The sequence below is a fragment of the Hylobates moloch genome, unplaced genomic scaffold (genome assembly GCF_009828535.3).
Source record: "Hylobates moloch isolate HMO894 unplaced genomic scaffold, HMol_V3 SCAFFOLD_14, whole genome shotgun sequence".
NCBI classification, from domain to species: Eukaryota; Metazoa; Chordata; class Mammalia; order Primates; family Hylobatidae; genus Hylobates; species Hylobates moloch.
The window spans coordinates 35,774,860-35,846,948 of record NW_026652289.1 but is presented as its reverse complement, the minus strand read 5'-3'; the positions used below and the strand labels follow the sequence as shown (position 1 = coordinate 35,846,948).

At 39.4% G+C, this 72,089-nt stretch overlaps 1 long non-coding RNA gene across 1 annotated transcript; it reads right to left on the bottom strand.

Annotated features, from left to right (window-relative positions):
- Positions 1 to 27,032: 27,032 nt before the first annotated feature.
- On the bottom strand, positions 27,033 to 69,432 carry LOC131381266 (uncharacterized). The gene is made up of 3 exons (XR_009209892.1): positions 69,361 to 69,432; positions 34,733 to 34,901; positions 27,033 to 27,169 (listed from the first exon to the last, which is right to left on the bottom strand). It is a non-coding gene; the product is annotated as an uncharacterized LOC131381266 (long non-coding RNA).
- Positions 69,433 to 72,089: the final 2,657 nt, after the last annotated feature.

Genomic DNA, 72,089 nt, shown 5'->3' with positions numbered 1-72,089 from the left:
TTGGCCTCCCCAAACCTTCAATTCTCCTAAGGAAAACAGGAATATTAATGCCTACTTCATAGGGTTACATTGAAGATTAATAAATACTTTATTTTAAAAATACTTAATGAAAATGCCAGATTCAACAATCCTTTGCTTATTTTCTGTAATTATTTTAAGTATATTAAGTAGTGATTGACCTTAGCTTTAAGCTGGACTGGGCCATTTGTGGATTTCTGGTTGTCTCTTAGCTGTAACAGACTGTATCTGCTTTTGAAGATCCAGGGTCTTCCACAACCAACAGAGAGAATAAATATTCTAGGGAAGAGGCAGACATTTCCTGGCCTTAAACTCCTTGACTTTAACACTGATCTCTCCCTCTGGTATAAGGCCACAGAACCTCTTCTCATCTTGCTTGCCTCCTGGATCCAGACCTCTGATTTATTTTGGACCCCAAGCCCACTGGAACTCTAATCTCAGCCAGCTGGCCCCATTCCCAGATGCAGCCTGGGAATACTTTGCCCGTCTGCTGCTCAGGCATAACCTACATTCTGAGCAGAAATTGATTCATATTACTTCAATTTTGACTTTCGTCTTAGCAAGAGTCTTCTTCATGAGTCTTATAGTCTTATGTTCCATGAGAAGGTAACTAGGTGGGTAGATCACCAGATTTTTGTTTCCAAGTTTTAAGAAAGAATATACATGATTTGCTCAATGGTTAAGTTGCATTGGAACTACTGATTTTAACAGTAGGCTTTTAAAGTAAAGACATTATGGCTAAATAAACTCTAAAGCTGTGAGACAAAAGACCTAGGTTTAATATCTACATTCACAGCAAATTTAACACAGAGCAGTAAGAGTTAACAGATATCTATTATATCTAAGTTCTCCTATCACCAAAACAGAAATTTTACCCAGTAAGGTGCCTGGCACATAGCAAATACTTACTAAATATTGGTGGAATTAATACATAAATGACAGCAAGAGATTAAAAGATGGTACAATTCAGTATTACTATTATTCCAAGTTCTTCTCTTGGTCATCATCTTTATCTTTTCTTTAGTGAGTTGTTTTATGGCTTCTTCTGTTAAACTTCAATACTATACAACCCCTCTCCCTCAGAAAAACCCCTATCAGAGAAAATGTAAAGTTTCTAAAGGAAAGCATGCTACTTAATTTTATTTTCTTTCTCTTGCTATCTTTACAAATGTATTTTCTTTTGGAATTGAAAATAAAAGATTTTATTTTGAATTTCAAAAGTTTTATACATATATAGTATACACACAAATATATGTGTATATATCTATGGTTTTAAGTTAATAGAATTCTTTCATTTTTCCTCTTGAGTTGTCTAAGAGGACAATCCTATGTGTTTTTACTCAAAGCCATGTAACTTGGGGGACAGTAGGAGACAGGGACCCAGCAACTCAAGGTTCTGATCATGCGACAGTAAGCACGACATGCTCCCTATGGCCATGCTGGGTATGTTTAGGTAAGTTTGCTTCTTTGTGAATAAAGGGTCAGATAAAATAGGGTTCATGCCTGAGGAACACAATAGATGGTCAGGCTGACAGTTGAGAAGGGCTGGGTCTTTGCAGACAATTTGAGAGCATCTCAGAGTTGCTCAGGGCTTCACTTTCAATGGCTTGGCTCTTGAGCACAGCCCCTCATCCGACTGGCAGGTCAGTCCTCATACACTCAAGATGCTTTTCAGCTCACAGAATTGTGTCCTGTCAATTCAGTGCTGTGATTCTTTTCCAGGTGGGCTTCTCCATGGGGGGCTTGGGATTCCTCACAACATGGCAGCTGTGGCCTAAAAGAGCAAGCCCTAAAAAAGCAAGTCAGAGTGCCTGGCCTTTATGACCCAAACCCAGAAGTCACATAGTGTCACTCAACTAGTGAATGCAGTAAGAGGTTTAAGAGGAGGGGACATCAGCCAGTATGGTGGCTCAGGCCTATAATCCCAGAAGTTTGGGAGGCCAAAGGTAGCATGAGCCTGTGGTCACAGCTACTTGAGAGACTGAGATGGAAGGATCACTTAAGCTTGGAAAACGAAGGCTACAGTGAGCCATGATAACATCATTGTACTCCAGCCTGGGAGACAGAGCAAAACCCTGTCTCAAACAAACAACGACAAAAACAACAAGAAAAGAGGCCACAGATTCTACTTCTCAACTGGGGAGAGACAAACTTCTAGAAGTACTTGTGGGATAGGAGATATTGCTGTGACCATCTAGGGAACATAGTATGTGTCACAGTAACTATCGTGATTTACATCTAGAAGGGCTTATGGAAAAAACATTCTTGGCTTTTATACTACTGGAATCAGCAACTGAAGCTGGCCCCCTCATGCTAAAACATAGAGACATGGATTAGGGTGGTCCAAACCCTTCCCTCTCAGGTATTCCTGGTCTCAAAAAAAAAAAAAGATAGGAAGAATGTTTTCTCCAAGTGTTAGATAGTAGTGGCTTTGAAAACATAAACATTACCTTTCAGCTGGCCCTTAGGGTATGTTTACAAGACTGGGCAAGCCTACCTAAAGCCACATGAAAAGTTATCCTTAAGCAATTTCTCCAGTTTAAAAAAAAGAGAGTTTTGAACGTTTGTGACATATGGCCATTCGGTGTTCTCTTGAGATGATTTTTAATTTTCTCTTGTCAAACAATTACATTTGAGTAGTTCAGCTTGGAATGAAATATGCAGAATTTAAAGAGGGTTTTGCATCATTCATACTGTCTCAGTGTTATTAATGTCAGGAAATGAGGCCTGCATTAGTCTGTGTCAGTCAGAGCTCTTAATTGCCAGCAATAGATACCATCAGTGGCTGTTTTAAATATTGGAGGGATTCCTTGACAGAATGTTGAGTAATTCACAGAATTTCTGAGAAGGCTGTAGAATGCAGCTTAGGAAACTGAGAAAAAGAGAGGCTGGACAACAGTGAGGAGCACAGCTTCTGTCAAGCCTTGACATTAGGGTGGTAAGGACGCTGATGCTGTCTCCGCTGAGTGGGGGAGGACATGGCAACCCCGCACTGCAGCCTCATTACAAATGTTGGTCCCACCCAGAAAACAGGATTTTGCCATCACCATAATCACTACCACCACAGTAGGTTCTCCCCAGTCCCTTGATTACTAGCTCTGGATCCAGAGTATTGGGCACATCCATTTCACTGGTCAAGTCTAGGCTCTGAGAGAAAAGTTAGTAAAGTAAGCATTTAGCCTTTTCAGGTTCTTTTAGAGAGAGGTATGCTCTCTTTTATGCAGATCTTGCAATGGGGATTTCCTAAATAAAGAAATGATAGAAATACTCTTGGCAGAAAAAAAAAGATAGCTGTATTAGTCAAGATTCTCTAGAGGAACAGAATTAACAGGATATATGTATATATGAAAGGGAGTTTATTAAGGAGGATTGACTCACATGATCACAAGATAAAGTCCCCATGATAGGCTGTCTGCAAGTTGAGGTGCAACGAAGCCAGTGGTAGATCAGTCCAGTCCCCAAACCTCAAAAGTAGGGAAGCTGACAGTGCAGTCTTCAGTCTGTGGCCAAAGGCCCCAAGTCTCCTGGCAAACCACTGGTGTAAGTCCAAGAGTCAAAAAGCTGAAGAATTTGAAGTCTGATATTTGAGGGCATGAAGCATCCAGCACAGGAGAAAGACGAAGCCCAGAAGACTCAGCAAGTCAAGGCCTTCCACTTTCTTCTCCCTGCTTTATTCTAGCTGTGCTGGCAGCTGATTAGATGGTGCCCACCCAGATTGAGGGTGGATCTGCCTCTCCCAGTCCACTGACTCAAATGTTAATGTCCTTTGGCAACATCCTCACAGACACACCCAGATACAATACTTCGCATTCTTCAGTCCAATCAAGTTGACACTCAATATGAACCATCACAATAGCTATCTATTAGAATATTTTTTGTAAACTGAGGTACCATGTGTAATTCAAGAAAATGACATCAGTCAGAATGGGCTAGTTGGTGCCGTAGTAACAAGCACTCCCAAATCTTAGCATTTTAAACAAGAAATGTTTATTTATCACTCATTATACAAATCCACTGAGGGTTGGCCATGTGCATATGTCATAACATTCTCACTCCTAAATGGAGGCTTGGTGTAGCCTGTAGCATTTGGAACAGTGTAGGTTGAAATAGCAAAACAAAAGAAAGTATGGCGTGTTGGATGCTGCCCTTTAAATGCTTCCACAAGTGTCACTTTTCCTCCCATTTTATGTCAGGAAGTGAAACAGTGCCAATGGTTGTTACCAATTTCAAAAAGACAGACAAATGCAACCCTATTGTAGAAAGGATGGGGCTCTAGGGACTACCCTGTCTGTCTTTCTGGTCACCAAAATTTAGCTACATGGTAGGCAATCTATTCCTTCCACTCTTAAGGAAGACAATCCAAAACCCTATCCATGGTCCAGGATCTCTTGTTGGCTTGTCACAGCCTTTTCATGGGGGAGGAGGGGGACCCGTGGTAGTCTTGTAAGCTGAAATGTGTTTTTTCTCCATCCACACATGAACTAAAAAGACATATCTTTCCCTGGCACCAATATCCAATGTCATAAAAGTACAGTACAACCACAGTAAATCACTAGGTTAGAAAAGGGGAAGGATGGTGACACAACCAAGATTGAGATTCTTCTGGGAGGGTATCTTTGAGTGCCTTCGCTGGGTGCTAATATCACTCCTTGATGCTATTTCTCTTTTCTGTGGTGCCCTGTGGACCTTGGCCTCCCCCTCTGGGATTCCTTTTTTTTCTTTATTCTTGTTGACCACATTTGAAATAGATGTTGAGGTTCTTGCTCTCCCTGGAGGCTGGGCAGCCTTCTTAGCCCACTTCTGACCCATAAATGCCCAAGGTTCAAGCTTCTTTTTAGGTATCAAATATTTACAATCTGATCTCTTTTTAAAAATTAAACATTTTATTTTGAAATAGTTGTAGATTCACACACAATGGCAAGAAACAATATGGAGAGATCCCGTGTACACTTCTCCACCCAGTTTTCTCTGATGGTAACAGATTGCAGTTCTAATAGAATACTATGCTCTAATACAATAATGAAGAATTGGACATTTGTATAATCATTAATCTAATTCAGATTTCACCACTTTTACATGTACTCCTGTGTAGGTGCCTGTGTGTTTGTGTGTGTGTTTTATATTCAGTTCTGTGTGATTTTATCATGGGAGTATTTCTGTATAACACCACTACAGTCAAGATTAGGACAGGTTCCAACATTTCCCGGATCCTTCATGCTGCCGTTTTGTAACTGCAACCCCAGTCCCTAACCTCTGAGAATGACTAATCTGTGTTCCATTTGTATAATTTTATCATTTTGAGAATATTATGTAAAGTAAGTTATACAGTATGCAACCCTTCAGGATTGACATTTTTCACTTATCATAATTGTCTTGGGATTCATCCAAGTTGCTTCATGCATCAGTTATGTGTTCTTTTTTATTGCTAAGTTGTATTCCATAGTCTGGATGAGCTATAGTTTTTAACCATTTTCCTATGTTTTCAGTTAGGGGTTATTATACAGCAGTTGTGAACACTCATATTTTTTATATGAAGCTACATATTCATTACCTAGGATAAATAGCCAAGAGTGCAATTGCTGGGCCATATGCTAATTAAATATTTAGTTTTGAAAGAAACTACCAGCTGGGTGCTGTGGCTCATGACTGTAATCCCAGCACTTTGGGAGGCCAAGGAGGGCAGATCATGAGGTCAGGAGTTCGAGACCAGTCTGGCCAACATAATAAAACCCCGTCTCTACTAAAAATACAAAAAATTAGCCAGCCATGATGGTGGGTGCCTGTAATCCCAGCTACTCAGGAGGCTGAGGGAGGAGAATCACTTGAACTTGGGAGGCAGAAGTTGCAGTGAGTTGAGATCATGCCACTGCACTGCAGCCCAGGCAGCAGTGTGAGACTCCATCTCGAAAAACAAAATATTAAAGAAAAAGAAACTAACAGTCTTTGGTTATAGTACTTTGCATTGCCACCAGCAGTGTATGAATAATCCAGTTTCTCTGCATCCTCACCGGCATTTGGTCTTTCACTATTTTTTTTTATTTTAGCCACTCTGTAAGGTGTGTGGTGATATCTTATTGTGGTTTTAATTTGCATTTTCCTACTGAGTAGTGATATTAAATACCTTTTTATGCGCTTATTTGCCATCTGCATATCCTCTTCAGCGAAATATCTTTGTCTTTTGCCCATTTTCTAATTTGATTGTTTAGTTTCAGATTATTCACTTCTGAGATTCCTTTATGTATTCTAAGTACTAATCTTTTGTTGAATATGTGATTTATAAATATTTTCTCCCAGTCTCTAGCTTGTCTTTTTATCCTTTTACTATAGAGACTTTCATGGAGTTAAAGTTTTAAATTTTGATGGGGTCCATTTTATCAATTTTTCCTGCTTATGGTTCATGTTTTAGCACCAAATCTAAGAACTTAACCTGAAGACTTATTTTTCTTCTATGTATTATCTTAAAAACATTATGGTTTTATATTTTATTAAAGTATCTTTTAATTCAAAGTGGTAGATCGTTTGTTCTTAGTGTAACTCCCTCAAAACTTTAGTAGTTTTCTTAACTTTTTGATTCATTTAGTACCATACACCAGTAGCTATATGGATAGTGTTTGACATATAATTCCCACATTTGCAGGCTTCTTGGAATCTCATTTCTGTCCCTCTCTCTGTCTCTTACTCTGTCTCTCTCTTTCTCTTTTTCCAACACTTATTTAATAAAAACCCTCTGCTAATCACTGTAGTGAATGCATGCCGTGTTAATATCTACAACCAGCCTGTGGAAAATAAGCTATTTTAATTACTTCCAATTTTTTTAAGGAAGAGAAATGGAGACAGAGTTTTAAGAACTTGCTTTGAACATGAAACTAGCAAGTAGGAAGGCAGGATACAGACTCAGTCTGATTTCACAGCTCCCCTCTCCTGTCCTGAACTGGAGTATATAATAACATATTATAGGTATCTTATTATAGATAGGTATATTATAATAATCCTATTATTGTTATAGATATTAATATCTATTGTTAATAATACCTATCTATATTATAATCTACCTTATCATATGTTATTATAATATACCTTATTATAGATAGGTATTGTTGGGTATTACTAATAACATTAATAATTAATACTTATTAATGTGTATTAATATATATTAATAACACCTATCTATATTATAATATACCTTATTAGATATATTATTATAATACACATTATATTATAGATAGGTATTATTATAATACTTATTATTATAATAGGTATTTGCAATTTTTATTTACAAATATCACTGGTATTTGTAATGTTTTATTTACAAATATCACTGAATTGTATAATAGATAGGCATTACTATAATACCTATCTATAATAAGATAAGTTATACAATTCAGTGATATTTGTAAACAAAACATTACAAAACCAAAGGTAAACAGAAAAGGCAGATCATAACGTTGTCACTCTAGTGGTTTTTCAGATAACTTTTTCTTGTTTACTAAGGTTAATTATAGCCCTTTATTGAGGGGGTGCTACAGGAAAATTTCTAAGGCAGGCATGTCTAAAATACTCCACCTTTCCTACGTGAACACAGTGTTAATATAGTATCTTCTCAGAACTCTGCAACATAAATTGAAACTGAAGTGCCAGGAAGCATGAAAAATAGCAAAGAGTGAAAATATACTGTGTCAGTGCTTACAGTTGTGGGCTTTTAATATCTGGATCATTGAACTGCTACATGGATGATGTATCAAGCCTGTGAGTGGTGTGGCTCTGAGGGCTGGAAGGAATTACTGCTTCCCCAGATACCTCAGTCCATGATGCTGACGGGAATAGTCCCAGGGAGACAGCCCACAGCAATTGGAGCCCACCGATCTTACAGGACAGAGTGCTGATCATCATGAGGCAGGACTTCTGTGCCACTCTGTTGAGTTATTCCAAGTATTACATTATAGTAACATTATAAAACCAATTTTTAGGAAATTCTACATTTACTTTAAAAACAGAGCCATCTGGAGTGACTCTGTTTAGAGAGGTGCCCAGATGTTATAAAACTAGATGTTTCCAATTATATATATATATATAATGCAATTATATAATATATATGCATATTATATATTATATAATTGCATTATATATAATATACATATTATACATAATATAATTAATATATATTATATAGTTGTATTATATATATTATATAATATGTATATTATGAGTAATATATTATATACCTTTTTTTGAGACAGAGTTTCACTCTTGTTGCCCAGGCTGGAGTGCAATGGCGTGATCTCAGCTAATCGCAACCTCCACCTCCTGGGTTCAAGTGATTCTCCTGCGTCAGCCTACCGAGTAGCTGGGATTACAGGCATGCACCACCACACCTGGCTAATTTTGTATTTTTAATAGAGATGGGGTTTCTCCATGTTGGTCAGGCTGCTCTTAAACTCCTGACCTCAGGTGATCCACGTGCCTTGGCCTCCCAAAGTGTTGGGATTACAGGCGTGGGCCACCGTGCCTGGCCTAATATGCATTTTTGAAGCCAGAGGATATCTTAAAGTTTACTTCACTTGGCACCTATGGTCCCAGCTACTAGGGAGGCTGAGGCAGGAGAATGGCGTGAACCCAGGAGGCAGAGCTTGCAGTGAGCCGAGATTGCGCCACTGTACTCCAGCCTGGGTGACAGAGCTAGACTCTGTCTCAAAAAAAAAAAAAAAAAGTTTACTTCACTTTTCGTATCTTAAAACTGATCTTACAATTACAACCAGAGTTTCCCTGCAAATTTAAACTATAATCAATTATTCAATTAATAATCTTTCCATTCAATTGACAAAATGCATAAAAAAGATAAAACAAAATGTAAAGGAAGTACTGATCCAAGTAACCCAACCTCAAATTAAAACAAGCAAAAGTACAGGGCTGGTTCTGCTAACTGGGTGTAATGTATGTATTCTCCATGTTTCATGAGTGCAATAGCAAACTTGAAATATAGTTCAGCTTCCTATCCAATTTGCATTCAGTTATTATGTGGTCCTCTTTTCCAGACCCCATCCTTTATATTCTTTAGTGTTTGACCATCAGTGTTTCACCGTTGAAGAGACATTACATCTTTTAGATAGCACTATAGACAAGAAGATAGAAATGAGAGTTAATAATCGTCAAATGTGCCCATTTCCTTTTCCTATAAATTAGAGCATGCTTTCCTACTGAATTTTCCAAGAAGGAAAACAGACTCCCTTCTGCTGATGTGAGGAAGCAGTGCTAAATCTCCCTCAAGATTCACTTTGGCTTCTTACAGCTGTATGTTAGTACCTTTTTATATGCAATTTTACTTCATTTAGTCTTTAAGGTTGTGCCTGAGGTTAGTTTAAAAGGTTAGTTAAATGTTAATGGATGTTAATGCTGCAATTAAATTGTTAAATCAATTGAAAACTGTGGCTCCGTCTCTATCTGCGTTAGTGCCGGCCTGAGCTGCATTGGCGTATAAATTAAAAGCTGTAAATCTAGTGAAGTCTAATTAGAGACCAAATTTCTCATTTATCTTATTTTCACAGGACTGTAAGCACTGATAGATAATCAACGAAGGGCTAAAACTTTTTAACATTAAAAAACTATTTTATCTATTTCAGGATTCAGGTGACTGATTATAATTCAGATCCAATTACTGTAAAAGGTCATATGTGAAATGAAGTTCTTTCAGACACTCTAAGTTTTATTTTACAAGTTTGCATACAGCCCACTACCATCCTCATCCCCAAAAGCAAATATAAATACATTATTCGAGACTGACTTTAATGGTGTCTTCAAGTAACCTTGGTGCTAAACTGTGTGTTTAATAGACTACAGCATTAACTGGAAGGAGTAAAGATGGATTTCGATGCTTTGTGGGAGATTCTTCAGGAAGCAAAATTAAGCCTTCATGGGTGTCTAAGGTGACAATTGTTCATTGTTGTTTCAAATTGGCTGTTGCCATCTTGCTTTACCCAATGTCTAAGAAGAACACATGCATATAAAGCCTTCAAATGAAAGGATTTGTCAAGCTTAATCCTCTTCAGTTCACTGTTCTAGAACTACTCTGTTGAAATTACTGTCATGTGGCTCAAGCTTGGTTGCACTATATTTAATCAAACTACTTTAAAAAATATTCATTTTTCCTGTTCTCCAAATTATGACACAATGATGTGATCCAACCACAGCTTTTGAAATACAAATGCTTACATGAATTTATGCTGACATGAATTTGCACCTTACAAGCAAAATAAAAAATTGTCTTGCTAAAGGGTAGGGAGACTCAGACGCTCTGGTTTGCAAAGCTGTTACTTTGTTGTTACCATTACTGTAAAGATCTTATGAAAGTGATGTTTTCTGTGAATGCTAATTTCTTTAATAAAATGTTATAATAGGAGAATAAGTTATAAATGAGAATTCGACAAAAAGGCCTGGTTCCTGTAATGAAGACATAACCCATGCCCTTCTTGGTATTGTGTTTCAAGTTTCAGCATTGATTAAACCACAGAAGAACATCACAAAGTGAATTGCTGAGCAGACTGAATGTTCTGGACTTTTTGCTTTTTTAATTTTGTCATGAATTTAGATCTCCTAAAACTCTTGATCACAGACTCTGTAGGGAAAATGGCATGTTAGGTTGCTTGTCCCCTGAAGCAAATGAGAAGATGTTCTATTTTTTTTTTTCACCCTTAAAGGAGCCCTGAATTCCTGACAGTGTGTTTGTTTCTTTTTTGCAAGCATTCCAAGCTCAAGAACTAACTCAGTGTACCCAGCTTAACAAAAATCAGTCTGTATTCATGAATTGCTGGGCCTTTCAAGTGGAGTGGGCTGCAAGATCTTAACCAGAGACATTACACTTACATTGAAATAGTGCAGATGGTTTTCCACTTAAGTACCTGGCAGGGAACATGGAGCCTATCCCTCTCTTTCTGTTTCTTTAGTTGAGTAGCAAAAGCAATAGCAAAAGACAGTATTTTGGCTTTATTTTGGGCTATCACTCTACTTGTAGAAAAACCCTGGGGAATTCCTGAGTAGAAAAACTAGGATGAGATCACAGAGTTCCCTTGTCACCGATCTTCTGGGAATAAGAGTTTTCATATTCAACTGTTGACAAGCAACTATCCACAGTGACTAGACAGACACCTAAGGCTTTCTGCTTTAACAATCTCTGAGAGTGCTCTGAGGCTGAAACTTAAATTCTGCTGTTAAAAATAGGTTCTTCTGAATTACAAATTTCTTTCCCTACACAAATACAAACATCTTTTAAATTCAACAAGCTACTCTCACTCATAGTGTGTCAACATGAAGCTGCCTCAGATCTTGTTGAAGGTCTGGTGGAGGGCATGGGTGAGGGTGATTTTCTTGGAGGGTGGAGAGGTGGGGTCTGAGCAAGGATCACTCCCGCATTGGAGGAGGCAGGACAGAGCAGTGCTTCAAAGCCTCAGCTCAGAAGGCAACAAGCAACTAAACCTGTCTCCTCCACATATGTTCTTTGGTGTCGGCAATTCTCTCAAACTTCCTTAACTGGCATTTTCTCCTCTTATCCATCCATATTCTCATGACTTTATATCATATTTGATGGCAGGAAACCAGTAAGTTTTTTTTTTTTAAGTTTTGATCTGACCCATGATCCCCTAACTCCTATATCCAAAAGTTCTATCTACATCTCTCCTTAGACTCATTCATTCGTTTATTTTTTTCATTCATTGTTAAATATCCATAATATGCCATCCACTATACCGGGCATTAGAGGCTTTATAGTGAACAACACAAAATACTTGTCCTTGTAGCACTTACATTCTAATGGGGGACATAACAAACAAACAAACAAATAGAAATCTAACGCAATTTCAAAAAGGGATATATTCTAAGAAAAAATTGAAGTGAAACTAGAAAGAGAAAGTGACTGAGCGTGGCATTTGGGTTAATGTGTCAGGAAGCAGAGATCTGAATTAAGCAGGGGGAAGCCTGCTATCTAATGGGTATCACAAATGGAGCATGTTGAGAAGGGCACTCGTGATTCACTGGCTCCCCAACTTTCTCCTCCCTCCACACCTAAACCTCCTCCTCTTCTGGTTTTCTCATCTCAGTCAGTGACAGTACTCTTTGCATGTAGGTTGAGGCCTAGAAATCTAGGAATCTATGTTGATTCTTCTTTCACCGTTACCCACTCCCCTTGAAAACCGTTCACTGGCATCTGCACTTTAATACAGTCCCTGAGAAGTAGGCTAACATTAAGACACCATCTGAGTGAAGAGTAACTGATGCTCGGTGGAGTTCTGTGACTTGCCCAGGGTTATACAACTAGTCAACCATGACCCAAGGCTCACTTGAAGTCAGACCTTCTGACAACCTTTTGTTGTTTGTTTGTTTTGTTTTGTTTTATTTTTTTAACCACTCTGAAGGAAACCAGCAAAGCAGATAAGAAGAGCAGTCAGTTTCCTGTATGGGCATATTTTGTTTTATTGCACTTTGTTTTATTGTACTTCATAGATATTGCATGTTTTACATATTGAAAGTTTGTGGCAAATGTGCATGGAACAAGTCTATTGACACCATTTTTCCAATATCATGTGCTCGCTTAATGTCTCTGTGTCAGATTTTGGTAATTATAATATTTAAGGTTTTTCTTTATTATTATATATGTTATGATGATCTGCAATTAGTGAGTTTTACTGCTACTGTTGCAGCTGTTTTGCAGCACCACCAACTGCACCCGTAGAAGGCAGCAAACTTAATAAATGTGTGTGTTCCGACTGTTCCAGCAATAGACTGTTTTCCTGCCTGTCTCCCTCTCCTTGGGTCTCTCTGTTCTCTCAGACACAACAAGATAGAAATGAGGAAAATTAATAACCCTACAATGGCTCTTAAGTGTTCAAGTGCAAAGAAGAGTCACAGACCTTTTAAATAAAACACTAGAAATGAATAAGATTAGTGAAGAAGTCATGTTGAAAGCCAAAATAGGCTGAAAGCTGGACCTTTTGGGCCAGTTAGCCACGTTGTGAATGCAAAGAAAACAGTCCTGAAGAAAATTAAAAGTGCTATCTGGTGAACACAAAAATGAAAACAAGTGAAAAAGACTTATTGCTGATATGGAGAAAGTTTCAGTGGCATAGATAGAAGATTAAACTAGTCAGAACATTCCCTTAAGCTAAAGCCTAATTCAGAGCAAGACTCTAACTCTCTTTAATTTTATGAAGGCTGGAGAAAGGTAAGAAGGCTGTAGAAGAAAAGTTTGCAGATAGCAGAGCTTGGTTCATGAGGTTTAAGGAAACAAACCATCTCCATAACATAAAAGTGCAAGGTGAAGCAGCAAGTGCTGATGTAGACACTTCAGTAAGTTATCTAGAAGATCTAGCTAAGGTAACTGATCTGCGACTTTCATAGCTAAAGAAGAGAAGTCAATGCCTGGCTTCAAAGCTTTGAAGGACAGGCTGACTCTCATGTGAGGAGCGAATGCAGCTAGTGACTAAGTTGAAACCAATGCTCATTTACCATGCAGAAAATGCTAGAGCCACAAATAATTATGTTAAGATTACTCTGCCTGTACCCTCTAAATGAAAAAACAAGGACTGGGTGACAGTAAATCTGTTTATAGCATGGTTTACTGAATATTTTAAGTCCACCTTTAAGACCTAGTCTTCAGGAAAAAAAAAAAGATTCCTTTTGTGTCTGGAACTGGTGGGTTTGTGGTCTCACTGGCTTCAGGAGTGAAGCTGCAGACCTTCGTGGTGAATGTTACAGCTCATAAAGGTGGCATGGACCCAAAGAGTGAGCAACAACAAGATTTATTGCAAAGAGCAAAGAAACAAAGCTTCCACTATATGGAACGGGGACCCAAGCAGGTTGCCGCAGCTGGCTCAGGCAGCCTGCTTTTATTCCCTTATCTGGCCCCACCCGCATCCTGCTGATTGGTCTGTTTTGCAGAGAGCCGATTGGTCTGTTTTACAGAGAGCTGATTGGTCTGTTTTGACAGAGTGTTGATTGGTGAGTTTACAATCCCTGAGCTAGACACAGAGTGCTGATTGGTGCATTTACAATCCTCTAGCTAGACATAAAAGTTCTCCAAGTCTCCACCAGATTAGCTAGATACAAAGTGCTGATTGGTGCATCCATGAACCCCGAGCTAGACACAGAGTGCTGATTGGTGCATTTACAATCCTCCAGCTAGTTCTCCAAGTCCCTACCCAACTCAGGAGCCCAGCTGGCTTTGCCTAGTGGATCCCGTGCCAGGATCACGGGCAGAGCTACCCACCAGTCCCATGCCACACACCCGCACTCCTCAGCCCTCAGGCGGTGGATGGGACTGGAGGGCTTGGGCTGTGTGGGAGCCCATGGTGAGGTGGGGTGGCTCTGGCATGGTGGGCTGCAGGTCCCCAGCCCTGCCCCGCAGGGAGGCAGCTGAGGCCTGGTAAGAATTTGAGCATGGCATGGGTGGGCCGGCAGTGCTGGGGGACCCCGCGCACCCTCTGCAGCTGCTGGCATGGGGTGCTAAGCCCCTCACTGCCTGGGGCTGGCGGCACCATCCGCCACTCTGAGTGTGGGGCCCGCCGAGCCTGTGCCTACCTGGAACTTGCGCTGGCCCACGAGCGCTGAGCAGCACCGGTTCCCGCCGGGGCCTCTCCCTCCACACCTCCCTGCAAGCAGAGGGAGCAGGCTCCGGCCTTGACCAGCCCAGAGAGGGGCTCCCACAGTGCAGCAGCAGGCTGAAGGGCTCCTCAAGCATGGCCAGAGTGGACGCTGAGGCTGAGGAGGTGCAGAGAGTGAGCAAGGGCTGCTGGCTTGTTGTCACCTCTCACTTTCAAAATATTCCTGCTCATTCACAATGTACCTGGTCACCTAAGAGCTTTGATGAAGATATACCTGGAGATTAGTGTTGTTGTCATGCCTGCTAGTGCAACATTCATTTTGCATCCCACGGATTGAGCAGTAATTTCAACTTTCAATTCATATTATTTAAAAAATACATTCTGTAAGCCTATAGCTGCCATAGATAGTGATTCCTTTGATGGATCTGGGCAAAGTAAATGGAAAAGCTTCCGGAAAAGGATTCACCATTGTAGATGCCAAGAAGAACATTTGTTATTCATGAGAGGAAGTCAAAATGTCAACATTAACAGGAGTTTGGAAGAAGTTGATTTCAACACTCGTGGATGACTTTGAAGGGTTAAAGACTTTAGTGGAGGAAGTAACTGAAGATGTGGTGGAAACAGCAAGAGAGTGGGAATTAGATGTGAAGCCTGAAGATGTGATAGATTTGCTGCAATCTCATTCTAAAACTTGAATGGATGAGGAGTTGCTTCTTATGAGTGAGCAAAGAAAGTGGTTTCTGGAGATGGAATGTTCTCCTAGTGAAGATGTTGTGAACATTGTTGAAATGACAACCAGTGATTTAGAATATCATACAAATTTAGTTGATATGGCAGTGGCAGGCTTTGAGAGGTTGACTCTGGTTTTGAAAGAAGTTCTACTGTGGGTAAAATGCTATTAAACAGCATCACATACTGCAGAGAAATCTCTCATGAACAGCAGAGTCGATCAGTGGGGCAATTGTAATTGTTGTCTTAAGGAATTACCACAGCCATGTTAACCTTCAGCAACCACTACCCTGATAATTGATAGCTATCAGCATCAAGGGAAACCATCTTCTAGCGAAAAGATTATAATTTGCCAAAGGCTCACATGAACGTTAGTATGTTTTAGCAATAAAGTATTTTTAATTAAGGTATGTACTTTTTTATAGACATAATGCTATCACATACTTAATAGACCTACAGTGTTAAAGAAGTTTAAATATAACTTTTATATGCACTGGGAAACCAACAGTCATGTGACTTGCTTTATCATAGTATTAGATTTATTGGAGAAACAAACCTGCAACATCTCCAAGGGATGCTGTATTTGTTCCACCACCAAAAAGTTTCCGTGACTCACTAACTTTCTCTTACCTTCACTGACAATTTTTACCCAAAGTTGGGCTTTATTTTCCATTTGCAATTACTAAGCTAGTCTGTACTAAGCCACATACTTTCCCCTATGTTACTTTTCAAGTACTCCCTCATCATTCCATATCCCTGTTAACATAGCCACATAATAAGTCTCTACACGATAAAGGCCAAGTCTTCCTACATATATAGTATTGGTGTTCCATAAGTGCTTTCTAATGTTAAATATAGATTTTATCCTTTGCTGATGTCATAAACGAGGACTCATGAAAAAATTAAATCATGGTAAAGCAAAATGAGCAACCGAATAACCATGGATATTTTACAAATTGGGAAGTGAAAGGGATCATTGAAAAGCTGAAGGATGGGTAGGTTCTGGTTGATGATGATGAGAAAAAAGGATAATTAAATAAATAGGTCTCAAAGATGACAACAGATATATCATTTGTGGGTCAGACTGACATGGCAAGGGCAAAGGGTTCTTGTTGCGGATGTGTTTATGTACCAACTATTTATCAAGTGCTTACCATATGTCGCATACTCTACTGGCACATTCAATGGTGACTGAAGTAAACATGGTTTTCTTATGCAGTTGACAGGCTCGCAAAAGACAGAGAAGTTAACAAACAGCACTGGTGTAGCAGGGGAAGTAAAATATGATGGGAGTTTCCACAGGGAACATCTCACTACTTCTGGAGAATACAGGATCAAGAGGATCTTGGAAGGAAATTCTATTTGATCATTGTATTTGAAGAATAATGAATGGAAGATCAAGTCTTGAAAATCTAGGTAAACTAGACTGGGTGATGCTAGAAAAACATGATGACTGGAAGAAAGAGGAGAGGAAGAAGAAAATAAGTGGAGACGGATGAGGAGGAGGAAGAGAATGGGGGGAGAAGTTTATTTGGGGGTGAAATGAAGACGTTACTTGAGAATGTACAACAGGAACCCAAAATAGGGAGTGTCTTTGGTGGACATTTGTGAAAAGGAAATGGTCCCACATAGGAAGCTCATGTCTGGCCATAGATGTGAGAACCTGTGTCCAACTTTATGCTCCTGATGATCCAACTAACCAGGCTTTCTTCTGTAAAACTTCCTGCCAGTTAGTTTCTGCTGTACCACTGTCCCCTCTTCATTCTCCTCCTATTTCTTTCTTTATTTATTTTTTAAACTATCATTTGTCACTTGTTCCATCTTCTCCTACCCTTCCAAAAAACTACAGTGTTTCCTCAAAATGTGTCTTTGGTCCTGTACTCCTTCATCAAACTCATCTAAATTCTTGTTATTTGCCATCATTTTTGTGCAAATTATGCTTCTCAAAATATATTCTGGTTGGGGATGGGGAGGAGAGGCTGACCTATGTACTTTGGAAATGAGCAGAGTCCACGAAACTAAAGTGAAAAGAAAGTGTACATAAGCCCTGTGCTTCAGTGAGAAGGTTGTTTCACTGAGGTGTGAACTAACAATTCTAATACCACGAATAATGTCTGCTGGAATTGGGCAATTAAGTAAATGAATAGCAATGGTGAGAGCCAGATTTCTCCTGTTAGAGTGGGACTTTACAGATAAGCAAGGAAAGGAAGCTAGGATGACCCATGTGATCATGAATTAGAATTGGACACATCAGTATAAAGTCATGTTTACTTAATATAGACACAGATGGTTACATATAAAATATTTATAGACCTATATGTGTACTTGGGTTAGTACACACACACATATTTCCTTGCTGTGTTATCTAGGAGGACTTAGAAGCAAGGCCATTCCAGTGGCAATGACCACATCTAGTGCCCAGATAAAAAGGAACCAGGGATCCTCAGAGAAATGACTGATTCTAAGCCCAGGGCAAGAAATATACAAGATGATCCTGAAGCATCTTGCAGTGGCAGAAGGTAAAAAAGTGCTAAGAAACAAAACTAAGCAACTAAAGAAACAAACCAGCTCTACACACAATGATGAAGGTATGCCAAAAGGACATAGAAACCAATGGAAAGAGTTTCCATAGCCCAAGCTGGAATAATTTGAGCAAAACAGTAAAGTAGCATTGTTTATAATGGTTGTAATTCAAAGTATAATAAATCTATATGTTAATGCTGACACAAATAAATAAGTTAATAAGTAAATATTTGAGGAAAAGAGACAAATATTCTGTGTAAAAAGATTCCAGACAATTTATGTAGATGCTTTATTCTGAAGGAGGGGAATCACAGCTCCTCCCTTCATTGGTGTGGGCTGCACATAGTGACTTCCTTCCAAAGAATACAGTATGGAAGGGGATTGGGGGAGCATAACTTTACAGTGGAGAAAGCTTACAAACACAACCTCAGCCAGGGCAACGTTAACATCAGTATGATCGGTCATATTGACAATATATACCCTTGATATGATGTGGTGAGAATGGCATTTTACCTCTGTGGTCTTCCTTCCAAACACACATAATCCCAGTCTAACCATGAGAAAAACTTCAGACAAATTCCAAAAGACTGACTTTCTACAAAATTCCTAACCAGTCATCCTTAATTAGTCAATGTCATAAAAAACAGTGAAAGTCTGAGAATCTCTAACAGTCAAAATGAGCCTAAGGGTACATGACAACTGATCATAATGCAGTATCCTGCATGATATCCTGGAACAGAAAAAGGACATTAAGTAAGAACTAAGGAAATCCGAATAAACTATGGACGTTGGTGAATAAGAACATGTAATTATTGGCTCATCAATTTAAAAAAATGTACCATAGTTATGCAAGATGTTAATAATAGAACTGGGTGCAGGGTATATGGAAACCTTTCATAGTATCTTCACAAGTTTCTGCAAATCTAAAACAATTTTTTAAAGTTTATTTTAAAATTTAAGTTTCCCATTCCAACTTCTTCCATGAGCACAGACCCACATTTTAAGTGCCTGCTGGATTGCTCCAATGGAATGCTGGGTGGGTGTCTCAAATCAAGTACTTCAAATTTCAAACTCATCTTTTTGAGCATAACATCAGGTAGGCATCACGATTCCTTCCTTCCTTCCTTCCTTCCTTCCTTCCTTCCTTCCTCCCTCCCTCCCTCCCTCCCTTTTTTTTTTTTGACGGAGTCTTGCTCTGTCGCCCAGGCTGCAGTGCAGTGGAGCGATCTCTACTCACTGTAACCTCCACCTCCTGGGTTCAAGCGATTCTCCTGCCTCAGCCTCCTGAGTAGCTGGGACTACAGGCTTGTGCCACAACACCCAGCTAATTTTTTGTATTTTTCGTAGAGACGGGGTTGTTAGCTAGGATGGTCTCGAACTCCTGACCTCAGGTGATCTGCCCACCTCAGCCTCCCAAAGTGCTGGGATTACAGGCGTGAGCTACCACGCCTGGCGACGTCATGCTTTCTTGACCTTTGTTGTAGGCACCACACCATTGTTTTACGAGTCAATCAGTGTGGCAACTTGGCAATCATTGTTCATTCCTTCCTTTCAGCCCATCAACATCAGAAATATGTATTCTATTTCAATTGTCACTTTTGGATTTATCCCCTCTTTTTGATTATCACAGTCTCCATTGTTATTCAAATACCCATAGATGTTTTAAAGTTATTTTTAAGGACTTAAAAAATGCTCATTCTGTTACTTCTCCCAATATATCTCATTGTCTAATTAGTGCTACTAAACCATAATTCCTACCATGTATTCTTCTAAATAATAGAAAGTAGCTGCTCACTGCATGACATAGTAAGTTAAAACGTCTCAGCTTGGCATTTAAGGCCCGTTGTGATATATCCTTCTCTATTTCTCTTTCTCTTTCTCTCTATTTTTCTTTCTTTCTTTCTTTCTTTCTTTCTTTCTTTCTTTCTTTCTTTCTTTCTTTCTTTCTTTCTTTTTTCTTTTTCTTTTCTTTCTTACTTTTTCTTTCTTTCTCACTTTTTCTTTCTTTCTTTCTTCTTTCTTTTTCTTTCTTCTTTCTCTTTCTTTCTTTGTTTCTTTCCCTTCCTTCCTTCCTCCCTCCCTCTCTTCCTTCCTTCCTTCTTTCCTTCCTTCCTTCCTTCTTTCCTTCCTTCTTTTCTTTTCTTTTTCCGTTCCCTTCCCTTTTCTTCCCTTTTCTCTTCTTTTCTTTTCTTTTCTTTTCTTTTCTTCTCACTCTGTTGCCCAGGCTGGAGTACAATGGCGAGATCTCAGCTCACTGCAACCTCTGCCTCCCAGGTTCAAGTTATTCTCGTGCCTCAGCTTCCCAAGTAACTGGGATTATAGCTGCATGCTACCTTGCCTGGCTAATTTTTGTGTTTTTAGTAGAGACAGGCTTTCACCATGTTGTCCAGGCTGGTCTCGAACTCCTGACCTCAGGTGATCTGCCCACCTTGGCCTTCTAAAGTTCTGGGATTACAGGAGTGAACCACCACGCCCAGCACATCTTTCTTTTCTTATCTGTTTCCCTATTTCTCTACACAAGCATCTCAGGCTCACTCTCGCCACATCACACCAGGTGTCAGTGTCTCATGGACTATCATACCTCCCCACTGTAAATGTCCATCTGTGCGCCTCCTATCTGTCATGTATGTGTCATGCATTCTTGCTGTAGCATGAATAGGTAAACTCACCCTTTCTCTATTTCTGGCAAACTTCCTCGTTGATTTTATACTCATACTTCTTCACTTACATTATCCTCTCCTCCTAATTCTGGCTTTCAAAATTTAACTCGTCCTTCACCATCTACCTTGGAGATACAAGCAGTTTAGTAGAGTGGCTGAGAACATGGATGTTGGGTTAAGACTGCCCTAGGTTTAAGCTCTGGTATTGCATTTTAATATTTAATAACATTGGCAAATCCATTTTCTTTTTCTTTCTTTCTTTCTTTCTTTTTTTTTTTTTTTTTGAGACAGTGTCCTGTTCTGTCACCCAGGCTGGAGTGCAATGCTGCAATCTCGGCTCACTGCAACCTCCAGCTCCCAGGTTCAAGCGCTACTCTTGCCTCAGCCTTCCAAGTAGCTGGGATTACAGGCGACCACCACCACGCCTAGCCAATTTTTTGTATTTTTAGTAGAGACGGGGTTTCGCCATGTTGGCCAGGCTGGTCTCAAACTCCTAACTTTAGGTGATCTGCCCGCCTCAGCATCCCAAAGTGCTGGGATTGCAGGCATGAGCCACCGCGCCTGGCTAGCAAACCCATTTTCTAAGTTTCTAATTGCTCATTGGTGAAATGGGGATTTGGTTGGAATTATGTGAAACAAAATATTCATTGTAAGTTCTAAGAACATAACAAGTTTTTAAATTTTACTTTAAAATTTTTGTTCATAGGTTCTCTTTTTAGGAAATATGGCCTGTGGTCCCCTCCCCCACCCTGCATCATCAGTTGATTCTCCATGATTTTTTTGTTTGTGTCTTCTGCATACAACTTTTCAATTTCCCTTTGCACCATGGTTATTTGTATCCTTGTACGACACTGAGCAATAACCCAACCTCTCTATGTCTTCGCTTCCTTCTCTGTACAATGAGGATAATGATAGTGACTCTGTCAAAGGATTCCTTAAAGATTAAATGAGTTCATGTGTATGGAGCACTTAGAATGGCATGTAATTAGTGCTAAATAAGTGTTTTTAGTTATTATATCATTATTATCATTTCATCTGCCAAGACAGCAGGCATTGAGACTTATTTATCTTTATATTTCCTGCAATGACCAGAAAAAGACATGCTATGAATATAGTAAGTGTTCAACGAAGGCAAAGTGGAACAGAATCTGATTCAGGCTTTGTGAATGGACACAGTCCTTTTTGTCTCTGAGGAGGAAAATACAGATCAATAGAACCGAAGACTGAGACCATGGACAATTACTGTGCAGAGAATGTGAGGAAGAATACACACTGAAGAAGGACTCATGCAGAAAGAAGAGAATAAGGATAAAGTTATCAGGACCAAAAGTGCTGAGAGTGAGTTGCATTAAATAATGCAGTTGGGCCGGGCGCGGTGGCTCACGCCTGTAATCCCAGCACTTTGGGAGGCCGAGGCGGGCAGATCACGAGGTCAGGAGATCGAGACCATCCTGGCTAACACGGTGAAACCCCGTCTCTACTAAAAATACAAAAAATTAGCCGGGCGAGGTGGCGGGCGCCTGTAGTCCCAGCTACACGGGAGGCTGAGGCAGGAGAATGGCGTGAACCCGGGAGGCGGAGCTTGCAGCGAGCCGAGATCACGCCACTGCACTCCAGCCTGGGTGAAAGAGCGAGACTCCTTCTCAAAAAAAAAAAAATGCAGTTGTAATTGGTGCCTGATGAATAAATGAACAATACTAACGTAACTTCATGCATACTCATAGAAACATTCCCCCACAGAATAAGTTGCCAGATAACATTATGCAATATATGTATATATATATGTGTCTATATATATGTGTGTATAAATATTTAGATGGAGTCTCGCTCTGTCACCCAGGCTGGAGTGCAGGGGTGTGATCTCGGCTCACTGCAAGCTCTGCCTCCCGGGTTCACGCCATTCTCCTGCCTCAGCCTCCTGAGTAGCTGGGACTACAGGCGCCAGCCACCACGCCTAATTTTTTTGTATTTTTAGTAGAGACGGGGTTTCACCGTGTTAGGCAGGATGGTCTCGAACTCCTGACATTGTGATCCTCCCAGCTCAGCCTCCCAAAGTGCTGGGATCACAGGCGTGAGCCACCACGCCTGGCCAATATTATGCAATACATTAATGTGGAACATTCAACGTTAGGCAAAGTCTCCCAAATTGTAAGCCGAAGTAAAGTCTTCACATGAAGTATGAGTTGATTTTATTTAATCATTTGGTCATTTTCATTTAACTTGGGTGATTAAATAACTTATATTTGAAGTACTGGTGTAAGCAATGCTGGTGTGTTGTAGAAACCCTGCATAGTACCTGCATCCTTCCAAAAGTAAACATAAAATTAAATAGCTTGTCATCTATTAGTGATCATTTTTCTTTTGTGTAATACAAGCTGTAATGGACAATCCAGAAGTGTTCTAATGGATCTTGGATTTTATTTCTTCTTGTTTTTATTATCTTCTATCTGTGACCTTTGAACCAGGATAATAGCCTAAAACATAATTGCAACTAGACCTTGTAAATTAGAAATGTGACACACATATTTCCATTTTTGGAAAAAGAATAAAAGTGTATTCGAGTGGCTTTTTGCTTTATCTTTCATCAAGTTAGAATCTAGAAGTCTGTATACCCTCCTCTATTTGTCATGTCTAGTAAGTCATTGGCATGTTCCAAATTCAGAGGAAGAACCTACGTTTTCTCAAACCATTTAAGAAGAGGCAGGGTTACTATCTGAAAAATCCAAGCCAGATATTGAAGCAGCTTCAGACTGCCCTGAAAAAGGTGATGTGAAGAGCCCCATTACTTTCATGGGCTTGACCTGATCCCTCATAAAACTTTCCTCTGTGATTTCTCAGTACGGTATGAATCCTGTAGGCACCCTGAAAGGGAAATGAAACTCTTCCAGCTTGCATTTAAACTTGACCCCAAAGCATATATGTTTATTGGTCTCATAAACCCAATGCAACCATAGTATTCATGACTCAAGATCAGGGCAGTGACAAAGGGTGATTTGTTACCGGTGATGACATCATTGTCATCACCGACAGCATCATGGACTGTCTCTAGCATCTCCTTTGCAGGGGAGCACACCAGCCACTCCAGGGAACAGGTAGAGACATGGGCCCTGTTAATAGTTTGCCAAGGTCCTGTGAGAGGCAGAAGCTAAAATGATTTGGTTTTCCCAGAGCTGCTTTTGTGAGGTAGTGCCTTGAACAACCAGATAATAGGGCTATTAAAAGTCAGGTCATACTTGTGGGGCATCATGTTTCTCATTCAGCAGTTCTACCTCTGGACGTTAGAGAGGTCTATGGGTTGGGTTTTGGATTCTGAATTTATCTATAATACCTAATACCTAACTTCGTTTTTTTTCTTTCCTCTCCCACTGGTTCTGTACAAAGTACAGAAGAAAAAGGGGTGGAGAGGTCTTGGAGAATTGCAGCAGCCGAAGGTAGCTCACTACATTCTAGGATCTCATCATTAGCTTCTGCCCCCACGGCCCCATTTCCAGAATACGGGGTTCCAGGTGAGGACAACGGGTGCTGGGCAGGAGACATTAGCCCCAAGAGGCAACATCACTTCATTTTAAAAGTTAGTCCGTCCACCTTCCCAGCAAGGGTGCCTACCACGGGCTCCCTCAGAGAAGATTTTGAAGTGAGGTGGTTAGCAATTTCCCTTTCTTCCTTCATTCCTGGTGCATCCCATCGGCACCCCCACTCCCACTCCATCTCCTTGTGGCAGGCTGGGCCAAGTTTGTTGCTTGCAGCAGAAAGACTCAAACGTTTTCGTGATCCGACTGTTTTCAAACAGTCTCGGCTCCTGCGAGCCTTACCAGCTGTGACTAATAGCCAAGAGAAGGGAGAAAGAAGCTTCTCGGGCCTGCAGGCTTCAGACAGGCAGGCTCTGGGGGAAACAAGAGAAAGCCATTAACTAACCACAGTGTTATCTTGATTCTCTCGGAGAAAGGAGCCAGGGACGCCTAATGAACTAGCCTTAACGTTTCAAACTGAATGTGCCTCTGGGAGCTCTGCTAGAACAAACAGTGTGACAGATCAATGCTTGGTTCCTATATCAAGAGAAAAGGTTATTCGCTCCTCTAAGGAATTAGAGGATTAGTATATCTCTATGATATACTTTCTCTCCTTTTAAAATGTAACTTTTCTTCGTATGTGAAGGTATGAGTAGTGCAAAGTGGATGGGAGGGTGTGCCTATGTGTGGAAGCGTTTAAACATACTGGTTTTAAAGTTCATTACTACAGCAGATACTCCTGTAAGATATAATAGCTTTTCTTTTTTTACACTTTCATTTTTTTTTTGTTGTCGTTGCTCCACGCCAAGTAGACATTTCAAATAAAATCATACAGCCTTCAATTCCTGAGCCCCAGGCTGAGACAGGGGTCAAGGTGCAGGCCTGCAAAGCTCACCTCTGCAGTTCAAAAATTCCCCTTGTGGCTACTAGCTGGAGATTTTCAAAAGGTGACCAGGTTTTCTAGCCTAATCCTCCAAACTGTTCATTTTCTGGGAAGCTTAACTGCATCAGTTATCATTTTGAAGAATTTCTTGATATGAAGCGATGTAAAATATAAAATTCTTATCTTGTCAGTAATGGCTGAGATTGGAGTGTGCTTTGTAAGTGTCCCTTGTGAGGGTGACTGAGGGGAATACCAATTGTACTCTTGTAGAAAACTGGTCTTAGGTTCCTAAATTTAAAAAGAAAGAAGAAAAAAAAAAAGAATAAGAAAGGAAAGAGAAAATAGTTTGAATCAATGACCCAGTTCAGGAAGCCCCATTTCAGGTCAGATTCACACGTGAATTCTGCTTATCATTTTTAAAGTTTATTTTATTTTTAATTGACCAATAATAACTTTCATTTGAGGCCAGGCACAATGGCTTAAACCTGTAATCCCAGCACTTTGGGAAGCTGAGGCAGGTGGATCACCTGAGGTCAGGAGTTCAAGACCAGCCTGACCAATATGGTGAAACCCCATCTCTACTAAAAATACAAAAATTAGCCAGGCACGGTGGTGCATGCCTATAATCCTAGTTACTTGGGAGGCTGAGGCAGGAGAATTACTTGAACCCAGGAAGCAGAGGTTGCAGTGAGCTGAGGTTGCGCCATTGCACTCCAGCCTGGGCAATAGAGTGGGACTCCGTCTCAAAAAACACAAAAAACAAAAAACAAACCTTACATTTTAATTAGGTTGTAGAGATTTTGGGGGGTAATAATTTTTAGGGAGCAGGGTATCTTCTACTTGTAGTACTTTGGCAATTTGTCTTTAGTAAACAAATGTGAGAACAGGTTCTTTCTCTGCCCTTTACCTCATTCTCTCTTGGATTCACAAGTGCACTTTTGGAATCACAACCTAAGCTGAGTTCTCCAAATGTGAGAGGCAGTTACCTATGAGTACATACAGTAGCCCTCTTTCCTGCCTCTTATCCATCGACATACCCAGCTAGCAAAGCTAATTTCTGGAGAGTAGTATAATATGCAGTCAATATTTCTGTGAAATCTTACTACTTCAAAGCCTTAAAAAGTGCATACTTCGGTCCAGCAAGTACCATTCCAATAATTTTTCTGAGAAAATAATCAAGGATACATGCAGAACTTCACCTACAGGAATATTCATTGCAATAGTAATAATGTGAGAATATGCACTTCCAAACTAATTATTATATCCCTACCCATATTAGGAAATCATTGCCCTAAAAGGTTTCTTTTTCTTTTACTTAATACTATGTGTTTGCTAAAAAAACAAACAAACAAACAAACAAAAACAGTTCTTCATATAAAATTAAAAAGTGGCAAATTTAGGTAAATCTCACATGAATTATTATAGTGTATTAGACCGCTCAGTCTGCCGTAACGAAATACTACAAATTGGGTGGTTTAATAACAAATGTATTTCTCATGGTCCTGGGGGATGGAAAGCCCATGATATAACATTCCATGGATATAATGTAACTCATATTTATGGGTGTAATATCACAAAACATATTGCTAAATCTGAGCTGGCAAGGTAGGTTTCATTCTGATGTCTCTTCTCTGGACTTGTAGGTGGCCGCTATCTTTCTGTATGCTCAAATGATGTTTTTATACATGCTGGATTGGGGGAGAGGGAGAAAGAGAGAAAGGGAGTGTGCTCTATGGAACCCTCTGGTGCGTCTTCTAATAAGGGCACTAATTCTATTGGATCAGGGCCCCACTCTTATGACCTCATTTAACCTTACTTCCTTAAAGGCCCGATCTCCAAATATTGATACATTGGGGGTTAGGGTTTCAATATATAAATCTTGGGGGGACACAAACATTCGATCCATAACATAGGGTTTTCTAGTTAGTGGAAGTTTGTATTCATAAAATATTCTTTACATAAAAATTTCAAAGACATTTCACTGAGTATCACATAAGATTGCATAGTTAGACCATAGAAACTTTACACCAATAGCCTGAAGAAAGTTCTTCTGTTGCTTCCACACACCGTCAGTATGCCAGGGCTTTACCCTTACGTGGCTGAGCCACCAGAAACAAGGTCCACTGCCTTTCTGTATCTTGATTTCTCCATCTTTAAAGAGAGGGGATTAAACCAGATGTGTTTTTACAATTCTTTAAGCTCTGATTTTCGTGCATCTGTGACTTTGTTTTGTAGTTGAATGTTCTCACACCCATGATACAACTGTCAGAAATGATAACGTTATAAATAACATATTTTACAAAATTTATAGTTATAAAAATTGCATACAAAATAATTTATGCATGGGTTCTTATTTTCTCGCCAGGTTCATTTATACAAATCACTCTGGATTGTTGTTAGCTTTCAATAGAATAAAATATAACAGTTTTCTTTAGTTTGACCCTTGAGGTCAGAAGCCCAAGGAATGAAATATAACTGAAATTTAAAGGAGAAATTGAATCCATATTTGTAATTTCAGCAAAAACAGGAACAAGGAGGAACATTCCAGGGATATAATGTAACCCATATTTATGGTTGTAATATTATAAAACATATTTCAAAATCTGAGTTTTATCAATACTCTTTATATAATATTTATTACCTAGTAATTTCCTCCATATACACCATAAAACACTGATGGCTTTGTCTGATGAGATCCAAGTACCAATTATATAAATAAGTTGATAAGGACATAAAAGTAAAAGAAAAGAAAAGAAGAATGTATAAATAGCAGATTTTACTTCAACAGGCTTTGAAAAATCTCAGAAGTTAAAGGTTATCGACTTTGGTTTGACTTTTGGGTTCTTCTTTAGTCAACTAGATTTATAAAAGAACAAACCATTGCCAAGTACATTGAAGGAGATGAAACAATCAGCCTCAGAAGGCGAGCGATGCAGTAGGGGGTGAAATCATCCCTGGAGTGGAATCTAGAGAATGTTCCAAGAATCTCAGAGACCAAAGTTTCCATTCAAGTGTTTAGCGTTTTAATACATAATTACTATGAAAGACAATCATTAAACAATTTCCATTAATATTCTCCACTGAGCATAGATGGCTCAACTCTGCAAAGCTTTCTGAGTCTGTCTTTTCATGTACTATTTTAAAATGTTTTATAAGTCTTTATTCTATTTCTCACTGCATCCCCACATTGACTGGAATGCAATCAAAGCTCCAGTCACAACATACTCCATGCTACAGCTCATGCACTTTTAAGCTACACTAGAGTAAGTTGGATCTGAAGAGAGTAAGAATCCAAAATCAATGAAGACAAATACACAACGCTTCTATAATGGCAAAATACATTAATTTTAAGGATGAGGACACATCTAGAAATAATGCTCTCAAGATAAAGCTATGTCCAGAGGAAGTTTAATGTGGACAACTATCTACAGAAATGAGGCTGAGTTGATAACCAGTTTGGACAGGCCCAAGCAGAAGCAGACAATTTATACTTTATCCTATTATGCTATTTACACAACTCCCATTTTACACATAATTGCCAGTTATCCTCTCGATTTAATAGTTGACAATACTGGCTGTACATTTCATGATGCTCCAGTAAAGTGGAGATTGGGAGAAAGACTGAAACTTTGCAGTCATACAGATGTGAGCTTAAGTAATCCCATTTTGTAGCAGCTATAGGATTAGGAGAGTGACTTCTGCCTGCTCCTCCAGCCCTGGTTCTTCTTGTTTTACAGATCTCAATTTAAATTCTCCAACCTCCTTGAAACCTCCAATATCACCCAACCTTAAAAAACTGCTAATCTCTCTTCATGATATCATTCTATTTTATTTTTATCTTTGACAGTTATTACTAGCTGCTTTTTTTTTTTTTTTCATGCCAGGGTGCTCACCCTGTCATCCAGGATGGAGGGCAGTGGCGCCATCTCGGCTCACTGCAACCTCCGCCTTCCGGGTTCAAGCAATTCTCCTGCCTCAGTCTCCGGAGTAGCTGGGATTACAGGCAAGTGCCACCACGCCCAGATACTTTCTGTATTTTTAGTAGAGATGGGGTTTCGCCATGTTGGTCAGGCTGGTCTCCAACTCCTTACCTCTGGTGATCTGCCTGCCTTGGCCTCCCAAAGTGCTGGGATTACAGGTGTGAGCCACTGAGCCTGGCCACTAGCTGCTATTCTAATTTGTTTATTTTCTAACTTTTCCCCACTGAAATCTAAACATTATGAAAGCAAGACCCTTCTCTGCCTTGTGTACCCCAAGTCCCAATGCCCAGAATACTGCCTGGTACCCAGTAGACTCTCAGTAACTGTTTGTTAACAGGAATACTAAATGAGTGAGTGAATGAATCACCTTTTGTTGCCTCATCTCTCACTTGGGGATGGCATTGCCTACTTCAGAACTTTTTATAGCACACGCTAGGAAAGTCCCATTTTAAATTATTTATCTAAGAAGTGCCGAAGCAATACATTCATTCTTTTCCCTACCAGCTCCCTGTGTTTATTTTTGATTGCATTTAATGAGAGAAATAAAAAATCTTCTTGAGTTGAACTTTTGGCATGTTCACTTTTCCTTAATGTGAAAGGTAAATACATCTCCAGGAAATAGGTATGCCTGGCTCTCCTTTGATTCCCAACAACCCTCCACCCACCTTCTCCCCAGGAAACAATTGTTTGGATTCTGTGATTTTTATTTTCTCCAATGTGTGTCTACTTGTCTTGGTGGTTTTGCTTCCAAGAGAGAGATACCTCTTAAGTTTGTGTGTATGTGTGTTGTTTTTCTTTGTCTTTCCTCTTTTTTTTTTTCTAAGAGAAGATAATCAGGTTCTCATGTTACTACTAAGTGTTCTAGTAGATGGAAAAAGGTTGCCACATGAGGTCATTGCTGTGTGGATGAACTTGTAGACACGGACATATCAGAGAGCATCTAAGGGAAATATTATAGGGGCCATCAAGGCCGTTTCAAATTTCCTGATTGCATATATTAAAACAGGATAAGCTCCAATTACTGGAGTACTTGCTTCAATATAATGGAGAATCGGAGCTGCGTGTGGATTCTGATCTCTCTAAGCAGCCAAATGTATCCAAAAATATAAAAATAAAGTTAACTATCTATAGTTGGAAGATCAGGAGAGCTAACAAGCCAGGGCATATCATTTGGGGCAGGAAAAAAGGGTTACAAGAGTTCAGTTTAGGTTTGTGGCTTTTCACCAAATGCAGTGTGAGCTTGAAATGCATAGCTTCGTATTTCTTTTTCCTGGTGATAAGTCAGATAAGACATGGAAACTTAGCCTGAATGGTTTTAAACCTTTCTCTCTGTGACCATAAAGTGACCATTTACAAATTGAAATGCGTTAACTCACCTGAGATCCAGTTGCTTCTGGACCTGTAAATACAAGTAGGACTTCCATCTAAAACAACAGCAGACTCATGCAAAAAGTTTCCCACTGTCTGAGAGGAGCTGCGCCCGAAGACAGCTGCTTAGAACAGCTGTCTACTTACACAGCCATCTTAGGGGAGAATGATTAATGAACTCACTTGGGCAGTGAGGAGCCCAGTTCACTGATCCATAGTTGCAGCACAGGTATTGATGTGAAACTAATGAGAAATTTGATACTCAAATTTGAATGTTTATTCCAATTACCGAACAACAGATCCAAATTTTTTTTTAAAGCTTAAAGCATTAACCTTTCGTTAAGAATGGGGCAACGTTGAGCTGTGGTTTTACGCTGTGTGCTAGAACTTGCAGACTGAAGTGATTGGGGTCTGCTTTCACAAATGATACTCCTCACACATACACAGCTTTCTTTAAATTTCATGTTAAGTTTTGAACCAAGGAGGGGAAGGAGAGAGAAAAGTACCTGTCATGAGCCTGTCATATCAGTAGCCACTTAGCACTAAACACATGGACACGATGAGGAGTCCTCTACCCAAATTAATATAGCCCTAGTCTGAAAATGTCTCATTATGTACTCCAGAACAAGCTACTGGGATTTTAGGTTTTCTCTATGCTTAGAAGATACCTAAATTATTATGCACAGCCTTGACTTCCACCCTTTAAGTGAGATTATTACCCAACTAGACTTTACCCCTGAGAAAGGCAAATATGGTAAAGACTGGAAAAAAATACCTTAAAATAAGAGATTTGCTTAAAAGAATGAAGTTACTGCTAGTGGGAGAAGAGAAGACTGTGTGTGAGTTGCATGAAATACAGTGCACACCTACAATATGCTTGTGCGGTATAGCAACTGCCACTCTGTTGGGCATCCATGGCAGATATTACTAATCAAATCAAGCACTCTTTTACACCAGCCAGGACAGGACTGATATTTCAGCCTTCAATGTGGAGATCTGGACAGCACTACCAACCAAACAGAATCAACGGAAGGGGCTAAATCTGCTTGCCACTCCAGACTGGGAGGAATCAGGAGCTTTGCACTCACACTTCTGTCTCCCCACTTCGTCTCAATTCTTGAGGTCTCTGCATACCTGTACTTTGCGGGGAGTGCTTCCATGACCACTCGAGATAACCTCACAGCTCCCCTCCTCATCCCACACACTGTAGCAATCCCCCGTTCCTGAGTTTTCTCCACTGACATATTACATGTTTACTTATAATTGTTGGCTTATTTTCTTCCTCTGTACTCTCTCCAGAATGTGAGTTCTAGGAGGGAAGTAACTTTGTTTGCTGTTATATCCCCAGTGATGAGACGGGTGTCTAACTCATAGTGGATGCCCAATAGATGGCTGAATTAATTAAAGAATGATTTAATCATAATAGTAGTAGGGCTGTCCTGTGAGAAAATAATTGGATCTACTCTATGCAACCCGTTAGTATAGAAATTGCTCAGGTAGCTAAAGTTTTGGAAGGGTAATTAGGGCAGGCTACAAGGAAGAATTTCATATTAGAGCTATCACACAAGGTCATGGGCTGCTTCCTGAGCTGGGGAGTTCTTTGATAACAAAGGTCTCAGAGTCCTTGAGCCCCTCTATCAGGAGAGCAATATGGGGGATTCATTAATCATACGGAAAGTAGACTTGACCACCTCCGAGGCCCCTTCCAAATGTTATGTAACGTACCTGTTCCTTCAGAGGTTGAATACCGTGGTTAAAGCTGTACGTTGTTTCATGAAAGCCATTGAGCACTGCCCACAGGCTTAAAGACAGTTGTCATAAGATTCAAGTCACTGTCTCTTCCTGGGATAATGCTAAGAATATTCTTATTATCATTTGTGCTAGGACTTACTAATGGACGTGTAAGTGTAATTTTGGTATACTATTCTTGCTACGGAATGATTGAGGTTATCGCAGTATGTAAGCTATATCCTCAAAGCACGGATCCTTTCAAAGCTGGGGGAAATATTTCAGATTATTAGAATGTCATTTAGGAAATCACAACTTTATTGCTTAAAATGGAATAATGATGTGCAGAAAGAGTTAAATATTCTTCCAAAGGAACCTGACTCTAAGCCAGGATATGGCATTAAGCACAGAGAAAATTGGGCTGAATAATCCCTTTAGACTCTTTAAGGTGCTGAGCTGACATTTTGATATGCTGCAAGTTGGCAAGTCAACGTTTCATAGTTTATCTTCAAATTCCACATTTTAAAAGTCTTATTTCCCTCTTCCAAAAAGACTATACCTGCAACCACCTTAAGCCATATCTACACAAAATTGGATATCTTTTTTTGTTAGTTCAATAAAGCGAGAATTTAATGTCCCAAATTTTGTAAAAAAAGGAAGCTCATTTCTACTTAAAACTCATCTTGTCAATTTCATAATCATACAGAATTTTGTAAGGGCAATAAATTAGAAAATGATAATAAGATTTAAAGTGTTACAGAGTTAGTGCTATTGAAAACAGGAATATAATATATGGTTGAAGTGTGAATTTTAACATCAATTGGGGCTATTTTGTGAGGTTTGATTATAGATGTCAAAATACAATTCTTTTTCTATTCTTAATCAGACAGACTAGTGAGAATGTTTCCCTGCTGGGATTTCCAAATTTAATTGAAAGAGAGATTTCAAATCTAACTAGTGTGTTGCGATAGCTAACAAAAGAAGTCAGTGCAGGGTTGGAAAGGAGAAAATGAGTGTGGAAATTATTATATAGATATATTTGATAGTCATAATTGAGAAGCAGTCAAATGAGGTTTATAAGTCAAATGCACATTAATTTTCTTCCTTTACCGTGTAAACATCCTGTTCTCCAGAAAGCATTCCCTATTCCTCAGCCTAGGTTTGGTTTTCTTATATGCTCCATTGGTGTCCATCATTTTTTCCTTCATGTGGCTCAACACAGGGAGAATGACCTTTCTCATGTCACCATCCTTCCTAGGATGTGAGCTCCATGAGGGCTCAGCTGTGTCCATCATATTTAAATATATCCAGGGACTGATATAAAGTCAGAGCTCAGTAAATATTTGCTGAACGAAGGCATGATGCTTGAACCTGCTTTACGGTATTCCCATCACAACGATTCTCCAGTCTAAGCTCAATCACCCCCGACACTTTCATTACAGCAAGACTCTAATTTCTTCCAACCCAGAGCCTCTCAGTAGATGCAGAAATGGAATGTAACCACAGTGCTCAGCAACACACCTAGCATCTGAAACATCTTCCAAGGCATTCCAAGAGCTGCTTGATAGTGTCAGATGCTTATCAATCATTGGCTTATGAGCAAGACTGCTTGTGAGGGAACATAATTGCTGCTCTTTTGCAAACAGGAAATGTTTAGGTCCAAGGGGCTCTAGCTTCACAAACTTGCTGGGGACACCCACTCATTGTGATGATTTTGCTGACTCGGCTTGTCAAGTAGGCTGTAAGCAGCCAAGGAGGCATAATACAGCAAACGGCCACAGCCCTGTGCATATATAGCAGACGGAATCCTCTGCCTGATCCCAATAGCAAGAATGGCATTTTCTAGCCCTTTTTTTTTTTTTTTTTTTTTTTTGGAGATGGAGTTTTGCTCTTGTTGCCCAGGCTGGAGTGCAATGGCACGATCTCAGCTCACTGCAACCACTGCCTCCTGGGTTCAAGCAATTCTCCTGCCTCAGCCTCCTGAGTAACTGGGATTACAGGCATGTGCCACCACGCCTGGCTAATTTTTTATTTTTAGTAGAGATAGGGTTTCACCATGTTGGTCAGTCTGGTCTCGAACTCCTGACCTCAGGTGATCCGCCCACCTCAGTCTCACAAAGTGCTGGGATTACAGGCGTGAGCTACTGCACCTGGCCATTTTTGAGCATTTTTTGTATTCATCTTTTCATGTATCAATACTGATGGAAGGACATCAGCCTAGAGAGAAGAGCTTATCTGGAAAATTGTGTATTATATACAAAAGTGTAAATCCCGCTATTTTCACTCTGTTCCTTCAAAACAATGGATACAATTAAAATAGAAATTTCCAACTCTGCAGTGTCACTGATATTCTCAGTGTCTTATAAGTTACTTACTAGTGAAGATGTGATTTCTCCCATTTCTGATTCCTATTTTTTGTCTGCCTGATGTGTGTACGTGTGTAGTGTTCCTAGATTTGAAAGGCCTCCTTTGCCTTTGTAGCATACACATACACACACACACACACACACACACACACACACACATACACATACGCATACACATACTCTTGAAATAAAGTGCCTGATCCCTGCTTTGGTTTTCACCCCTCTGGTGGGTCAGGGGTCTCTCTCTGAGGAGTTTCCCTGTGCACCAGCAGTCATGCGGAACCTGCTTGCTGGCGTGCCGCCCGCACACTTGAAAGGGAGTGCCATAGAGATGGGCTGACCTTCTTGGCCTTGCAACCAAAAGGGAACCCTGTGGGGAGTACCTGGAGGGGGTGTTTCTCCTGTTGGTCGCATCAAGGTTGTTCACTTCAGTGGCTCTGTTTTAACTGTGCCCTTGTATTCTTTACTGACCGTTGGAGAAGGTGATTGTTTTCTTGCCCCAGCTTCAGAGGCGTTAAACCCTTCACCTTGACTTCTCTTAGAACAGCAAAGCTAGGAAAGGAAGAAAAAAAGAGGGCTGAAAGATATAACAAAGGACCTTGATGCTCTTATCACATGGGTAATTATTGTGCTCACATACATGGGATGTCAGGGAGGCAGCGGGCTTGCTGCTCAAGGGGGTTTCTATTTACAGCGTGTTTGGCCCTTTTTTTGTTTATGTGTAGGGAGTTTGTAAGTTGCTGTGCATTTCTACCTTTGTAGATTGTGAAGCTTGGTCATGAAACGTGAGTTTTGAAAATCGTGTCCTCCTGAAGACAATGAGAACGACTTTTCAATATGGATAAATTTCAGAAAATCGATTGTCTTAATGCCTTTTCCATGGTAGTATACAAGAGGTGTAGGACTGACTAATGGTGTGCTTCCAATAGAGCTAAGTGCTAATGCTTTTAATAAACTTCCATTCTCATGGCAGATGCATATTTACTGTATATTTTTATTTGGCTTTACAAATTCTATTGCAGCTTCAAAGATACAGCCTAGAAACTTTAAAAGATTAAGTATTTACCTTGGACAAAGGATTCAATCTCTTGCATCTCACGTTAGATAATTAGAGGCCACATTTCCTTTCAGCATTTCCGAGAGCCGAGTTAAATTTTGAAGGAGAAGTGTTCTATTTGAGCTGCGTGAACAAAGCCAAGTTTGTGTACTACAGGGCAAGCCCAAGGGGGTTTTGCTAAGACAGATGAAATGATTGTGGTGAAATCAAACTACCTCTGTAGCTCCTTGGTCCAGTTTATCCACTCTCCTGGGGGTTCTCCTTTTGCCTGGGAAAAAGTCCAGCAGTGGCCAAGCAGAGGTGGATCAAATGAAGCAGAGATGAATGTCTACACCCACCCCGGGGGCCTCGGGTGGGAGGAAAAAGACAGTGCCTAAGGAGCACTTGGAAAATTGTGAGATGTTATTGTTGTTATGATTCTGATCTTTAACTGCCGAAGGTATGCAGGTGGCTTTGCTCTGGTTCCCTTCACTGCTAGAGAAAGTAATCAGACAGGTGGAACTAGTAACGTATCTACCTTTAATTTTTGAACTGATGCAAATGTAACACAATTACAAAATCCAGTTTTGTCTAAACAGTCTAGCAGAAGTAGTTGCTTACACAATACACTCAATTCAGAAATTGATGAAACTGTTACATCGTAGCTACGATGAACTGATGCTTTAGAAAGACAAAACACCCAGGACACCAGGACTTTTTTGTATATGTGACTTGTAAAATCCTTGGTACCGGGGTTGTAGGGATGTACCCCATTTTACACACAACATATGTCAGAGTGAAAGTGTTGTCCTTCACAGGGTGAGGATTTATAGGACCACAGCAGAATTATTGGGCTTTGTTTCTCAAAGGAGTAATGATCTTGGATTAGCAAATGGAATATTCTTAACACGATGAAAATCAAGTTGCTGCACCCTAAAATCTCACTGCAAATGAATTTTCATATTTGCATCTGGTTACACACTCAGTACAACCAGATCCAAATATAAACAGCCTAGTTCCCTAACTTCTCAGTAACATCTGGCTAATTTTAACTTGTGGCTAGAGGTTGAAACCATGTGAAATCCTGTGGTTACAGTAATTTCCACCAGGAAACCATGAGCAGCTGAGTGGCATGTCAGTGAAGAATTTTCAGGACAGTGTATATTTATTTCCAAGTTTGAACTTGAGGTTTGGTAATAAACACAGACTCACTGGCAAATGAGTTCTACACACAGCTCTGGAAGCAGAAATGTTGAACGTTTGCCTTTCTCTGAAAAACGTTCTTTTTATTCATAGAACTTTAGTAGCTGGAAGAGAGTCTTTCTGAGACGAAGCAGACAGTAGATGATAAAGGATTCCTCATTGCCTTCCAAACAATACCCTGATTGTTAAGGCAGGCCAGGTGTTTTGTGTGTGTGTGTGTGTGTGTGTGTGTGTGTTGTTGTTGTTGTTTTTTCTTTGTATTTTAGTAGAGACGTGGTTTTGTCATGTTGCCCAGACTGGTCTCAAACTCCTGACCTCAAGTGATCCATCCGCCTTGGCCTCCCAAGTGCTGGGATTACAAGTGTGAGCCACTGCGCCCGGCCACAGATGCCATTTTCTGAATAGGTTTCTTTATCGCCTTGAATCCAGACCATGATCTGTGAAATTGGCATTATTATTCCCATTTAAAAGATGAAGTAAATGAGGCTGTGAGTGGTTTCAAAGAAACAAACAAAACTTCAGAAACTCCCATCTTTCTTCCTTGACATAAAACAGCTTCACACATGGAACTCCCACTGTGCCTTGCCCTCCTTTCCACTCAGAACATTGTTTTACCTGTTTCAGATTTGGGAGACACCTGTGATTTAGGTGGGGGAGAAAGCACACAGTCAGCTTGTCCTGGGCCCAGCTTAAGTGTATTCTAATCATCACCCACACAGCATTAGCTCTGATGTTGACTGTGTGGCAAACGGGGCTTCTTTGCAACAGTTTGTTCTCAAGGTTGGTGGCCTCCAGTTAGGGCTTATCTTTAAGTTACTTCTTGGGAACGGGGCCAGATCAATACTGTATTCTTTCAGACCTCTCTAAACCCAGCGGGGAAGGCAATCACCGTAGTGCAGCTCCCTGCACCTTCTGGAGCAGATCAATATTCCTACAGCGCGAAGCTTTGTTCCTTCCCCAGCTTTAAGATGTCCTGCATGCTCTACATGATTGCTTAAAGGCGTGCTTTCCTTTCCCCGGTATGACAACACTGCTCCCGCCCTGATCTTCCTAATACCGTCACTGTAATTGCCTTGACATGAAATAGCAGCACCAACTCAGCGCGCGGGCTTTGAGGTGTTTTATCTTTTTTGAACATCTCTATTAGCAAAGGGTGTTGATTTGGCTTTAATATGTAGCCGGAGCTTTAAGGCGAACCTGCGCTTATTTACACTGGTTTGCGAAACCCACTGAGATGATTTTACCTATGGGAATCATATAGGGGACTGTTTCAGGGGAGAGGAAGATATAAACTCCTAAGCCCAAGCATATTAGCTTAAACTTTATGCTGCTTGAAGCCCATTATATCTACCCCATACTGCCACGGCAATTGTCTTAGAAGGGCTCTGCGCCTTATTTACTTTTTAAGTGATGCTGGGTAAAATGAAGTATTTATTTTACTGTTTTCAGTCAACATTCCATTAAGCAGTAAATAACACCAGGGCTCAGCAATCTCATTTTTCCAATTTTTATTTTGTTGTTGTTGTAGTTGCCTGCTAAGCAAACTCATTGATATAGTCTGAATCCTTACCACACACGACTTTCCTCCTTTTTCCTCCTACTTTCTGCAGCTCTTCCAAATAAAGCCAACTGAAATGCATTTTAAAAGATGTCATTACATGACAGCATTAACAATAGAAAAGTTTAGATGAAAACCCACTACTTTGCCTAAAGAAGGAAAGCCAAGTACTTTAGTCTGCATTCAGTTTGCTTTAAACACATCTGTTTAGGTGGCTCATGCCTGTCATCCCGGCACTTTGGGAGGCAGAGGCACGCAGATCACCTGAGGTCAGGAGTTCGAGACCAGCCTGGCCAACATGGTGAAACCCCGTCTCTACTAAAAATACAAAAATTAGCCGGGCATGGTGGTGGGTGCATGTAATCCCAGCTATTCAGGAGCCTGAGGCAGGAGAATTGCTTGAACCCAAGAGGTAGGAGGAGGCTGCAGTGAGCCGAGATCGTGCCATTGCACTCCAGCCTGGGCGACAGAGTGAGACTCCATCTCAAAAAAAGAAAAAAAAAAAAGAAAAGAAAAAAAGACTCCTCCTAGGACTTCATCTTATAATCTATATGTGCTGCACTTAGTCCTAAATTCCACTACACTCTGCTGTAGCCTTGATACTCTCCCCATATTGTTCGCTTGTCCTAACCCCAGACACACAGAACTCTCAGTCTTTCTTTGTTCCTCTAAATCCTCTCACCCTTCGAGGTCTGGTATCAATCTCAGCCCCTTTGGAAACCTTTGGAAACTGGTCCAACCCAATGAGTCACAACAAAGCACTGCAGTACAATTGCTTGGATTATAATCAGTGTGATCATATAAATATTTGCTGCCAAAAACAGCTGAACTTCCAAAATTTGCCAATGATTTGCTTTTCTAAAATGATAATTGGGGTGGACTCAAGGTTATCCTTAATCATCTTATTCTCTCACTGGCATGCTGATATATTTTTAAGAACGATAGGAAAGGGTGGGGCTGCACAACCTTAATTGCACCTTTCTTGAAGCCTGTCTTATGGAACTCAGAGGTCACTGATGACTAACTGCTGCATGGTGTTAGGTATTCGAGGTATGTCATCATGTCCCCAGATATATCATTTTGATGTACTGGGTCATCCACAGACTCAATACAATACTTTATGCATATCATTAGGAACAGAAAAAAAAATACCTGTTAAAATGTTGGCTGGTAGAAGTTATTCTTTCATAGAAACCATGTGTATCAGTGGATGCTACATGCACCATTACTATGAAAAAATCCACAGCAGAGGGAAATAATTCACAACGACTCCTGTGTTGCAAACTAGTTAGATGAACTGTCACTTCTTATGGCAGACGTATCAAGTAAAGTTACTTTAGTTAGTAGCTTACTTTAATACTCAGTCCATTTCAGGTTGAACATTTAAGTACAGCTCCTGATTATGTTGGCTTGCTAAGCTATATAATTAAAAAGTCGAGCTGAAATATTCTGATGCTTTAAGCTGTTGTATATAGGTAAGGAAAGAAACCAGCTTGTCAGATAGTTGACTGTCTTCAGGGGAGAGGGGAAAGAATTGGTTTTACTCACTGGAACAGCTCGGAATGACATCCCCATAGCAATGCGAGGTTGCAAAATACATGTAACATTTATAATGTATAGAGATGAGAGGAAGAGAACGAGACAAAGTAAATTATCCCTCTTGCATTTATGTAAGTTGATTGCAAATAAATTAATATGTATTTTCAAGCACACTGTATTACTGCAATAGAAGTTACAAGTAACATGGACAAGATTTTATGAAATTTATTTAGAAGCCATTTGTGTCTGAGATACAGATGTAGACAATGAAGGCATAGGGGAAGACAACACTCATTATACAGGAGAAAACATGTTGCTGATAAACAGTGGCACTACAACTGAGTAGCAGGTGGAAAGAAATTAAAATTGAAGTACCATTTTTAATTGTTAATGTAATACATGCTGAACAAGCAAAAGCCTGCCTGCCTGCCTCCCTCTTGTTTTTCTTCCTCTTCTTCTTCCCTCTTCCTCCTCCTCCTCCTTCCTCCTCCTCCTTCCTTCTCCTCCTTCCTCCTCCTCCTTCCTCCTCCTCCTTCCTTCTCCTCCTTCCTCCTCCTCCTTCTTCTCCCTCCTCCTCCTCCTTCCTTTTTTGTTTCTTTGTTTCTTCTCTCTCTCTCTCCCCCTCACTTCTTCCCTCCCTCCCTCAATCTAGAAGACTAGAAGAATGATCAGACTCCTCAATTTGGGCACTTATGTGTGATGTGGTGGAAAAAGAAACTGAACTGATCTGTACTTTACAGTTCATGACCTTAAGAATCTGTTTACATTTATATTTTCGCTTTATGATCACAATGGTAATTAAACCTGTTTAGCCAGGATCTCATACCAGCTTGCTGAGAATATGCTGCAGAGACTTCTTTTAGTTTTAAAAATGAACAGTGCTATAGCAAAGAAAGGAATTATTGATGCCAGCATTTCTTCAAGTACCTCACATTTCCTGCCTGCTGTTTATCAATTTTACTAATTATTGAGCACCCACTAGGTGGCTAGAACAGTTTTGTTTTTTTTTTTTTTTTAATAGGGTCTCACTATGTTTCCCAGACTGAACTCCGAATCTTTGGCTCAAGGGATCCTCCTGCCTCAGCCTCCAGAGTAGCTGGGACTACAGGGGTGTGCCACCACGCCTGCATGCCTGGCTGTGGATTTTTATTGTTATTTTTAAATGCATTTGGATAGCTACCTCTCTGTATTGATTGACTGCCCTTCAGTGTTAAGAAGATTGCTGTTTTAGAGTGGTTTAAAAATTCTAATTTTAATTTTTTTCCAAACTGATCAAGTAAAATTTATTCATTACCGTGCTACTAATGGCACAGATTTAGCACTTAATGTTGAGCTTTTGACATTTTTAAGCTTATAAAATCGAGCTGGCTTAAAACAGGTTCAATTCAAACAAACTAACTTCTGGAGAAAAATAATTCTACCAATCTGATGGTTCACCAATCACACAAATCTCAGTGTTTGATATGACGTGCCCATAGAGATACCGGGCAGTCTACCCATCATCTTCAGATTGTTGTTTCACTTCCTAAAGTTACAAAAGAGCCATAAGCTTTTTACCATTTTTTCTTAAAAAAGAAATAGGCTTACAGAAATTTGTAACAATAGTACAATGCATCTGCAATAACTTCTAACCAATTACCTAGAGTGAGGCCAGACTTTAGAGGTTAAGGGGACAGTCATTCACAAGACAGCCCTCACTCCTGGCACCAGTGGCAAGTTGCAGGGTCCCCACACCAGCCGCATTTCTGACCATCTGGCCTCAAATCTGGGGGTTCCCACTAGATGCTGAGGCTCAATAATCTGCTACAGTGACTCAACAGAACTCAGGGGGTGCTATACTTATGATTAGAGTTTTATTAGGTAAAAAGGATACAAATCAGAACCACCCAAAGGGAGAGACATGTTGGGAAAATGCTGCAGTTCCATAGTTTCTGAGGACGTATCTTCTCGGCACCATTGATGCGGGAAAGGACACAGACTGTCGTCAACTAGGGAAACTCACCCATGCTTTGGTGTCTATAGATTTTACTGGGGCTTCAGTGAGTAGGCACAACTGATTGAATTATTGGCCATATGACTCATTATCCAGCCGCCTTCCTTTCCCAAAGTTTGAGCAAATATCAAGAGGCTCAAAGCTCCCTCTCTCTGAACACATACTTTTTCCTTTTGGCATGGCCGCATATCATCTTAAATAATTTCATTAGCATCAACTATTAAATGTGGTCCATGGGGCCCATCATGAATACAAAAGACAGACAGTCCTATCACTCAGGAAATTCCAAGGGCTTAGAATCTACCTCCCAGAAACTGAGGTCAAAGACCAGACAAATTCTTTTTATGCGGACTCTGTCATTGTTTTGTGAAACCATGTAAGTTGCAGACTCCTAAGTATTTCCATATGTATCTCTTGAAAGAATAAGCATATTCTAATGGCAGAACACAGCATTTACAATACAGTTATCAAACTAAGCAAATTTCATACACCTATGATAATAGTATGTAACACATAGGTCAAATACAATCTTCTCTAGATGTCTCAATCTTTATTTTTCCTTTCAACCCAGGCTCCAATATAGAACCACACATTTCATTTAGTTGTTAATATATCATTATACTTTCTTTAAACAGAAACTGTTCTAGTTTTGTTCTTTCTCTCATGACATTGACAGTATAGACCAGATGCTTTATAAAAATGTCCCCCAATTTGAGTTATTTGATTATTTCCTGATGATTCGATTCAGATCTACATAAATATACTATTTTTTTTTCTTTTTTAAATTCTCTCTCTCTCTCTCTCTTTATTTTTTTTTGTAGAAACAAGGTCTCCCTGTGTTGCCCAGGCTGGTCTCTAAACTCCTAGACTCCAGAGATCCTCCCACTTCAGCCTCCCAAACTGTTGGAATTACAGGTATGAACCACCATGCTTGGCAGTATGCTATTCTTTAACAAAGTTTCACCCAATATTTTTAGTGTCCATTGATGACTCTTGCCTACATTAACTATGACTACGGTGTGTGCAAAGTGGTTATGCTCTAATTCTAGTATTCCTTCTATACTATTAGGTTGGTGCAAAAGTTATTGCGGTTTTTGCCAATTACTTTTAATGGCAAAAACCACAATTACTTTTGCATCAACCTAATACTTAGTATTCTACTATAGAAAAGAGCTTTCCCTTCATTCATTTTTATTTGCTGTTCGTTTAGCATTTAGTTTCAGTGTCATAGACTCTTTAAGTGCAATGTGTTATTACAATCATGTTATATTTTCACATACAAATTTATGTTTTCAGCAATCATCACAAGCAACTGTACATATGATGATGTTCTCTGAGGAATGCTGTTTTGTATCTCTCACAAGTCAGAAAGCTGTGATTTTTAAATCAGCTGAAATAGGAATCCTTCAGCTCTTAACTTTCTAGGCCCACTTATTCAAATATGGATGTTGCAATAAACGAGGTTTATTTCAGACAAACAAATGAACTAGGCCAAGTTACCAACAAAAATCCTCCATAGTTGTGACTGTAACCATCCAGAAAATGAATTTTTTGTCTAAATAATCCCAAAGCCACTAACTCAATGTGTACTCCAAAACATACTCTCTACTGTAAAAGAAACTGAGCACATACTTCAAGGCCAATTGGTTTAAACTCAAACCAGTCTTGTTCAGAATTGTACTACGTAGTAGGCAGTGATCTAAGTGAGAGTGTGGATGAGCGTGGACCTCCTGGAACCTACCACGTGCAGTGAGGTAAGCAGCAGGGTGTAGGAGGCTCTGCTGGATGTGGAGTTGGTCACCACCTTCTGACACACCAAGTCCTGTCTACTGCGTACAACGTGGTTGTCAACACCTGGAACTCCACCATCATCTTTTCTGCCCTGAGACCTCATCTAGACTCCTCTGTCCAGGTTAGCAGCATGCACCTTGGACATTTCCATCTTCTGCAGATATGGAAGTGTAAGTGATTAAAGTATAAATCCTTCCTCACCCTGAAAGAACACTCACAGAGCGGTTTCAGAAAAGAGGCTAGAAATAAACATAAAGATACTGGGCACCTATTGGGAAAGAAGTGGTGCACTGGCAGCAGTGAGGGAACTAAGTCTCCAAAGACAAGGTAGCCTGCCTCCAAGCCTGGTCCCTCCACTAACCTAGCCCTAATATAGGTGCTTTCTAGAGACAGTGTCTTACCCCACAGTAGTGGTATTCAGAGGGGACAGGCACATGGTGAGCCATTCAGAACGATATTTATTCAGGCATCTTTACAATTGAACACATAGCTAGTTTGGAACTCCTGATTTTCATACCCTGCTCTATTTCCTTCATTGTTTTCCTCCCCTTCTAATACACTATATGATTTACATGTCTATAATGTTCAACTTTTCCTATCTTCCCAGATAACTCTCCCCATCAGGCAGGCTGTAAGCTCCAAGAAGGCTGGTATTTCTGCCGGTTTTGTTCGTTGACACAGGCTAAGTCATTTATACATAGCTGAAGCTTAATAATACCTGTGAAATGGGCAAATGTCTACATAGCAGATAGAGCATTCCTCCAAAATTCCTGCAAATGTGTAACTAAAGACTTAAGTTTACAACCTATACACAATGGGATTATTTGCTTATGTCATTTAGAGAAGGGACAACTGGATACATGACAAGTCTGCTCGTTAACATCAATTTAATATTCTGTGTAGACATTTCCTGCTGTTCTTGGCTATGTCAAAAAACATTCCTCAGCCCTTGTATATTTTCTACTGTATTCATATCTAAGATTCTGAACTCAATTCTTTCTCAGTGTAAGCTTATGTTTGGAGATAGTCCATGCTTCAGGGCATCTTTCAGTACTAGATGAGAAAATGCTACTTCCGCAAATGACAAACTTACTCCCAGGGAGTGTAATCATTGGGGAACCTCACTTTTTCAGAGTCCATGAGTGTCGTGATTGGTTACAGAATGCAGAATGAAACCAGGGTAGTCTGGAGTTAGGAACACATGCCTTTTAAAATTGTGACTACCTGCTCATGTTTCAGGTCCCATGAAGATTCCCAGCTCTTACTGGAGAGGAGCTCTATTTATTTTATTTTATTTTATTTTAGATGGAGTCTTGCTCTGTTGCCGAGGCTGGAGTGCAGTGGCACGATCTCGGCTCACTGCAATCTCCACCTCCCGGGTTCAAGCGATTCCCCTGCCTCAGCCTCCCAAGTAGCTGGGACTACAGGTGCGCACCACCATGCCTGGCTAATTTTTTTGTAATTTAGTAGAGACAGGGTTTCACCATGTTGGCCAGGATGGTCTTCACCTCCTGCCCTTATGATCCACCTGCCTCAGCCTCCCAAAGTGCTGGGATTACAGCACTCTATTCATTCTTATTGACAAGACGCTAGCCCATGCTCCACAATCAGGTGTACATTTCCAGCCCAGGTGTCTTTCAGGGAGTGGAAATCTTTGCTTTGGCCTATTTGGATGATATTTGCAATCTGGAACAGATAATTGCTAATAACACTTCAAAGAGCAAACCATAGTTCTTAGTTCTTCTGAAATATTAGTCCTTATGTAATATGACAAAACCACCAATGAGCCAGAAATTCTATGCAATTAGAGAAGGAGGAAATGAGTGGTATGAGCAATTTTATGACATAGTTTAAGACACTTTTCGGAAGTTCGGGTTTTGTTATTGACACTGGCTAAGGGACTTAACATAGGTTCTACATGAACACTAGAATTATCTTAGAACTTGCACAAGGATTCTTAACATGGCTTCCATGGATCCCTAGAAGGTCTACTTTTATATGCGTGTGATGAATTTTCTGTGGAGAGAGTCCATAGATTTCACTTAATTTTTAAAGAAATTCATGATTCCTATCTAAAAAAAGGGCAAGGGGCTGGGTTTAATGTCATTAGATTTTTGTCTGATGTCCTTGTTTTACAAATGAGAAAGAGACACAGTGGTGCAAACTGACTATTTCAAGAAGACAATGCAGATGTGCTGAGATAAAGCTCAGGGAAGAGCCTCAATCTGCTAATCCATTTTCCTCCTCTATAAAATGTGTGCAATCATATTTGCCTGGTGCACAAGGTTATTTGGAGATACAAGGAAGTATGTGGAATATTCTTTATGGTTCAGTTATCTTTATTGTCATCATGCATAGTATTTTGTAGATAACTTCTTAAAAGCTTGGCATGGTTTGGCTGTGTCCCTACCCAAATCTCATCTTGAATTGTAGTTCCCATAATCCCCACATGTGGTGGGAGGGACCCTGTGGGAGGTAACTGAATCATGGGGGCATTTTACCCCATGCTATTCTCATGATACTAAGTTCTCAGAAGATTTGATGATTTTATAAGGGGCTTCCTCTTTTGCTCAGCTCTCCTTCTCTCTCCTGCTGCCCTGTGAAGAGGGAACTTCTGCCATGATTGTAAGTTTTCTGAGTTCTTATTAGCCGTGCAGAACTGTGAGTCAATTAAACCTCTTTCCTTTATAAATTATCAAATCTTGGGCAGTTCTTTATAGCAGTGTGAGAATGGACTAATACAAAGTTCCTATTCAGAAGCTTTCCGTAACTGGACTTTGGGGTTCTGAAACATTATTCTAAGAAGAGTGAACATCCTGGATTGAAGAGGCAGACTGGCAGGAAGCTGAGGCCCCTCTCTGAAGGGTATGGCAGTGGTCCAGGCTGGAGACAATGACAGCTGATGAAGATGGAGTGGGAGGGGGAAAGTTGCTAAGACTGATCACTGAGAGTGTTGGGACAGTGGAAGTAATCAAGAATATTTCTTAGGTTTTCAATATGAGTGACAGCATGGAAGATGATGCCATAATTTGGAATACAGGCTGTCCAAAAGGAGGCCATGAGCTTGCTTTTGGACATATTGAGGCAGGTGGAAATATAGGAAATATATGAAGGGAAGGACCAGGGGTAAGAGGTTCAGAGTTCAAAAGCCAGTGAACCAGGGGCTCTGATGTCCAAGGCAGAAGCGGATGGATGTCCTGGCTCCAGAAAAGAGAGAATTCACCCTTCTTCCACTTTCTTATTAGATTTGGGCCCTCAACAAATTGAATGATGCCCACCCACATAGATGAGGGATTCAAATTCTAATCTTTTCTGGAAACATTCTCACAGACACATCTAGAAATAGTGTTGTACTAGCTATCTGGGACATCCCTTAACCAAGGAAAGTTGGTGTATACGATTGTGATCGTTAATATTGGGTGTCAATTTGATTGGATTGAAGGATGCAAAATATTGCTCCTGGGTGTGTCTGTGAGGGTGTTGCTAAAGGAGATTAACATTTGAGTCAGTGGACTGGGAGAGGCAGACACACCCTCAATCTGGATGGACACCATCTAATCAGCTGCCAGCACAGCTAGAATAAAGCAGGCAGAAGAAACTGGAAAGAGCAGACTTGCTGAGTCTCCCAGCCTTCATCTTTCTCTGATGCTGGATGCTTACTGCCCTCAAACATCAGACTCCAAATTCTTCAGCTTTTAGACTCTTGGGCTTACACCAATGTTTTGCCAGGGGCTCTCAGGCCCTTGGCCATAGACTGAAGGCTGCACTGTCAGCTTCCCTACTTTTTGAGGTTTTGGGACTCAGATTGGCTTCCTTGCTCCTGAACCTGCAGACGGCCTATTGTGGGACTTTACCTTGTGATCATGTGAGTCAATACTCCTAATAAACTGCCATTCATATATACCTATATCCTATTATTTCTGTCCCTTTAGAGAGCCCTGACCAGTATAAAAATGAACCATCACAATAGGTATATTTGGCACATAGTTTACAACTAACAAGGCAAAACTGTTCATTTGTAGGTGGTAGCTAAAATTAGGTATTTTCTAGAACACAGTGATTTTTTATTAGAATGCCATCTCCTTGAAAGCTGGGACTCTCAAGGCCTCTTCCTTTATTGCTCTGTCTCCAACATATAGATGAGTGCCTGCCTTATGATAGGCCTGAAGTAATTATCAATTGAATAAACTAAATATATGTTCAATTATCGTTCATCTCAACAGTGCTTACCTACGTATTGTTTTCTAATATTATAAACTGGATTTCATTTGATTCAGAATTAAAGACCTGCCCACAGCTTTAAGTTGAGGTCTGTGAATGCCTGACTCTTCTTTGACTTAATAGCAATGGACCCTTTACACCTACACTTCTAGTCTCCTGAGTTCTTCCTTTGCTGTTCCCAGCACAGGAGTCCCCCTCATTCCTTTATGAAAACTAGCTCCTTTAAACTAAGGGGTATTTGCTAGCCTGAGAGTAAGATGGTTTCATTTTCACAGACTACAGAAACTTACTGAAAGGAACAAATCACTGATAGTAAAGTTTCAGGCATTGAAAACTATAACCAGTATAAAGCATGGACTAGGATTAAAGGCTTTTGAATCTAACTCACATTGTCATGAGAGGCCGTTTAACCTTCTTGTATCATATTGCCTTCATCTGCAAGTATTATGAATCATAGTGGTTTTGCTTGTCTTTTCACTAGGATGTTGCCAAATAAAATATTGAAGTAGAAATCATGTCTTCTAGCTCTCATTTTATTCTCAGAACCTTGTAAGATAGTTCTCTGTGTGAGGCAGGCCCTTAATTAGTATTTCTATGACACCTGTTGAAGGATATCAGGTGAAAGATCAAATAAAGGTAGTTCTAATTCATTGTACAATATCATTCCTACAATTATATGCTTCACAAAATCAGTTTACTGAATTCAGTTTGCTATGAGACATATTTAGAACAAGCTCATTGTTATTGCTTCTCTGAGGTGATGGAAGGATAGCTTTATAAAATGTTTACTATGAAGGAGTAACCGAGAATTGGCATAAACAAGGGTTTTGCTGGGAAACTGTTTGATTTTCACCTGGTTTAGAATCAATGACAGTGATATTGATTTCCATTTTTAATAAATTACATTTTCAAAAAACATATACAATGTAAGAGGCACCATTCAAAGCCACAGGAATTTATTTAAAAAAGTAATAATACTTGCTATATCAATTCAGGAGTGTATATGGGGTGTGTGTGTGTATGGTGTGCATATGTGTGTGTGTGTGTGTTTGGAGCAGAAAGGTGTCAACAATTACAGTATTGTTGTAAACATACTGTTGTTGAAGTGGACACAAAACACTGTAACAATGCAGGGAAGTAGTGATCAATTTTCCAGATGGATCCAAGCTCTGTAGCTAATTCTTCAGCTGCCATGGCCTTTGTGCTAATAATCAGTGTGTCCAAAGAGAGCTGCATAGACCTGCCCACTCATGGCGAGACCATCATTTACCTCGCCTCTTGCCTTCATTGACAGAAGTACAGAGGGAATCCAGAAAACTCACCTATGGTGTGAGAAATAGGGTAAAGTGGTCCTTGTTCTGTGTGCTGTTTACACAGGTGGTTTCAAACTTCAATACATGTGGGTCTGTAGGTTCTCTATTCTTCAGTTAAAAGGGAAAAAAAAGATTCTATTATGGACTAAATGTTTGCATCGCCTCCAAAATCACATGTTAAGACATTAACCCCCAGTGTCATGATGTTAGGAGGTGGGGTCTTTAAGAGTTTATTAGTCAAAAAAACTCAAAAGCAAATGCAACAATAACAAAGATAAATAGATGGGACTTAATTAAGCTAAAAAGAGTCTGCACAGCAAAAGAAATAATCAACAGAGTAAACAGACAACCCATAGGGCGGGAAAAAGTCTTCACAATCTATACATCCAACAAAGGACTAATACCCAGAATCTACAAAGAAATCAACTCAAATAAATCAGCAAGAAAAAAACAATCCCATCAAAAAGTGGGCTAAGGACATGAATTGACAATTCTCAAAAGAAGATATACAAAATGGACAAGCATATGAAAAAATGCTCAGTATCACTAATTATCAGGGAAATACAAATCAAAAGGACAGTGCGATACCTCCTCACTCCTGGAAGAATGGCCATAATCAAAAAATCAAAAAATAATAGATGTTGGCATAGATGTGGTGAAAAGGGAACACTTTTACACTGTTGGTGGGAATGTAAACTAGTACAACCACTATGGAAAACAGTGTGGAGATTCCTTAAAGAAATAAAAGCAGATATGCCATTTGGTCCAGCAATCCCACTATTAGGAATCTACCCAGAGGAAGAGAAGTCATTTTACAAAAAAGATACTTGGATCACATGCCTTTAGCAGCACAATTTGCAATTGCAAAAATATAGAACCAGCCCAAATGCCCATCAATCAATGAGTGGGTAAAGAAAATGTGACACACATATATATATACACCATGGAATACTACTCAACTTCAAAAAAGGAATACAATCATGGCATTCACAGCAACCTGGATGGAACTGGAGACTATTAAGTGAAGTAACTCAGGAATGGAAAACAAAACATTATATGTTCTCACTCATATGTGGGAGCTAAGCTATGAGGACACAAAGGCATAAGAACAAGACATTGGACTTTGGGGGCTCAGGGAAAAGGGTAGGGGGTGGTGAGGGATAAGAGACTACACAGTGCATACAGCGTACACTGCTCTGGTAATGGGTGCACCCAAATCTCAGAAATCACCACTAAAGAACTTATTCATGTAACCAAACACCACCTGTTCCCCCAAAACCTATTGAAATAAAAAATTAAAATTAAAAAAAATGATGAGGGTGGGGCCTTCATGAATAGGATTAATGTCCTTATAAGAAGAGACATGAAAGAACTTGCTCTGTCTCTCTGCTTTCCCCTATGTGAGGATACAATGAGAAGACAGCCATCTGCCAACCAGGAAGGAGTCTCTCGCCAGATCCAAGCCTGTGGGCACTTTGATCTTGAACTTCCTAGCCTCCAGAACTGTGAGAAATAATGTTGATTGTTCAAGCCACTCATTCTGTGGCAATTTGTTAGAGCAGCCTGAGCTAACTAAGACAGATCCCTAGAGTTTTGTGTGTGCATAAGATTTCTCCCCCTCAGCCTCCATAGCACCGTGGACGGGGTGTCTCCTGAACGCACCCACGTGGTTTTTTTTTGCAGCTCCCTAAAAGCATCCTACACCTTCACACCATTATCTTTCTTGACTCACTCAGGGATAATTTACTATTCTGGCTTGTGGTAATTTTCTTTTCTGACTCCATCTTCACCCTTTTGAGGGACAGGTATCTTCTCTTCCACACACACCTGTTTGGCTTGGGGGTAGAAGAGATGTCTTTCTCTCTCTGCCTCACTCCTTCCCTCCCACTTCTGTTAACACACCTCATATGAGTCTCATGTCATCACACTGTATCATCCAGTACCTTTCTTTTTGCAGTTATCCATGGGACCTGAGTCCCATGTTTTTCGGTTGAGATTTTAGCTCCTGGCTCATGGTCCTTCTCTCCAGCATCATTGTCATAGTTCTTGATAATTTCATTATCCACATAGGTGATTCTTATCTTGGCTATTCATGCCCTTGACCTCCTCTCCCTCAGAAAGTCTTATTCTCCAATCCACTTCGGCCACCCCATGTCCAGAAGTTAGGTCAAGCCATTATCAATACAATACATCACCCATTACCTCAACTTCAAACAGGCCCCTCTCTGACCAGCACTTCTTGTTCTCCAGCTTGGCCCTAGTGCCCCAAATCCAACAATCCTCCATCCCCGCTGGAAAATTAAATCAACTAACCTACTTCCTTTTCACTCTCCTTCATCTCCTCATGCTCTCACTTCCCAGACCATTTACCTTCAGCTCCACGGGGGCATCATTATAATCACGCTCTTTGATTATTAAACTGCTCTTGTCTTCCCTTGCTTCAGCTTGCTAACCTGCAAAACCCCTACCTTAGTTAAGCCACTATTCCTTTTAATTTAACCAACTCATTTTATTAGTTGGAAAACGTATTTCAACCAAGCTGTCAGTGTGATATAACTTTATGCTAACTATTCTACTATATTTCCTCTCTTCATTTATTCTCTCAGTCTGAGACCGGTGCCTCTTGAATTTTAGCACACATTGGGTCACCTGGGGATCTTCTTGAAATGCAGTTCCTGGTTCAGTATATCCGGGAGAGGGGACTGAAATTCTGCATTATGAAGGGGCCCCAAAGTGCTGCTACTGTTGCTGCTCCATGGACCATACGTTAAATAGCAAGATCCAGGCTACTCTTTCATGCTTCTTTTTCCTGGAACCTCTATTTCTTCCCTCACTCACATTTAATATGTGGCTTTGTCCTTCTACTGAAAAATTAGAAGCAACCCAGAGCTTCCAGATACAATCTCTATTAGCTTTACTACACCTGTGCCCACATAGTCTGCTTTATCTCTTGAACCCGGTGATGGTCTGGTGCCTACACTTGGGCACTAAGTTCCATTCCCTCTCACCAATCAAGCCCACAACTCCAGGTTTCTCCTCTTTCTTCTGCACTATCAATTTTTTTTTTCAGTTCTGCCGATTCATTCTCATTAAGATTCAAACATGCTGTTATGTCTTTCATTTTTGAAAAAAATAGTAATTATTATATTGATAATAAAGGCTCACAATCTGTCTCTCTGGAATCAATTTTCCCCTCTAGCTAGGAACCATGATTCTGCTCTCCATTACAGAAGATTGTGTTGGAAGAGTTGTCTACATTCACTGTTCCCCAAGTCATCCTGTTCTCTCCTAAGAAATTCACTCCAATGGCTTTGCCCTCCCCTTAGCCTGCACCTAACAAAACTGCTCTTTTTGAGGTCACCAGTGACCTCCAAGTTGCCAAGTCTAGTATAAAATTCTCAGTCCTTATCCTAATTGACCTAAAAGCAACATTGGACATGGCAGACAACTGCTTTTCCTTAAAATGGTTGCTTCATTTGGCATCCAAATCATCACACTCACCTATTTGTTTGCTTGTTTGGTTTTTAACCTTCAGTAGGAAATTCTTCTGTCTCCTTCATTGATTGTCTCTTAACTCCCTGACTTCTTGTGACTTGGATTCTTTTTAGACTAATTGATTGAACCTCCGCTTTTTCTTATCTATACTCATTCTTCATAGAGTATAGACTTTATGGAGACCATAGACTATATATTCTCTCACTCTAATTTAAAAATTTTAATCATGGGTCTAATATGCAAATTATCGTTTAAACTGAAACACTTTTGAGAGTGAAAGTGGGCCTTAAAATAATGAAAAGTAATTTTTGAAATATTTATTTATAGAAATACATAAATTGGTTTTAATATACAGATGAATTTATGAAATAGTCCTATTCAAAAAAATTTTCAAAAATAAATTGTTTTCTTAAAAAGTGAACATAACAAATTCATATGCATATAACTACTGATTAACAGAACATTAAATAATATAAGCAAAATGATTATTCTTGGTATTATTATTTGCTTTAATGAGTTTCTTAGTAGCATCTGTGTCTAATGCCATGCCATTGGTAACTTTTACAAAGAATATATTTTGTAATATGATCTCATTATTCTCCATATTTTATTAAGACAATAAAATACTAATTTTATTATTTAAATAAAAAATCATTTTATTATTTAAGAAAATTTCCAGTAGAGATCTTTAAGGTTGCACTCCATGACTAACGTGCGTAATATTATCTCTATTCTTATAACCCTAAATTCAAGTTTCATATTAAAATACACAAGTAAATATTTCAAGTCAAATATAGGCCATTATATAATAGGCCTACATAATAGGTCATTATAATGATGACACTTCTAATGATATATGGAAAGGATCTGGGTCTTTGAGAATGTTGTTGAACAACTGTATTTAATAATCTTGGTAGTGCTCTACTTCAGATTATTCTTATTGTTAAACCAGTCAAGTACTTTCTTCTGTTAATTGCATAGAAAGGATTTTCATGGATAAAGTGTTTGCATTTTTTTTTGCATGTGATAGTTTTCAAAATATTCAGTTACATCATGGTGTTCTACTGCATTGGTTCTGCTTTTCAGAATTTTCTATTTCATATCATCCCTCCTATCTCACTTACCCTGCTTCAACCAGCTCTTTTAATCTAAGTTAGACATTGTCTTAGCCCATATGTGATGCTATGACAAAATAGCAAAGACTGAGTAATTTATAAACAATAGAAATTTATTTCTCACTGTTTTGGAGGCTATGAAGTCCAAGATCATGGTGCTAGAAGATTCCATGTCTGGTTTCCTGTCTTTAGGGGAAATTCTTCTTGGGGTTTCCTCACATCATGGAAAGATGGAAAAGACAAATACTGTGTCCTCACATGGCAGAAGAAATATAAGGCAAAAAAGAGATTCATGTTTATCTTCACATGGTAGAAGTGATGGAAGTTCCAGGTAGTTTTTTGAAGACTGTTCCATAATCCCATTAATCAGGGTAGAGCCTTCATGACATAATCAGTTCCCAAAAGGCTTTCTACCACCTCTTAATACCATCACCCTGGGCTTTAAGTTCCAACATATGAATTTTGCAGAGACACATGCATTCAAATGAGAACAGATATTTCTTGATATTATTACCTCTAATCTCAAAGAGTTCATCTTTTTCTTTTTCTTACATTTTATTGTAAACATAGACTGAATATTCACACATATATATGTGTGTTTGTATGTAATCTAGTTAGTCCTTCCCCAGATTAAGATCCTTCTCCACATATTCACTAGCATCTTCTTCCCTTGGTTGTTATTATTGCTGTCAAATATTTTGGTAGACCCTGGGCAGGTTCATTCTGTTGAGTACGCAAAGGCTACAAAGAGTTAGCGTGTGCCTATTGACAGAATGACTGAATTGCTTCTCAGTCCTTCACTGACCCCCTAAGTCCTTTGAGAATTTTCTCCTTCCTTCAGAAGTTCCAACTTGCCTAATGCACACATCCCCTGTCCCGTGATTTGTTGTTTAGCAGTCATTTATTTTATGTGAATATACTGGTTAGTGGAGGGAACTGCATGGTTGTCCAGCTCTGAAATTTGAGATTTATTTTGTGGTAACTTAAAGCAACCAGGAGTTTATTTCTTCCTGCCTGCCTGCTTTTTACCAGCAATAACAGATGAACTACTATACACTTCAGAGATTACCCCTCAAGTGGTTTTTCCAGGCTCGTCTCTTCCCACTTCTTACCTGAGAAAATTTTCTTTTAAATCATAAATATTTTGCCTCTGGCCATGTTGTCATGCCAGAAATGGTGTCTAGGGTGGATTACTAAGGGACTTTAATGTGCTCAAGCTGTCAGGAGAGGGCCAGCTCTGAGGCAACCTTGCACCACTGTGAGGTTTTCCCAACATTTAGCTGAGTTTTTAATGCTGTGTAAGGGGGAATGCTGTGCAAGGGGGATACTTACTGTTAGTGGGAGGATGACGTGTCACCTAAGAAAAGTTGTGTATATAGGTCAGGAAAAAAACCTTCATTTTCTGAGGATATAAAATATAGTGACTAGGGCAATAAGTATTCTAGTCAAGCAGCAACAGAGCACTGAGCTGGCACCTGGTTGTGAAGGGCATGATGGCCGTGGATGTGCCCATAAACCGTGGGAGGCAACGGCCCCTGTCCTAGTGAGGACATTGTAACTATCGCTGAAGAGGGGGGTGACTGTAAGTACCTATGTTGCTTCAAAGGTGGTTTGAAGCAACAAAAATTCTGGTCTACAGTAATATTCTTCAAATAAACAACTGAAATCCACCTATGTAGAGAATGATGTGAAATAGCGGGCCAATGTCTTTCCCTTCAGATAATGGGCATGCGGGAAGGGCCACAACTCTGTGTGGGGGTTATATGTAGAGGGAAGGTGGGTGGAAATCATCCTTCATCTTAGACCCCAGGTATATTTACTAGAAATTCCTCTGCAAATCCAGAAGTTAGTTCTATGTTTTGGATTGAATTGAACACCCCTCATCTTCATATGTGGAAGCCCTACCTGCCATCCCACCATGTGACTATACTTGCAGATAGGACTTTTGAGGAGGTAATTAAGGTTAAATGAGATTTTAAGAGTGGGGCCCCAATCCAATATGATTTGTGTCCTTGTAAGAAGAGAGAGAGAACAAGAAGGTGAAAGTACAGAGAAAAGACTGAGGACACAGGGAGAAGGTAGCCATCTGCAAGTCAAGGAGAGAGGCCTCACCAGAAACCAACCCTGCCAGCACCTTGAACTCAGACTTGCAGCCTCCAGAACTGTGACAAAATAAAGTTGTGTTGTATAAGTCACCCAGTCTGTGGTATTCTGTTATGGCAGCCTTAGCACACTAATCTACTTTTGTGTTAACATTTTACAATTTTGATTATATTTCAAGTCTTTCAATAATAGCTTTTCACCATTACAACCCAAAAGTACAGATGAGGCCTTTAAAAAGGGTAGCTGACAGGTAAAGACAATTTGTCTCAACCTATACTTTTATGCCAATCTGACACACCTTCTGTAAGGGTTAATTTTAAATGTCAGCTTGAATGGATTAGAGGATACCCAGATATCTAGTAATGCATTATATCTGAGCATGTCTGTGAGGGTATTTCTGGAAGAGATTGGCATTTGTATCAGTGGACTGAATAAGGAAGATCTGCCCTTACCCAGTGAGACTGGGCACCATCTAGTTGGCTGAAGGCCTAGATAGAACAAAAAAGTCAAGAAAAGCTGAATTCTCTCTCTGTCTCTCTCTCTGGATCTGTGACACTCCTTTCCTGCTCTTGGACATCAGAACTCTAGGTTCTCTGGCCATGGTACACTGGAACTTACACTAGTGGCCCCTCATTGGGCTCTGGCTTCCTACTGAGAGTCACACCAGTGGCTCCCTTGGTTCTCAGACCTTTGGATTTAGATGGAGCCATGCTATTGGCTTCCTTAGTTTCTGAGCTTGCAGATGGTCTATGAAGGGACTTCTCAGCCTCCTTAATTGTGTAAATCAATTCCCTAAAAAATTCCCTCTTATTTACATCTATCTATCTATCTATCTATCTATCTATCTATCTATCTAATCTAATCTATCTATCATCTATCTCTGATTGACTCAGTTTCTCTAGAGGATCCTGGCCAATATACCTGGTAATCAATTAGGTGGACTAAGCACATGGCAACATCACCTGTAGTAACTGCCCAAGACCCTCTGATTGCCATCCCCAACTTCTCTACTGACTCAATACCTTCCCTATTCCTGGATTTTTGCGTTATTTTATGTTAAGTCTTTATTCTTTGGTCCCAGAAAGGATTTCAGGGGTTTGGACTTCAAGATCTCATTTAAAATTTTGTGGGGAGCTGAAGGCTTGTGGGACATGACCCTCTCAGCGTTCCACTGGAGGCTATATGATCAAACAACTAACTGTTTATCATGAATGCAGGATGTGGGCAACCTCACGACTGCTCCCACTGCCAGGAGGTTTGCTGAGGGCAATCACTTCCTGGCGCCGAGCTCCTTAAGGTTATCTACTGGGACATCTAGAGAATGCAGTCTTGCAACCCTACTCTGGGTGGAGCAGCTGACCTCTTTTTCTACCCCCCTTCTCGCTATCTCTTTTGTCTAATAAATACGGAGGGCTGTGTAAAGCTCAGGGCCCTTGTCCACTAGAGGCAAGGTGTCCCCTGACCCCTTCTTCCATATATACTCTTTTGTCTCTTGTCTTTTATTCCCGCATTCACCCGCCTTTGTTCAGTCCCCGTAGGTCTGTGAGTGTTACAAAGTGGCGCCATGAACAGTGACAGAATTGGGTGCTCTACAAAATTTTGTGTCTCATTCCCCACTTGTTGGTTCTAGCTTGCCTGGTTTACAAGGCTTTGCCATAACACTGCATCTTGCCTGTCATACTACTGTATTTTATTTGGTTGAATTTTGATATTAAAATTATCAAGTGTAATTAAGACAATGTCTCCTTCTAGTGCAAATTTTGGACAGGTTTGCTGGAATGTTCCCTATAAATTACAAACTCTATAGCTAGTATTGGGAAAAATATATCACTGGTAAGTACAGAAGATAATCTATATCATGAATAAAACAGTTACTGCACATTGGCATTCAGATTTGAAGTAGAATTAACCAGCTTAAATGTTGGCTAACCTGGTAGTCTCATCAACCATATCAATCATGACCATGGCTGTTAATAGTTTTAGCATGAAATGTATCTTGAATAAAACTGCAAATTATTAGATCTTGATCTACTAAAGCTCAATAATCAGAAATTGAAATAATCACAAAGAAAATTTTTGAAAACATAAGTGCTTTTGTATTGATAACACTTCAGGGGACTGTGAGGCATATGAGCAAAATTTCTATGGACAATATATTTAAAATATAGGAAATGGTTGCTAATTTTAGTAAAAAGAAAATTTTAAAAAGCATAAGGTCATTCAGTTCATAATGTAATCAGGTTAGTGATTTCATAGACAAGAAATGATTAACTCCTCAAATTTATTCTTTTGTATAAAACTTTCAGAAACATGGGTGAGTCTAATACTCCCTTGAAGCAAAGGTCACAGCAATTATTATCTTTCCCCATGCTTAATTTCCAACTTTGACTTCTATGTGTCAGGAAATATATAGAAAATACAGAGTTGTGAAATGAATAGTTTATAGCAGAAAATGTTTGTTCAAGAGAATACCTATAAAGTCTAGAAAGAACTAAGTTCAACATTAGCATTTGTAAAAGGTATGGAACATTTCAGAAATTCTGCCATTAAGTATGAGTACACTTAGATCAATAATAGATGATTATTGATCTAATTGATCAATAATTAGCTCATTTAGATCAAGAATGCAAATATTTTGCATTCTTCATATGTTTATACTGATGTCTTTTATTACTCAGCTCCTGAGCTATAAGGTGATTTGCAAAGGTGAAAATGAGACTATACCCAGACTGTCTTCCTACTCCAGAAATGTTAGCCATGTAGGTAAAGTTGACATGTTTAACGTGCCTGTGAATAAAGGTATAGATTTCAACCATTATGGGGATTTCAGATAAAATACATACTGAAAATTTGTATTTTCAGTATTGCATGTGATTAACTCTTTGGATCAGTAAGCTTTTGTTAGATTGTTTTTCTTTTTCTTTTTTTTTCAAAATAAGAGATACGATTTGAAGAGTAATCATGAGTTTTTTAAATGCTATTCCTTATATTCAGTATATCACAAGGAATGTAGAGAAAGTTTAAAAAGAAATTATATTTTAACTTCAATATAGTGGCATCAATATCAGCTTTAGTGGCAGAAATACGTTTCAGAGGACAACTTTCTGTTGTATTTCTCATGTTTCTTCATATCTTACAAGTAGAGTCACTGACAGTTTTTGTTCCAAACTATCTTTTCAAAGATATTTGTATAGAGAATAGCCTTGGAAGATAGAAACAGTTTCTCCTTCCGGAGAGCAAAGGGAAGAACTGTTTGCTATCCAGCATAATAAAAATGTCTCCTTCAACATAAATGACCTGATGGAGCTGAAAAACACAGCGCATAAACTTCATGAAGCATACACAAGTGTCAATATCAAATTGACCAAGAAGGAAGGATATCAGAGTTTGAAGACAACATTGCTTCAATAAGGCATGCAGACAAGATTAGAGAAAAAAGAATGAAAAGGAATGAACAAAGCCTCTGAAAATATGGGACTACATAAAAAGACCAAACCTACAATTGACTGGAGTCCCTGAAGGAGATGGGAGAATGGAAACAAGCTGGAAAAGACACTTCAGTATATTATCCAGGAGAAATTCCCCAATTTAGCAAGACAGACCAGCATGCAAATTGAGGAAATACAGAGAACACCACTAAGATACTCCATGAGAAGATAAACCCCAAGACAATAATGATCAGATTCACCAAGGTCTAAATGAAGGAAAAAATGTTGAGGGCAAATAGAGAGAAAGGCCAGTTCACCTACAAAGGGAAGCCCATTAGACTAACAGTGAATCTCTCAGCAGAAACCCCGCAAACCAGAAGAGAGTGGGGCCAATATTCAACATTATTAAATAAAAGAATTTTCAACCCAGAATTTAATATCCAGCCAAACTAAGCTTCATAAGCAAAGTAGGAATAAAATCCTTTCCCAAAAATGAAATGCTGAGGGATTTTGTCACCACCAGGCCTGCCTTGCAACAGCTCCTGAAGGAATCACTAAATTTGGAAAGGAAAAACAGTACCAGCCACTGCAAAAACACACCAAAGTATAAAGATTAACGACATTATGAAGGAACTGCATCAACTAGTGTGCAAAATAACCAGATGGTGTCATGATGACAAGATCAAACTCACACATAAAAATACTAACCTTAAATATAAATGGGCTAAATGCCCCAATTAAAAGACACAGACTGGCAAATTGGATAAAGAGTCAAGACCCATCAGTGTGCTGTATTCAGGAGACCCATCTCACATGCAAAGACACACATAGGCTTAAAATAAAGGGTGGCTCACGCCTGTAATCCCAGCACTTTGGGAGGCCAAGGCGGGCGGATCATGAGGTCAGGAGATCGAGACTATCCTGGATAACATGGTGAAACCCTGTCTCTACTAAAAAAAAAAAAAATACAAAAAATTAGCCGGGCGTGGTGGAGGGCACCTGTAGTCCCAGCTACTTGGGAGGCTGAGGCAGGAGAATGGCATGAACCTGGGAGGTGGAGCTTGTAGTGAGTCAAGATTGCGCCACTGCACTCCAGCCTGGGCGAACAGAGCAAGACTCCATCTCAAAAATAAAATAAAATAAATAAATAAATAAATAAATAAATAAAGGAATGAAGGAAAATGTACCAAGCAAATAGAAAGCAAAAAAGAGCAGAGGTTGCAACCCTAGTCTCTAACAAAACAGGCTTTAAACCAACAAAGATGAAAACAGACAAAGAAGGTCATTACAAAATGGTAAAGGGATCAATTCAACAAGAACAGCTAAGTATCCTAAATATATATGCACCTAATGCAGGAGCACCCAGATTCATCAAACAAGTTCTTAGAAACCTACAGAGACTTAGACTTCCCCACAATAATAGTGGGAGGTTTTAACACCCCACTTTAAATATTAGACAGATCAGTAAGACAGGAAATTAACAAGGATATTCAGGACTTGAACTCTGCTCTGGATCAAGCGGACCTAATAGACATCTACAGAACTCTCCACCCCAAATCAACAGAATATACATTCTTCTCAGTGCTACATGGCACTTATTCTAAGAGCAACCACATAATTGGAAGTAAAACACTCCTCAGCAAATGCAAAAAACTGAATTCATAATAATCAGTCTCTTAGACCTCAGTGTAATCAAATTACAACTCATGATTAAGAAACTCACTCAAAACCACATGATTATATGGAAATTGAACAGCATACTTCAGAATGACTCTTGGGTAAATAATGAAACTAAGGGAGAAATCAAGAGAACATGTACCAGAATCTCCGGGACACAGGTAAAGCAGTGGTAAGAGGGAAATTTATAGCCCTAAATGCTCACATCAGACAGCTAGAAAAATCTCAAATACACATCCTAACATCACAATTAAAAGAGCTAGAGAAGCAAGATCAAACTAATCCAGGAGCTAGCAGAAGACAAGAAATAACTAAGACCAGAATTGAAGGAGATAGAGACACAAAAAACCCTTCAAAAAATCAATGAATCCAGCAGCTGGTTTCAAATTAACAAAATAGATAGACTACTAGCTAGACTAATAAAGATGAAAAGAGAGAAGAATTAAATAGACCAATATGATAAAGGGGATATAACCATTGACCCTACAGAAATACAAACTACCATCAGAGACTACTAGGAACACCTCTATGCAAATAAACTAGAAAATCTAGAAGAAATGGATAAATTCCTGAACACATACACTCTCCCAAAACTAAAGCAGGAGGAAGTCGAATCCCTGAATAGACCAATAACAAGCTCTGAAATTGAGGTAGTAATTAACAGCCTACCAACCAAGATAAGCCCAGGATGATAGATTCACAGCTGAATTCTACTGGAGGCACAAAGAGGAGCCTGGTACCAATCCTTCTGAAACTATTTCAAACAAGTAAAAAGGACGGAGTCCTCCCTAAATCATTTTATGAAGGCAGCATCATCCTGATACCAAAACCTGGCAGAGACACAGCAAAAAGAGAAAACTTCAAGCCAATATCCCTAATGAACATCAATGCGAAAATCCTCTACAAAATACTGGCAAACCGAATCCAGCAGCACATCAAAAAACTTATCCACCACGATCAAGCTGGCTTCATCCCTGGGATGCAAGGCTGGTTCAACATATGCAAATCAGTAAACATAACCCATCACATAAACAGAACCAAAGACAAAAACTACATGATTATCTCAATAGATGCAGAAAAGGCCTTTGATATAATTCAACATCCCTTTGTGTTAAAAACTCTCAATTAACTAGTCATTGATGGAACATATCGCAAAATAATAAGAGTTATTTATGACAAACCCACAGCCAATATCGTATTGAATGGGCAAAAGCTGGGAACATTCCTTTTGAAAACCAGCACAAGACAAGGGTGCTCTCTCTTACTACTCCTATTCAACATAGTATTGGAAGTTCTGGCCAGGCCAATCAGGCAAGGGAAAGAAATAAGTCATATTCAAATAAGAAGAGAGGAAGTCAAATTATCTCTTTTGAAGACAACATTATTGTATACTTCGAAAACCCTATCCTCTCAGCCCCAAAATTCCTTAAGCTGATAAGCAACTTTAGCAAAGTCTCAGCATACATAATGTGTAAAAATCACAAGCATTCTTTTACACCAACAATAGACAAGTGGAGAGCCAAATCATGAATGAACTCCCATTCACAATTGCTACAAAGAGAATCAAATACCTAGGAATACAGCAAACAAGAGATGTGAAGGACATTTTCAAGGAGAACTACAAACCACTGCTCAAGGAAATGAGAGGACACAAACAAATGGGAAAACATTTCATCCTCATGGATAGGAAGAATCAGTATTGTGAAAATGGTCATACTGCCCAAAGTAATTTATAGATTCAATGCTATTCTCATCAAACTACCACTGACATTCTTCATAAAATTAGAAAAAACTGCTTTAAATTTCATATGGAATCAAAGAAGACCCTGTATAGCCAAGACAATCCTAAGCAAAAAGAACATAGCTGGAGACATCATACTACCTGACTTCAGACAATACTTCAAGGCTACAGTAACCAAAACAACATGGTACTGATACTAAAACAGATATATCAACCAATGGAACAGAACAGAGGCCTCAGAAATATCACCACACATCCACAACCATCTGATCTTCAACAAACCTGACAAAAATAAGCAATGGGGAAAGGATCTTTTATTCAATAAATGGTGCTGGGAAAACTGGCTAGCCATATGCAGAAAACTGAAACTGGACCCCTTCCTTATACCTTATACAATAATTAACTCAAGATGGATTAAAGACTTAAATGTAAAATCCAAAACTATAACATTCAGGACATAGACATGGGCAAAGACTGCATGATGAAAACATCAAAAGCAATGGCAAGAAAAACCAAAATAGACAAATGGGATCTAATTAAACTAAAGAGACTCTGCACAGCAAAAGAAACTGTCATGAAAGTGAACAGGTAACCTACAGAACAGGAGAAAATTTTTGCAATCTACCCATCTGACAAAGGTCTAACATCCAGAATTTACAAGGAACTTAAACAAATTTACAAGAAAAAAATAACCATACCAAAAAGTAGGCAAAGGATATGAAAAGACACTTCTCAAAAGAAGACATTTATGCAGCCAACAGACGTGAAAAAAAGCTCAACATCACTGATCATTAGAGAAATGCAAATCAAAACCACAAGGAGATACCATCTCATGCCAGTCAGAATGGCAATTATTAAAAAGTCAAGAAACTATACTTGCTGGCAAGGCTTTGGAGAAATGGGACCACTTCACTGTTGGTGGGAATGTAAATTAGTTCAACCATTGTGGAAGACAGTATGGAGATTCCTCAAGGATCTAGAACCAGAAATACCATTTAAATCAGCAATCCCATTACTGGGTATGTACCCAAACAAACATAAATTATTCTACTATAAAGACACATGCACATGTATGTTTATTGCAGCACTACATACAATAGCAAAGACATAGAACCAACCCAAATGCCAATCAATGGTAGACTGGATAAAGAAAAGGTGGTAAATATACACTATGGAATACTATGCTGCCATAAAAAAGATGAGATCATGTCCTTTGCAGGGACATGGATGAAGCTGGAAACCATCATCCTCGGCAAACTAACAGAAAACCAAACTCCACATGTTCTCACTCATAGGTGGGAGTTGAACAATGAGAACACATGGACACAGGGAGGGGAACATCACACACCAGGACCTGTTGGGAGGTTGGGGGTGAGAGGAGGGAACTTAAAGTACAGGTCAATAGCTGCAGCAAACCACCATGGCACACACATACCTATGTAAAAAACCTGCATGTTCTTCACATGTATCCTGGAACTTAAAATATTATTATTATTATTATTTTAAAGAGGTTTCCTGGCCAGGCTCCATGGCTCGCGCATGTAATCCCAGCACACTGGGAGGCTGAGGTGGTTGGATCATGAGGTCAGGAGTTTGAGACCAGCCTGGCCAAGATGGTGAAACGCTGTCTCTACTAAAAATACAAAAATTAGCCAGGCGCAGTGGCAGGCGCCTGTAATCCCAGCTACTCGGAAGGCTGAGGCAGGAGAATCGCTTGAACCCCAGAGGCGGAGGTTGCAGTGAGCCGAGATTGTGCCCCTGCACTCTAGCCTTGGCAACAGAGCAAGACTCCGTCTCAAAAAAAAAAAAAAGTCTCCTTTTGGATCAAACTTTGGGCAGGTTTACTTAGCACCCTCTTCTAAATTATTAGGATTTCCTAGGCTCGCTCAGAATTCCTCAGCCATGATGCACAATACTGTGTGTATAGCATCCTTCTGGCCCTGCGTTCCTATTATCACCTGGGAATTTTGGGAGACCACTGAAACTGACATAAACAAGAATTTCATAGTGACTGCTTGGTTGTAAGTCATAAAGTCTTACGTCTTTTGCCAGCATTTGTAAAACTAAGGCAATTTTCTTTTACTTGAAAAGCACACATGTAGAATAAAAAGCTCAGGCCCGATACAGTTGAGTTCCTCATAAATGTCTGAGAGCAGCAGCAGTGTAGTAGCTACAGGAGTAGCAATGGTAAGCAACAATACGGAAAGACAGAAAGTCTCTTGTAATTTACAAAGTCCCTCCAGTTTCCGATTTCAAACTACGGAAGTAACATATTTTCAAATGTACAAAGGTCATTTTGAAAGACTAAGTTAGCTCCTGGCACAGCTTTGCTGGTCATTTTCCTGTGGCTTTGGCTATGTGTCCCCTTCTTCACTTTAATAGCCTTTATTTTTGTATACTTTCTTATTTATTAAAAACTCCAGCTGAGTTTATTCTTTTCAAAGAATCAAATCATAGACGAATTGATTATTTTATTTTTTTGAGATGGAGTCTTGCTCTGTTGCCCAGGCTGGAGTGCAGTGGTGCAATCTCGGCTCACAGCAAGCTCCTCCTCCCGGGTTCACGCCATTCCCCTGCCTCAGCCTCCGGAGTAGCTGGGACTACAGGCGCCCGCCACCATGCCAGGCTAATTTTTTGTATTTTTAGTAAAGACGGGGTTTCACTGTGTTAGCCAGGATGGTCTCGATCTCCTGACCTCGTGATCCGCCCACCTCGGCCTCCCAAAGTGCTGGGATTACAGGCGTGAGGCACCACACCTGGCCGATGAATTGATTCTTGTGTCCAAGCCAAAAGTAGAGAAAAATTTCCAAAACAATAAAGGACAAAAATGGTAATAAATAATAATTAATCTGATGGAAGGCAGGAAGGGAGAAAAGGAAAATAAGAAAATAATTCATTAAAATATAGAGAAAATATTAGATAAAACTTAAAAATCAAGATATATTAATATCAGTAATAACACTTGGTAAAAGCAAATTAGAAGGCATATTTTATTAAAATGTTACTAATTTTGTCTTTGTCTTCTATTTCCTTCCTTTTAGTGTTTCTTTATTTACTATTAATTTTTATGTTTTTCCTAAGAATTAAGCATTTAGCTTAATTCACATTCTTTCTTAGTTTCTAATATATGCATTTCAGACTATATATTCTCCTCTAAATACCAGTTTTAGCATCATGACACAAACTTTAATAAGTGGAATTTTCATTGTGCATTTAGTCCTGTATAGATTTCAATGTTAATAATTATTTCTTGACTGACCCCATAATTGTAGTGTCAGAATATAGTCTTCTATTAACAGGGTTTTCTTTTTTTGTATTTGTTAAGTCCAGTTTCAAGTCCACTCTTGCTTATTTTATTTCTCAATTGTCCACCCAATTTTTAGCTCTGAAAATAAGGTATTAAAAATATTGCAACATGGTTGTATATTTGTCCATTTTTTCTTGAAATTTTGTCAATATTTTTGATAATTTTTGATGCCAATTTTATGGATGCACAAAGACTCAAGTTACTTATGACATTCTAGAAAATTGGTTCTTTTGTCACTATTTAATGATGCTATGTATAAATAGTGATGACTTTTGCCTTAAAGTCTATTTAACATTTACATATTAGCTTTATTTTGGTTAATACATTATTTTAGTTATGCTATTAAAACTAGCATATAGTCATTTTTTAATTTAAAAAAATTAAAGGAAAACCTACCATATGAAAAAATGAGAATTTAGTAAAGTGGTGAGTTATAAAATAATCACACAAAAAATCTTCATAAATAGTCCTTTCATTAAACTGTTTTCTAATTACCTCACCTAAATGTACAATATGTTTCCTCTAGAAGCCTGATTAATACAGGTATCAATAGAGGTGTCAATTCAGCTAATGTGATGACATATGGTCACACAGCAATTAAATAGCCTACACAGGTTCCATACACATTGGGACAGGCCTCCAAAGGCCTGTGATCCCTTAAACACATTGCCCCATTTCCAAATGTCCAAGGAATGGAAATATTTAATGTAGGCAATCAAACAAATGTTCAGGCCATGGAGAAACTCCAAAATCATTTAATAATAAGTTTTTCATTTAAGGTTTCCCAGGCCAAAGTGATGAATATTTTGAGTGATTCCTTGGAATTTCTGCATAACATTTTTTTTTTTTTTTACTTCTGAATTAGAAACGTCATACTCAGCAGCTTTGACATGTAGTACTCAGCACATGGTGAAGAAAGTTTGTGTTAGGGGTTTAAAAAAATTCAGAAGTTTTGACAAAGAAGGAATTAAAGAGGAGGCAGAACTTTTCAGCACTTATGGACAATGTGGGAGAAAAAGTGGAATATGCTAGACTTAGCAGGGGCTGGGGAGTTAGGGTCATATACTCCTTCTTTGTGCACCGTGAATGACATGGCATTTAAGCTGGGACATAACAGGTTATGAGATAAGGATGGACAGGAAACAGATGCTATGAATAACTGGAGGCTTCAGATAGCATGGCACGAGTGCTCCTTGCACACACAGAGGCGCGTGTGTATACAAAGACCCATGCCCCAAATCCTTAAATATATAGCAGAAGCACCGTAAAAAGTCAATGAGGAACCAGAATAGTGTTCAGCTTTGCTAACTGTGGTTTGACATGGAGGAAATGACTGGGTATTGAGGAGGGTTCTTGCCCTCCCAACCTTCAGTGACTGAACTTTCCCCTTTGCTAAAGCTGTGACGATGCTAACAAATGGCACTCAAAACTTTTTTCCTGTTAAATCTATCTGTGATTTATCTGTAAGGCCGGGGCTTTGGGGAGACAGCCTCTATACTCAAAGCATACCTGTAATGAGTTTGAATGATCAGCCTGCCATTTTCAAAAGCCCAACCTCTAGAATTTAACTATTCCATAGACCTCTGGAAGAAGTGGCAACAGAGGGCTTCACTGCTAAACTGTTCTAGGGAAACTTCTAATTGCTTACAATGCACCAATGTAGAAACCTCTTGGACTGGATGAGTCATCTCAGGTAGGCGCTCTGCAAATCAGCCTGGTGTATTTTCTCACTTGGAGCCCAGGCTGTCAAACCCCACAGTGGTGTCACGCAAGGTGAACAATGTGGTAACCTGTTAATTTGCTGGATATAATGACAGCAATAATCTGATCAGGTTTGCCAGACTGTCTCCTTTTTAAGTGGACAGTGGACGGTCCTGTTAAGATTGTGTCACACTGAGACAAGTGTGTGATTACTGTATCCAGTTATGGCACTTAGGTAACTTGAGACATCCCACTGCTGTGTGAGTAACCCCCATTTACCATCCTTTGCATCATTGGCTGTGATTGACATATTGATATGCTTGAACCTGTCTCCAGGCCCCTTATTTCCCTTTGAGACTACCTCAATCACAAATACCTTCAGCTATACTCAAGTGCATTTATCAATATGTTAACCCCTCTCTGAAGATATTCCAACAGGAGTTATTTCTAGCCTATACTGAGAAAGCTACTTGACCACTCCAACTAAGGAGAAGAAAGGCAAACATACTAGGGCTGCAGAAGATGCATCTTTAGACTTTTATGATACAGCAGGAACTGAATCTTTGTTTTCTTTTAGTACACAGGGTAATTTCCTTCCAAGATATTAGACATGCCATACAGTCCTCCTTGATACCTAAACCTGAGTCGAAAAGACAGTTTGAGAATGTGAAGACAGTAAAATCATTTTGGTTTAGGTAGATTTATTTTAACAATTGTTCATATGCAAACTTGTTCAAACAGTTACTATGTTCAATAGATACAATTTGGGAAACGTCATTTGAATGGTCTATGAAAGTACACCAAGATTGCAAAGAAGTTGTCATGAGATTTTTTCCCCCAATAAACTATTTTTCTCAAAAAAATTACACAATTGTTCAAACATATTATTCAAACATACTTAGTATCACAACTGTATTACTTTAGCTTTACTTAAATTAAGGCCCACTTTAATATCCTGTTTACTATCTTATCTTCTTCCTTTGGTTTGATTTTATGGGGAGGAAAAAAATGTTTAATCATAACAGTGGAACAAACATTGGCAAAACAAAACAAATTTTCTAAAATTTATATTTCAAATGTCTTGTGAAATACATAACAAAAAAGGCTGCTAAAAGAACTGGTTGATGGAAATAAGAAAGCTGGATAGATGCTGGCCCTAGTGGGGAGTGAGCTAAAAGACTAGGTATAAACAGAGATCCCAGTGTGTGAAAATAAAAATATAAAGAGGGAGGATCTGCAAATTTTAGAAGTTAGTATGATGTCACTGGTCAGAAAAATTCTGGAAGTAATTATTATATGAGAAGCAATGATCATATAATTATGGACCCACCATAAGTTCCAAAGAAGTGAGCCATGTGAGGAAAGTTTATTTATTTGATAGAATATTCTTCAGTATCTCTTTTCTATTCTTTTGCTTTCTCCCCCTTTCTGCCACTGATTCATTCTTCACTCTGCACATTGAATTTTCATTCTAGCTCATTTTCCAAATCTGAGCATGGGTCTTGACATCTTTCAATGGCTCCTTCGTGTTTTATGACTAAATGTCCAAACCCCTTTTCGTGGCATACACAGTCCTCTGTGATTTGTCCATTTCCATAATTTCTGCCTCCCCTAACTCCAAACAATTACCTCTGTCACACATTACTTATTGTTAAATTCCCATGTATCTTTCAATGCCTGACTTGAATATTACTCACGCAAGTTTCCTCTGACTCTTGCCTCCCCTTTCTCCACTACAAGGTAGAATCAGTCATTCCCACATCTTGGGCCAAAATAAAGTGTGCACTTACCTCTATGAAGTAATACAGGGAGAGTGATACTTGTCCCCTTCCAGAAACATCAATTTGAACAACTATCCACACGACAGTATTTTTACAAGGGCTAAATAATCCAGGTAAGAGATTATAGCACCTGGGGATAGCATAGAAATAAGAAAAGATACATTAAAGAGCCCCAAGCCTACGCAGTACAGCATGGAGAGAGATATCCTCCATGTGGGGGAAGGAGAATGAAGTGAGCACCTGACTTTGCTACAAACCCCAGCTCCAGGTCATCCTAGTGAAACCTGGTACCAGACCTATAATAGCAGACCCAGGGTCCAGGCCCATCTAATGCCAGGCTAGTCCCTGAAGACCAAGGTCTAGGATGGCCTCAACAGACCCAGGATCCAGGCCTGCCACTGAAGTCCAGGCTCCAGCTCTGCCACCCACTGACCCAGGCATTAGGCTGGACCTTTTGAGGACTCCGCAGCAAAGCTGCTCACCCAGAATCTTTTCCCCGACAAACAAGAGCTATGTGAGTTCATTATCACTAGACTTGCCCTACAAGAAATGCTAAAGGGAGTTCTTCAAGTTGAAATAAAAACACTAGCAAATGCCGGGCGCGGTGGCTCACGCCTGTAATCCCAGCACTTTGGGAGGCCGAGGCGGGCGGATCACAAGGTCAGGAGATCGAGACCATCCTGGCTAATACAGTGAAACCCCGTCTCTAGTAAAAATACAAAAAATTAGCCTGGCGTGGTGGTGGGCGCCTGTAGTCCCAGCTACTCCAGAGGCTGAGGCAGGAGAATGGCGTGAACCCGGGGGGCGGTGAGCCAAGATCGTGCCACTGCACTCCAGCCTGGGCGACACAGCGAGACTCTATCTCAAAAAAAAAAAAAAAAAAAAAAAAAATGAAAGTATAAAAGTCACTGAAGTGTAAAAATATCAACTACAAAATACTCTAATACTGAATAGTAGTGTGTAAGCCACTTTTAACTGTAGTGTAAAAGTTAAAAAAATTAAAAGTGGTGGAGGGAGAGCATCAGGAAAAATAGCTAATGCATGCTGGGCTCAACACTTAGGTGATGGATTGATAGGTGCAGCAAACCACAATGGCACATATTTACCTATGTAACAAACCTGCACATCCTGCACATGTACCCCAGAACTTAAACAAAAAAGACCTGGCTTTGGTAGGTATATCAAGAACTCTAGGGAATGAGGTGATGTATTGATACCTTGAGGATTTTCAGCATTAGGAACCTAGGAAGAGTATTCCCTTGACACAAACAGTAGTATTCTCACAGAGTGGGAACATCACCAGCTGTGGTAGGGTGTAGACACCAACCTGCAGTAGCTTTGTGGGAAACACATTTCCACAAGAGTACTGAAGAGGAAGAACTTCAGATGACAAGTGATGAGCTTATGTGAGACTCCAACCAAGACTCAAAAAATAAATAACTGGGTGTGTGTTTAAGAGTCTAGGAGGATGCTGGCGGTCTTTGCTGTACATAAAACGGCAGAGCCAGTACAATTTGAGGTAATTAGATAATGCATAGTGGAGCAAGGCAAGCTTACCCAGCTGAGGCCACTTGAGACCAACAGCCTGGCCACTATCAGTAAGTGAAGGCATCCTGGACCATTCAGTCTCCATAGCAGAACTTGACCAGAGAAAAATAACTGCCAACTGCCACATAGAATCATGAGAAATAATATTTGTTATTTCCAAAAAAGTAGAAGTAACTATAGCTACAATAATTTATTAATGATATACAATGTATAAAAGATGCAATTTGTGACATCTTTGACATAAAACAGGATAATTTTAAGATGTTTTATGTAAACCTCATGGTAACCACAAAAAAAGAACAGTAGTAGATACACAAAAGAGAAAGAGAAAGAAATCAAAGCACACCATACAAAAAAAAAATCATCAAATTACAGAGAAAGACAGCAAGAAAAGAACAATGGAATGAAGGTGCTACAAACAGCCAGAAAACAATTAACAAAATAGCAGTAATAAGTCCTTACTATCATTAATTACTATAAATGTAAATGGATTAAATTCTTCAATAAAAAGAAATCCAGTGACTCAATGGATAAGAAAAAAAAAGATCCAACTATATGGTGTATACAAGAGACTCACTTTAGCTTTAAGGACACACATAGGCTGACAGTCAAGGGACAAAGATATTGCATGTAAATGATAACCAGGTGCAGCAGAAATGGCTATAGTTATATCAGACAAAATAGATTTTAAGTAAAAAAAACTATCAAAAGAGAAAAAGGAGGTAATTATGTAACAATAAAGTGGTCAATTGATCAAGAGGATATAGCAACTGTAAATATATAAGCATTCAACATCAGGGTACCAAAATATATGAAGCAAATATTAACAGAACTGAAGGAAGAACTATACAGCAATACAATAGAGAATTGGAGGCTTCAATAACCCACTTTCAATAATGAATAGATGACCCAGACAGAAAATCAATCAGGAATCAGGAGGCTTAAGCAACAACATGGACCCAAATAACATTTACAGAACATTTCATCCAACAGCAGAAAATGGTATCGAAAAGAATAAAATACCTAAGAATAAGTTTAAATCCACAAAAAAAATCCCACTTGGAACTAATAAGTGATTATAGGAAGATTTCAGGATATAAGGTTAGCATACAAAAGTCAGTCGCTATACTACATACCAGCAATGAACAAGTGGATTTAAAACTAAAAACACTCCATGCTCATGGATTGGA